Raw genomic sequence first — 72089 nt, 5'->3', positions numbered from 1 at the left:
GTTCGCGTCCTGGTCGTAAGTCAAACGCCGATGTGAGGGGGGATCTAACTCGACAGGTAACATTGCCTCATATCCGTAGGCTAGAGAAAATGGGGTATGCCCTGTCGCTATTCGATGAGATGTTCTATACAACCAGAGGACTTCAGGCAGCTGTTCTGGCCATGCTCCTTTAGCTTCTTCAAGTCGTTTTTTCAGGGTGTCCTTGAGAGTTTTGTTTACAGCTTCGACTTGCCCATTTTCTTGGGGGTGTGCGACTGAAGAAAAGCTCTTAATAACTCCATGCCTCTCGCAAAAATCGGTGAACAGGTCACTATCAAATTGGGTCCCGTTTTTTGAAACTATCTTCCTGGGCAATCCATACCCGCATACAATGTTCTTGATGACGAAGTCAAGAACTTTTTTGGTTGTGATGGTTGCGAGTGGTTCAGCTTCGGCCCATTTTGTGAAATAATCGACTGCCACGACTGCGTACTTTACTCCTCCTTTTCCTGTTGGCAGTGATCCAATCAAGTCTATCCCCCATATTACGAAAGGCCACGGGCTCTGCATCTGCTTTAGCTCGTTTGGAGCTGCTCGTGGGATCTTGGAGAACCTTTGAAATTTATCGCATCTTCGTACGTACTCCATTGAATCCTCGTTCATTGTTGGCCAGAAGTAGCCTTGTCTTAGAACTTTTTTCGCCAAACTCTGCCCCCAGCGTGATCTCCGCAGAAGCCTTCATGCACTTCTTTCATGAGTTCCTTAGCTTTTTCTGATGTAATGCATCTGAGTAGTGGCATTGAATATCCTCTTCGGTACATAACACCGTCGAGTAGTATGTACCTAGCAGCCCGCCTTTGCAGAGTTCTGGCCTTGTTTCTATCTGCTGGTAATGTTCCATTTGTCAGATACTCCATGTAAGGCGTCATCCACGTATCTTCTGCACGAATCTCCATGTTGGCTTCGGCCACTTCAATGCTTGGCTTACTCAGTCTTTCTACCGGGACTATGTTCAAGGTGTCAGCATCCTTCGCACTTGCGAGTTTAGCTAAGGCGTCTGCATTGGAATTTTGGTCTCGCGGAATTTGCTGGAGGGTGTATTTTGTGAACTGGGCTAGCACATCTTTTGTTTTATTAAGGTATGCCATCATCTTTAATCCTCGCGCTTGATATTCTCCCAGGACTTGATTCAGGACCAGCTGGGAGTCACTGTAAATATCAAGCGTTTTTATGCTCATATCTTTGGCCATTCTTAGTCCAGCGAGGAGCGCTTCGTATTCTGCTTCATTGTTTGATGCTGCGAAGTCAAACCTGATTGCGCAATGAAATCGATGCCCTTCGGGCGTTATCAATATCACTCCTGCTCCAGCGTGGGATTCATTGGATGAACCATCCGTGAATAGTTTCCACGAAGGAGTCTCGTCTTGAGGCATGGGCGCTTCAGGCTGTTTGCACAGCTCACTGTTGGGGATTTCGGTGAACTCCGCAATAAAATCGGCCAAGACTTGCCCTTTTATTGCTGCTCGCGGTGAATAAGTTACATCGAACTGTCCTAATTCGACCGCCCATTTTAACAGCCGTCCGGTCGCCTCAGGTTTTTGGAGGACTTGCCGAAGGGGCTGGTCGGTCAGAACTGTGATAGGATGGGCTTGGAAGTACGGACGCAACTTTCTGGAGGCTAGAATTAAGCAATATGCTAACCTCTCGATTGGTGGATATTTCAATTCTGCTCCGATAAGCCTTTTGCTGACATAGTAAACAACTTTCTGTACGCCTTCTTCCTCCCGTATTAATACCGCACTAGCAGCAACTTCGGTAATTGCCAGATAAATATACAAAGTCTCTCCTTCGATTGGTTTTGATAGGATGGGAGGTTGCGACATATGAGCCTTTAAGGCCTGGAATGCTTGCTCGCAGTCTTCCGTCCATTCAAACTTCTTATTCCCCCTGAGTAGATTGAAGAATGGAACGCACTTGTCAGTTGATTTTGAGATGAATCTACTTAGGGCAGCGATCCTTCCGGTCAGGCTTTGTACATCCTTGATTTTCTTCAGCGACTTCATGTCGATCAGGGCTTTTATCTTGTCAGGGTTGGCCTTGATTCCTCTTGAATTTACTATAAACCCCAAAAACTTCCCTGATCCGACTCCAAAGGAACATTTGAGGGGGTTCAATTTCATCTGATACTTGTTCAACACATCAAAGCATCCCTGCAAATCCCTCACATGTCCTTCTGCCTTCTTGGACTTTACAAGCATGTCATCCACATATACCTCCATGCTTACCCCAATCAGCTCCTTGAACATGTGGTTGACCAGTCGTTGGTAAGTCGCACCTGCGTTTTTCAGCCCGAAGGGCATCACTTTGTAACAATATAAGCCCGTATCGGTCCAAAAGCTGGTGTGATCCTTGTCAGGGGGATGCATGCTGATCTGGTTGTAACCCGAATACGCGTCCATGAACGAGAGGATCTCATGTCCTGCAGTTGCATCGACTAGCTGGTCGATCCTCGGGAGTGGGAAGCAGTCTTTAGGGCAGGCTTTATTGAGGTCTGTAAAATCCACACAGGTCCGCCACTTGCTGTTAGGCTTGGGGACCAGCACCGGATTTGAGACCCACGATGGATAAAACGCCACCCTGATGAACCCATTTTCTTTAAGTCTTTCGACTTCTTCTTTTAAGGATTTTGATCTGTCTTTATCGAGCAGCCTTCTTTTTTGTTGCACCGGTGGAAAGGCTTTGTTTATGTTCAGGACATGGCTGATTACTGCAGGGTCTATCCCAACCATGTCTTTATGCGACCAGGCAAAAACTTCCTGGTTCTCTTGCAAGAATTCCACCAGTGCCTGCTTTGCAGTAGGCTCTAAATTCTTCCCAACCTTCACGACTCTGGTCGGGTCTTTTTCATCGAGTCGGACCTCTTCCAGGTCCTCGACGGGTCCAACATTTTCTTCAAAATCCCCAAAGCGAGGATCCAAATCTATATCCTCACTTTGGGCAACACCCTATTTGGTGACGTTACCACCTGATTGGGCTTGTCTGTCTTCTGTCATCTGCTCGTTGGCGTCTGGACGTCTGCTCGTTGCCACCTGGAGCTTCTCGTTGGGAAGTTCCCGAGGCCCGTACGTACCTTCTCAAGTGTCCCTGTCTAATAAGGAACTCGATTTCGTCTTTTAACTGGTTGCATTCATTAGTGTCATGTCCGTAGTCGTTATGGTAACGACAGAACTTGGTAGTGTCTCTTTTCGAAATGTCTTTTCGAATGGGCCCAGGTTTCTTGTAAGGTACACTAGAGCTTGTGGCCTGGTAAACCTCTCCCCGAGACTCGATGAGGGCAGTGTAATTAGTGAACCTAGGTTCATAACGATTACCCTTGGCTCGTTTATTGTCGGAGGTGGAAGGCTCGCTATACGGCCGTTTCCCACCATTTTTGCCATTACCGTTGCCGTTTTTATGGCCTTTGTCGTTGCCATCAGGTTTGGAACCATTGGCGGTTTTGGCAGGCTCGGCGGCCTTTTTACCCTTGTTCGAGGGTTTCCCATCATCAGCAATGGCTTCCTCGAGTTTAATGTAACGATCGGCTCGATCCAAGAACTCTTGGGCCGTTTTAACTCCTTCCTTTCGGAGACTCTTCCAGAGGGGAGAGCAACGCTTTACCCCTGCGGTAATGGCCATCATCTTGCCTTCGTCTCCTACTGTTTTTGCTCCAGCCGCCGCCCGCATAAAGCGCTGGACGTAATCCTTCACTGACTCTCCGTCCTGCTGGCGGATTTCGACCAGCTGGTTTGCTTCGGTTGGGTGCACACGACCCGCGTAGAACTGTCCGTAGAACTCCCTTACGAACATTTCCCAGGAAACTATGCTTGCAGGTGGGAACTTAAAGAACCACTCCTGTGCTACTTCAGAAAGTGTTGCAGGGAAGATCCTGCACCGAGCGACTTCGGACACTTTCTGAATGTCCATCTGAATCTCAAATTTATTCACATGCGAGACTGGGTCCCCATATCCATCAAAGTTCGGGAGCGTAGGCATTTTGAACTTGTGGTGATCGATGTAAGAAGTCCTTCCTCCGACCAGCTGCTGCACAGCCTGATTGAGTGCGTCTATCTGGGCTTGCACTGCGGCAGGAATTGTGGTGGCTTCTGTGGCTGGGGGGATGTTCTCGCCGTGCCTTTCTCGACGATCGTTGAGTACATCTCTTAGGTCCTCCTCTCTTCTCCGTTGCTCGCTACCTCCGAGCCGGTTGAAGACATTATTTTGTTTGGGTTGCCCCCCAGCATCTTGTCTATTTGGTTGGTCACCTTGAGGTACTTGGCTCCTGCTTTTACCTCTATTTTCGTTTCACCCATCAGCATTGCCCTTGCCTGAGTCAGCCTCATTGTACCCATGACCATCTCTGAACCTTGACTGGCTATGGTGAGACTGACTGTTCCCTCTGTGACCGTCTCTGGCAGAAACTCCCCGAGCGTTAGAGGGTGGCCTGCGCTGGTCGTGGTGTCCCCGTGCATCGTTATGCCGTGGGGGTCCACGGACCGCAGAGCCTAGTTCCGAGTCCCTCCTGTTACCAGGAGGGTGGTGACCTCTGTTCGCTTGGTTTGGCCCATCATTCTCATGGTGCCTAGGACTACGGGGCTGACGCTCGGCCCTATTCTGCCTTTGCTGCGGGGGATTACCCCGAGCAGCCTGGGATGGTAGATTTGCCTCGGGGTCCAGTGGGACTTCGTCATGGGGCATCTGAGGCTGCTCGGGCCTTTGCGGACTTGAAGGATGGATTGGTGGGCTAGGATTGGGACCCTTCTGAGGTGGCCCATTTTCAGGTTGGTTAGGTTGCGAGGCAGGTGCGGCCTGATTTCTTGCCAACAGCAAGGCTGCTTCGAGGGCTGCCATGGCCTCGGTCTGGCGGCGGTCCACCTCTGCTTGTCTCTCGCTCAACTCCGCCCGCTGACGATCAAGCTCCTGCTGCTGTCGCGCCATAACTTCTGCGGCAGTCTCTTGATTGGCCCTCAGACTAGCCAATTCTTCTTGCAACGCGCCCAGGGTGCTCTTCAGCGTCGCATCGCCCATTTCCTCCTCTTCAAAATCTAGTTGCGGCTCATCTTTCGCCATGCTTGCAGGTGGAGGAGGAGGTGGTGGATTCGACAGTGCAGCAGTGGCAGTCTGACCAGCTTTCTTTCCTGCTTTCGCCATTAGTTTTCTTAACAACAATGAATCGTCCTCTCAATGAAAGCACCAGAATGTTGACTCACGATTTGGCCAACTGACACGGAGTCAAAATATGAATGATATAGACGAATGTAAAGAGAATAACGTAATGACAAAAGTAAAGAAAACACAGTGATTTATAGTGGTTCGGCCCCAGGATCTGGTAATGACCTACGTCCACTTAGAATGATATTGATTATGGAACCAAAAGTGTGATCAAAGAACAAGGGTTCAATGAGTTTCAACACTTCTGACAAAACAATACAAATTTACTAGGAGAAATTCTATATCTCTATGATTCAGCAGCCCAAAAGTCCCTTCCCTTGAGCTATATCTTGCTATTTATAGGCTCATGGAGGGTTACAAAATATTGTTACAGATATTATCCCCTGAATAATGGGATATCCAGAAGATTGCATGAGATAAATTCGGGATTCACAAAGATCTTCCCATAAATGTTGCCTTGCCAGCGGAACCACCGACCAGACTGGTCGCGAGTAAGACAGGCTTGTCCTGCTTCTGGTGTGTCTCCTGGTCGATACTCTAGCAGACGCTTCCAAGTATCAGCCACATGTCAAGAGATTATTCGCCACGTCACAAATGCTAATTTATTGGATAACAATTTCCATATATTTACATTTTTTTAAATAAAGCCATATTTTATTTATTAATTTATGGCATGTGTTACTTAGATGTAATGATAATTATTTGTGTAGTAATGATTCTTATTAATTTGTTTACTAAATTTAGTAACAGGGGAAGTTACTGGGACCCATATAAATTATTACGAAAAGAAAATGATTCATTCGTTCTTTATTTTCTCAAGGAATGACATTTCCTTTAATGCATTTGTTTATTTTTTATTTTTATTTGTTATATTTAAAAATTAAAAGACACGTTTACCCCTTAAATAAATAAACAACTATTTTTTTAAAAGGAGAATTTAGTCAATTTAAGCATTCTAATTACGTTTCCTAATTAGATAAATGAGATAAAATGATTCAGATTCAGATTCAATTTTTAATTAGTTTTAGTAAACAACATAGTACAATTAATGGTTCAAATTGTTTCATATTTTATTCCATTTCTCTATTGATTTATTACAATTTCAATTACAATTTAGTAAAAATGTAATTAGGTTAGATATTTGTGTTACTTTTTTAAGTATTTATATCATTACATCCCAAGGGTTTTGTTTTTGTGTAATTGTGTGTATATTTTTTAAATATCATTTATGCTTTTTATATACTTTTTTTTAAATAAATAAAAGAAGTTTTACATTGTCAAAAACTTGATAGTCGACCATTCAATTTTTCCCCCTTTTCATTACGACATCCTATTACAATTTCAACTATTTCTCTCCTTATTTATCTTATTTTCCCCTAATTACTTTACTATATATAATTCTCTATTTCAAAAGGAAAAAAAAATATAAGAACTTTAACTTACATAAGAACAACTTATGATGAAATTAAAAAAAAATGTCATTCTCAACACGAATATTATAATCATAGCAGTCGATGTTCCAGGAAACTTGTGTCCTAAAACCCATGAGTGAATTCTTTCCATAAAATGGCGAGCTTGTGCTCTTCTAGCCTTTAACTTTAATTTGCTAGGCTGAAAAATAATTTATAAAGTGTAATAAAAAGCAAGGAGATATCCATAAATCTATAGGCTATTTAAGAAAGTTGACATGCATAAGGACACATATGTTGCCATTAATCATTTAATTTGATTTGAAGTATAAATAGTAATACACCACATCTAGGAATATTGACATGAGATGTTGTTTATCTGAAATGGTATATTAATTTGATTGTCTTTGCTAGGCTTGTAATCGTTCCACTTTACTTTTATGGTGTCCAAAATGTACTTAATTACTTTTGGTTGTTGTCCCTATTATGTTTTTAATTGTTCTATGTTATTCTTATGCTGTCCAAACAATATCAGGATAGTTTTTGTTGTTGTAATTGTTACTTTTGTAGATTACAAAGTATGATGTTATTTTTTATTGTTGTCTTTATTATGCTTCTAACAACTGTTCCAAGTTATTTTTATGGTTTTAAAAAAATATTATGTTATTTTTTGTTGTTGTCTTTGTTACTTTTATCAATTACAAAGTACCAGGTTATTTATTTCTATTTTTTTATTCAATCTCAAATTGGAATAACCTAAATTACACATTTCAATCCATGTTTTACTTTTAATAGTTTAGTTATTAAATAAAATATGGAACCCAAAATAACTTGGTAAAAAAAAATATTCAAGATTTATATGGCCATCAAGATACACATAACTAATTGAACATAAAAAAAATAAGTTAGAACCCAAAGTATCTTGGTACAGAAAATAGGAAAAGATGGAAGATTCAACCAAACTAGCAAATGATGATAGTATTGATATAATCTTAGATGTGCCACATACAACAATACAAAAATATCATTAAAAAATCATACTGTATGTGAAAAGCAACGAGATTATGCTTGCTTGCTTTGGCAATATGCACAAAAATATGGGAATTTCCAATGGAAATCAATCAATTGAATAGAGTGTTGCCATTTTTTTTAAGCATATGCATTTCCCCAAAGGCACACAACCTAATTTAAATGCAAGAATATCATCATAATTGTATCAAATATATGTCCAATGATGAGAATATACAGAAAGATATTATCTCCCAAGCTATATGCCAAGCTACCATACTTCCAATTTTATATATAAGCAACTCTCGGTCAATATAACTATAATATTTAACACCTAGAAGGCTCATCACATGTCTCAAATGGCTCCACCAATGGAGACCATACAACAGAACAATGATTAATTCCAGTAGCAAAAAAATCAATTCATTGGAGGGCACCAATATCATTTCATCTTTCTCTCATCATGTACCCAACGAGAAGAAAAAGAGGACCTCGTGACAATCTTTGATAATTGAATCTAATAGCATGAAGTGGAACATCCAAAGAAAAAGTGACTTTTGTGTTTATATCTTCAATCATTTATTTTCTCTTATTATGAATTTTGGACTGAACAACTCTTGGATTGCCCATTCACATACAGAGTACATCATTCAAGGAATGTCTCACAATTGAGTCACCAAATAACATGACAAGGAACAACATTACCCAAAAGCAAATGTTGGGTGAAGTAGTAAAAGACGAAATAGAGCCACAAAATTTATCGCTCCTGTCAAGAATTCTCCAAGTTATATGACAAGCATTTCCTTCCCCAAAGAGATACCAAGAGAAAATAATCTATAGTCCCATTATTTCCAGGGCCTGGAGATGATTGGCAAAAAAAAAAAAAAAATCAGTTGCAGCCAAAGGCAAAATTCACTAGCATGCTCTCTTTGCCGACTTGCTTGGCTTCGAAGACAATAGGGGAATGATCAACAATGTGGTTTTGAAGAGAGTGTGGGAGATCATCATCTGAAGAGAGAAAGGAAACTTTGAGGAGATACTCGCCTGAAAAAAAAAATGGAGGTTGGTGAAAATTAGGGAAAATTCTCTCGGTTACCTAAAAAAATGCATGACACCATTTTCTTTCAATTGATGAAGAATGATATGGAAAAATGGGTTATAAAGGGAAATAAAAATTTGCAGGTTTGTCAATTTTTCTTTCCTATTTCATATTTTAACTTTTTTTTTTTTAATAAAGATCATAAAAATGTAAAGTTTTCCTAAGAAAAATAGTGAAATGCAAGAGTGGAGAGTGCTATTATAATTTTTTTTGAACAATTAATCAAAAGATGAACTCTTAAAAAGTAATGTATGATTCTTCAAACGAAGAATGGGAAAAAGAAGAAGAAGAAGGGTTGTCACTTTCGAGAAATGAAGTAGGATGAGGAGTTGAGTAGACTCTGGTTTGTTTCTTTGAGGCAACAAATTTGATAAGTGTATCATCTTCATAATGAATATGAGTGGTCAAGAAAGCCTTCATTGCTGCATCAATCGAAGCTTTGTTTGCTTTATTAGTTGCAGCAAGGGGCTAAGGTAGGACAAGATTTATCAAGGTTGATGAGGATGAGCGGAGGTTGGAGACGTTTGAAAATGTGACAGGGTCAGATGGATAGAGGGGTGACTTTTGATAAATGAAATGATATGTTCAAGGAGAGCAGAACTTGTGTAAGAAATTTATAAATGGAAAGGGATTTTTGAAATGGATATGATGGTTACAGAAGACATAGTGGTGACATAGGTCTACTTTCCGGAAGAGAGAAGATCGTCAGAACCAAAATCATTATCACAATCAAGAATGCTATGCTTAGAAAGCAAGAAGATCGATGTTTAGATCATTTGGCAGGGAGGGTCAAAGATTAAGAAGTTTGAATGGTGCTAAAGCTCGTTTCTTTCTTCGGGACTCAAGGGTCTGAAATTTGGAGATGAGGGATTAGCAGTAAGGAAGTTCTTTAGATGATCAATGCATTGGTTACCTAGGGACTTAGCGTCAATGAAAGGGTTCGAGCATAGCAACGTAATATATAACCTTATCGTTAATAAATTAAGGAAATTTTAAGTGTACATAATACTTTAATGTATTAGGATGGATAAAGGCTTAGATACTTATCGCATCTTCGGACCGACGATGAAGTATGCCTTTTTCCAAAAAGTTCTGGACGAAGGCTTGGGCAGGAGAAGTAGGAATCATCCATTCAGACTCTGAAACATTCTCATATATGAAAGTTAGTAATATTGAAAGATAGAATAAAAGTGGTAGTTGATGTAATAAGCTTAGTTTTGGAAAAAATCCCTGGCCACGGGAAAAGCTTTAGGGAGGATGTGTGGAGGGAACCATTCTCCTTCAAGAACAAAGATGGTCTCTTTTGAGCGAGGGGGTGGTTCTTCATAGTCCTTAAACATGGAAACAAACATTAAGGGAAAAAAGTCGTAGATATCTTTCTGAAAAAATTCTTCTATAAAGAAAAGACGGAAAAGATATTGGCAATGATATGCACCTATAATGGTTAGCAGGGCGTTACGTGTGATTTGTATAGAATGCCCTCTCAAGATTAAGAGTGCATGAACAAATGGGGAAGGTAAGGGAAAACATAATGTTTCAATATGTTTGAAGCCAAGTGCTACTTCCTTTTTCTTAGGCAAGATATATTCGGTCCTCCATCCAAGTGTTTCATTGAACTCAAGGCATTGAATCGAGATGTTAGTAGGCAGATGACTTCTTAGAAGCTCCAAAAGGGTAGAATATTTGGTTAGTTTTATTTTAGGTGACTTGGAAGCCATTGATTGATCAGCAGAGGTTGTAAAAGTTTCACAAAAATAAGGAAGGGTGAAGGAGCTTAAAGGAAAACTTATGCAAGAAGAAAGAGAAAATTGAGGAGACAAAGTTTTGATTTAGTAAAAAACTTTGAAGTATGGGAACTTAGTACGAACATTAAATGAATGATGATTGATTTTACATGCTTTAATGAGCTGAAAGAGAAAGAGCTGATGGGAATTCCAACAATTAAAACATCATTTATTTATGAAGTTGTTTCTTAATTGACACATGGCGATCGTTAAAAAATGAATAAGGACAATTGTGTGAGCCAAATTTATCCATGTATCTACATATGTAATATATATATATATATATTTAAGTATGTGTTATGATTAATTATACTTTAAAATAATAATATTCAACATATGCTGATAAAGGGTTTGGAAAAAAAGAAACTGGTAGTTTGCTTGATCCTCTAATGGTCGATCGAGTTTAAGCATAGAGGGTCGAATTGGCTCAGAACTTGCTGGGTCTAGGCTGTCAAGTTAGTTGTTTCCATTGCCTTAGAATTACATGGACCAATCAGGACAAGTTTTTCTTGCACTTTAGCTGCCTTATTTTGTCTGTAAATAGCATCCAAAGGGACATGACTTGAGCATCAAAGTAGTGAGAATTTGGATATAACGGGAGAAAAGAATTAGAAATCTCAGCTTGAATATGCTGATTGCTGCAATATTGTATTTATATTCATAAAAGGACATGATACATATTACAACATTTCATCATAACAGAAAGAATAACAAAATATTCTAACAAACTGCACGAGCAAATCAATACAATGATACGTGTGGTCCTGCACACAAAAACAGCAACTGTGACAGCTGTAGCTATTTGTTATTAACAACTGTAATAGAGGATTAGGATTAAATTCATTCCTTAACATCCCCTCTCAAACTTTGAGGGATATCAATCACTCCATGTTTGCTAATAAGGAAATGAAACCGATCTTTAGTGAGAGCCTTTGTGAAACAATCGGCAACTTGGTCCGAAGAGGGCACATAGCGCACATCAAAGGCTTTCTGTAGTACTTTATCGCGAACAAATGAACATCGAGTTCGATGTGCTTGGTTCTAGCGTGATAGACTGGGTTTGCAGCAAGTGCACTTGCTCCCATGTTGTCGCACCAAGTAATGGGAGTGGCAGGCAGTGGAAAACCAAATTCTTGAAGCAAAGCTTGAATCCATGCTATCTCGACAGATACTTGGGCAAGTGCACGATATTCTGACTCGGTACTAGACCGAGAGACCACGGCTTGTTTCTTAGAGGACCATGAGACCAAAGTATCTCCCAAATAAGCACAGTACCCTGCTATACTTTTTCTGTCATCTGGGCAGCAAGCCCAATCCGCATCGAAGAAGCCGGTGAGATGTAATTTTTCTGAAAATTTGATGTGCAAACCGTAGTGAATTGTTCCTTTGAGATACCTGAGTACCCGTTTTGCAGCGTGCCAGTGTACAGATGTGGGGGCTTGTAGAAATTGACTGAGTTTATTCACGACAAAACTCAGATCAGGCCTTGTATGTGTTAAATACTGCAGGCCACCAATTAGGTTGTGATAGGCAGTGGGATTTTCAAGCAAGGTACCATCTGTACGTGAGAGAGGTTTACCAACAGTCATGGGAGTGGGACAAGGTTTGAGATGTAGCATTCCTAGCTGTGAGAGCAGCTCCTTAACATATTTAGATTGATTCAAGTAAAGGCCTGTTGCATCTCGATGCACTTCAATGCCAAGGAAGAAGTGAAGTGGACCAAGATCTTTGAGTGCAAACATTGTATGAAGCCGAGAGATAAAGAGCTGAAGTTGACCAGAGTGATTTCCTGTTACAATAATATCATCCACATAAATAAGAACCATGATTATGACAGCAACTGATCTGTAGAAAAATAGAGAAGAATCGACCTTAGAATTATGAAATTTCCAGCTAAGAAGAGTTGCTCTCAATCTATCAAACCAGGCCCGCGGGGCTTGCCTTAGTCCGTAGAGCGATTTGGAGAGTTTACACACAAAATAAGGTCTGGCTTTATCCTCAAAACCAGCTGGTTGGCACATAAAAACTCCCCTTCCATTTTGCCATTTAAAAAAGCATTGTTGATATCCAATTGGCGTATCTCCCATGACTTGGACACGACAATGGCAAGAATAATACGGACAATGGAAGCTTTTATTACTGGACTAAATGTCTCTCCAAAATCAAACCTGGGGCATTGAGTGAACCCCTTTGCAACCAAATGCGCCTTAAGTCGTTGAAAAGTTCCATCGGCATTTTTCTTGACTTTGAAAACCCACTTATTGCCGACTATGTTCATCCGGGGCTCCTTAGGTACAAGAGTCCAAGTCTTATTATTTTTTAGAGCTGTAATTTCTTCAACCATGGCTTGTTGCCAGCCACTATGTTGAAGTGCTTCAGTTACTGAATTCGGTTCCTCATCTGCGTAGGGCCACTGTGATTTACCAAGATACACTTTTGGCTTATATATACCAGCCCTTGCTCTAGTTATCATGGGGTGACTAGGAGCGACTGGAATAAGGGAAGGAGCAACAGCTTCGGACGGAGTATCAACCATTTTTGCAGGAGATAAACAATCAACTTGCTGATCAATAAAATGAGGAGATACTTGAGGTGTATGATAGTGCTCGTGGGAAGCACTAGAGGATCCACTTGACTCGGGTGAGGGTGGTTCTGCAGAGGGAGAAACAGGTGGACCTTTATCACTGTGAGATGGTTCCAATGGAGACATAGATGCCACATGAGGTTGTGAGTGAGTGCTTGGTATTGGGTTAATACAAGCAGACCAAGATGGAACAAGGACATCAATGGTTTGTTCTGGAGCATAAGTATTCAAAAAACCAGATTTAAATGGGAAATCACTCTCATTAAAAATAACATTTCGAGAAATATACATCCTACCCGTGCTACTTAGACACTTATACCCTTTGTGCACCTCACTATAGCCAAGCTTAACATATCTCATGGAATGGTATTGGAATTTATGTGTTTGATAAGGTCTAAGGCAGGGATAACATGCGGCACCGAAAACTTTGAGGAAGTTATAATCCGGCATTTTGGAGAAAAGAACCTCAAAGGGGGATTGATTTTTTAGAACAGCAGTAGGGAGCCTATTTATGAGGTAGACAGCAGTTTGAAATGAATCCCACCAATATTTCAATGGCATATGGGCCTGTGCTAAGAGTGTTAACCCCATCTCTACGATGTGCCTATGTTTTCGTTCCGCTCGTCCATTTTGAGCGGAGGTATGAGGACATGAATGAGGAAATTGGATGCCATTTTCAACAACCAATTTAGCAAAGGATTGAAACTCACCTCCCTAATCCGTCTGAAGCATTTTGATTTTTCAATCAAATTGGTTCTCAACTAAGAGTTTGAATTGATTAAAAGCACCAAGAGCATCTGACTTTGCCTTAAGAGGATAAATCCAAGTATAACAGCTATAGTCATCGACAAAGTGAATGTAGAAACGAAAATTTGTATTTGACATAATCGGAGCAGGACCCCATACATCGGTGTGGATTAGATCTAAAGGGTGTTTGGCACGAGAATTGCTTAAAGGAAAAGGGAGAGCATGCGATTTGCCAAATTGACAGGCCTCACAAAAAGTTTCATTATCAGTTTTGAGAAGTTTTACATTAGAAACATTTAGAACACTATGCAAAACTTTACTGGATGGGTGGCCTAGGAGCCTATGCCACTTATCCTTCATGGAAAGGGGAAAATGCTTAGCAACAGGCTCGCTTTCTTTTGACATAACACTGGAAAAACACTGAACATGATTTGAGAAGGAGCTTTGATTGAAATGGCTGAGTTGTTGGTGGGATGGAGTCTTTGGAGGTTCTTGAAATTGATAAAGTCCATCTTTAAGTTCCCCTTGCAGAACCACCTTCCTTGTGGGAATGTCCTTCACAAAACAAACATGTGGAAAAAATTCAACACAAACATTATTATCAAGTGTTAGTTTGGAAATGCTTATGAGATTCTTCTTAATGTGAGGAACATGTAATAAATCTGTCAATAACAGATGAGATTTTGCAGTCGTATTCAAAATACCATTTCCCACATGCGCTATATTCAACTGATTCTCATTTCCCACGGTCAAGGTCTCCTTACCATCGTACTCTGTCTTGTGAGTCATTTGGCTGGGGTCATTGGTGATGTGGTTACTCGCACCAGAATCAGCATACCACGAGTCATTGGCGACCATATCTGGAGTGGCTATGAATGCGGCAACACCAGAACTAGAACCGTGAGGACCTCTTTGAGACAGAGATGCACCCGATGGAGTAGAACCCATAAAACTTTCATCATACCGATTGTAACAATATGCAGCAGAGTGACCAAAACGTCCACACACTTGACAGGTAGGCTTTGAATCACCCCTTCCTCCACGGCTCTGAAAGCGACCACCACCCCTAGAAGGACCACGAGAACCACGGTTGGGTGAAAAAGAGTGTCTGCCCGAGGAGTAGGGAGGCGATTTGGTAGCAGCATGAGCCATAGGAGAGGAGGAGCCGTTGAGGATCTTAGTGCTGCTGGAGAAAGAGTTCAATCTTTCCATTTTGCTATCAAAACTCAGAAGAATGTCTTGTGACTCAGGCCAAGACGTAGATGGGTGAGTCCACAATCAAAATAACAGGTAAGTATTCAGCATCAAGACCAGAGAGAACGTTAGCAGCCAGATGATGATTAGGATAGGGGTCACCTGCCAACGCCAAAACATCTGCCCATTGCCGTTTTTGACGGAGATAATCTGCCATAGAAGACGATCCTTTCCTTGTCGTCTGAATTTTCGTACGGTACTCATCCATTTTAGCTCGAGAATAAGCACCATATAAGGTTTCAAGAGCACGCCAGAGGTCTACAGCAGAGTTGCAGCCCATAACTTCAGTGGCCATGCTTTCAGTCATCGAACCATATAACCAGCCGAGTAGAAGCTGGTCAGAAACTATCCATTGCTCAAACGCCGGATTGGGTTGAGCACTACCTTTTGGAGCTCCAGCTGAGAGAGGGAGAAACTCAGCAGGCTTGACCTTTGTGCTAGTTAAAAAACCTTAACGATGGCCACGAACCATCGGGAGTATCATAGATTTCCACAGGGTAAAGTTATTGCGGTCCAACTTAACAGAAAATGGTTGAGTAAGGGTGCTTTGCACTGGAGAAGGGGAAGAAACAAGAGAGGGTGAAGCTGAGATGGAAACCATACTGCTGGTGCCTGGATGGTGCACCGCAGCTGTCTGATTAACAATGCTGCTATCAGAGAGAGCTGGTTGCTCACCAGAGAGCTCAGTGTTTGGCGACATGAGGCAAGATGCCGGAGAATGGCTTCTGATACCAAGTGAGAATTTGGATATAACGGGAGAAAAGAATTGGAAATCTCAGCTTGAATATGCTGAGTGCTGCAATATTGTATTTATATTCATAAAAGGACATGGTACATATTACAGCATTTCATCATAACAGAAAGAATAACAAAATATTCTAACAAACTGTACGAGAAAATCAATACAATGATACATGTGGTCCTGCACACAAAAGCAGCAATTGTGACATCTGTAGCTATTTGTTATTAACAGCTGTAACAGAGGATTTAGATTAAATTCATTCCTTAACAAGAGTGCCTTCTTGGAGGTACCCCAAGAGGTTTCTTTCTTTATATTTTAAGGTTTGGTGGATAACTTCATGGTGAATATTGTTGATTTATCTAGCCATATCAATCTATAACCCACCCTTACACAAAAAAAATATAGATTGATATTATGTGTAAACTTTTTGGATCAAACATAGCATAGCCAACAAAAATACATTTTATGGATTTTGATCATAACTTAGTTTATTCAGGATTTGTGCTTTTGTAATAAGCAATCCCACACGCATTTTGAAGTAGCATGTGTTGGGGGTTGTGGTTAACACAACAATGTAATTTTACAGAAACTTAGATCAAAACACAAGATCAAAGGATACCAATAACACAAAGGCTTGCACAAGTTGAGAAACTTGGTCCAAAACCTTTATTCCAAACTACTAATGAAGTCGTTTGAGGTTTCTACAGAAAATGGAATAAGGAGTGGGATACAACAAGCCTATGAAATTCACAAGTCAAGCAATCTTGATGAATTTATTGGAGAAAATTGAGAACTTTTAAATAATTTAGGCATTGTTATTAGGTCAAACCAATAGAATTAGACATTTTTAAAACAAAATTTGGAGCCAACAACACGACCTATATGGAACCTGTTGTACCCTAATTTCAGCACAAGTCCTTCACTCAGCTCAGGTACAGCTGGCAAATAAATATGCGGAGAAATAACCAAGGAAACGACGTATGTTTATCATCCACGTAAGCAATTCCGGTTTCACCTAGAAACGAGTGATGTTAGGCGTCTTGGGTTTAACCCTAGCTACAAATATGAAGGTTGTGAAAGCATGAGCTCATGATATTCAAATGGCTGTTGAAGTACGAGCTCGGAGAGATATCCATATCATGATAATTCGAATATATTGCGTACTCGCAAATCCCCAAAGACTCGGGTACCTTTATACGATTATTTATGACCAGCTTGTCATATTTAATGTCCCAAATATTAGGAGACCATTTATTTTATGATCAAATCATATCACAGTATAAATGGAAATAGTTTGTATTAAATGTAATAAATATGTCAATCTGTGATTGACTCACGCGGTTACCCAAACCTGTCTAAGGAATTTCTCTATAAATATTGAGAATATTTGAGAGGGGAAGGGACGATTATTTTGTAAGATTGAAACTCTGCCAAAATAGAGAGAGAAAAAGCAATAGTATAGACTCGTGGACTAGGTGGATTTTAACCACTGAACCACGTAAAAAGATTTGTGTTCTTCTGAATTCAATTCATATTTCATTTTATCATTAAGCACTAATTCAACCTTATTATTTCTTCAATGCACTGTTGACGAAAAACCGCGTCAACAATTTGGTGCTTTCATTGAGAGGGTGAAATTAGTGCTTTCATCAAAATCTCAGTCAAATCCCATCATGGTGGTCACTCGCTCAATGCACGACAATGAGATAGAACAACTTGGTGGGCAGGAGGCCCATGATACCACTGTTTCAAAATAGCATGGCCCTGAAGTTCAGCAACGTCTGGGAAAGAAATTGGCGGGCCACGGCGATACTGGGAGTTTGGCGTCATTGCCACTGAATCCAAACACAAACTATTTAACTGCAGTTGAGTTGGAAAATTTGTAGTTAAGAAGCCATCTTGCTAAGGAAAACATGCAAATTGAGGAGGTTTTGGCTCGGTTACCCCCTCTTGCAACCGATGTTAATGTCGGAAAGAGGCAAAGTGAGTCTCATAAGTCCCACAGGAATAATCGATCCAAACCAAGTCGGTCAGTCAGAACTGCCACCCCAAGTTTTGTGCTTACAGTGCAAGATCGCCAAAATGCTCAACCTATTAGCCCTCCTAGGGGTCATCTTCACACCAGTCGATCGGTTAGAGCTGTGACCCCAAGTTCTGTGCCTCCGTCACACGCACTTGGGAATACCCATGGAAACCCACGAGGAGGGGCTGGAATAGGTTCACAGAGACAGAATGTTCCAGCCAACCTTCCTGCATCACGATCCGATCGTCAGGCGCAAAGAGCTAGAAATAATGGGGCAGCATAGAGGCGGGCTAATTTAGTTTGCCTTGATGGGACAAGGATTGCCTTGCCAGTTAGGCATCCCTCGTCACCCATAAGACATCCAACACCACCTCGTCCTACACGGGACATTCCTACTTATGGAAATAGCAGGAGAAATCGTCCTCCATCTGCCCATACCTATGTCCCACAGACACGTGTCGAAAATCCAGATCCTCGGCCTCAACCGCGAGCAGTAAGCTTCGCAAATGGAAGTTTTTGGACTGAAAGTCGTCGAAGTGGTAGGTCTGAGGGCGATCTAAGAAATCATCTAAGTTCAGCACAAAGTCCTTGATACAATCCACAACCTGATCTACGAGATCGCCTGAATTCGCAAAGAAGAAATTTAGGCCGAGATGAGGGTGTTAGTTATAATCATCAAGAGGGAGTTCCTTCCGAAGTACGTGATAACAAGAATGCCCCACCAAACCAAGCTTGAGCTTGGAGGGACAACAACCCGTCAAACGTGTACGATAGGATGGGAGCTGTTGAACAACCCCAAAATAACCTAGGGACTAAGGACCAAACCCTCGAGAGGCTAGCTCAGATGGAGGAGCAAATGAAGAAGCTTTTATCTGAAAAAGGCAAAGACAATTGTGACTCAGAGGATGAGCTCGAGCTTTTCGCCCCAAATATTGCGGCGGCCGCATATCCGGTGGGCTTCAGAATGCCACACTTGTCAAAGTTTGATGGAGATGGGGATCCGTCTGATCATCTTCGAGTGTTTAACGCCATGATAATGGCCCACAATGTCGGACTCAATCTGAGGTGCATTTTATTCCCCCGAACTCTGGTTGGGCCAGCCAGATAGTGGTTTAAACAATACAAGAGGCATTCAATTAGCTCCTGGAAGAAGTTTTCTGCTGATTTCAAGAGAGCATTCAGGGCTTCCAAGACAGCTCGGATTAAGATTGATTCATTGGATAATGTGAAGCAACAACCTGGTGAATCATTGAAGGCATATCTAAGCATGTTTGCCAATGTCGCTGCACGAGCTAGAGATGCCGACGATAGCTCCAAACTCATGGAAATGAGGATAGGAATTCTTGTTGGAGGTGACTTGTGGAAAGAATTACAGAGAAAATGAGTTAATAGTGTGGACACATTTTTGTCACGAGCTCAAAGATGGGTTAACCTAGAAGAAGCCCGAGCTTCTGTTGCAGGAACCAGCCAGATCCCTACCCAGCTTGTTGGGGCGGTAACGGATGTTGCAACTACGACTCAAACCGTTACCCAGAATAACCAAGGGGGAAATAATAAGAGGAAGGGAAATGGCGAGGGCTACCCAAGAGGGAAAAAGAAAAATAAGTCCTGGGAGAAATTCAAACCTGTTTAGCAACCTATACTGACCTCACGGATACTAGGGAGCGCATATTCTTAGCCAATTCTACTCGCCTTCCATGGAAGAAGCCAGAACCACTGAAAAACCAAAGAGCGAAGAGAGATCCTTCGAAGTTGTGCAGGTTTGAAAATGATATTAGTCACAACACTAATGATTGTAGACAGCTGAAGGATGAGATCGATACCCTAATCAAGGCAGGGCCTTTGGCCCAGTACACCCGAAATCGAGTGGTCCCTAGTCAGCCCGCTGGACAAAATCCTGCGTCAGCTCCTAAAGCTCCAATGAATCAAGCTGGAGTCCAAGCGAATCAGGACACCCCTCCTCCGATAATAGGGGGAGATATAGCCACCATTTTGGGAGGACCCCATCTGGCACGCACGAGCAGAGGTCCCTAGAAGAGGTACATTAACGAACTAAAATCCCATAATGGAGTGGAGTTCGTCCCGGAACAACGATTATCAAAACAACAATGATTGTAAAAACAACCAATCATATTTACAAAAGAGGATGCTAGTCACGTCCAATTCCCACATAATGATCCTTTGATCATAACCATTCAGCTCGCCAATCGAAGAGTATGGAGGACACTAGTAGATAACGGGAGTTCTGTGAATATGCTTTTTAGATCCACCTTGGAAAATTGGGGTTGTCTGTAATAGAGCTGAAGGCGAACTCAATGATTCTGTACGGATTTTCTAGCGAAGGATCAGCAGCCATCAGGACGAGGAATCCCGAACTGTCTCCAAGCTACTCGAGTTCGTTGTGATCGATTGTCTAGTTGCATACAATGAAATTATGGGACGACCTGCGTTGATGGAATTTGAGGCCATAACCTCTATCCGCCACCTAGCAATCAAGTTCCCCTAAGCTTCGGGGACATACACCGTCAGAGGCGATCAGCTTGCTGCCAGGGAATGCTATAGCATTTCTATGAAGGGAAAATCACAACCTGGGCAGCAAACTATGGCCATAAGTGACCGAGGTGAGGAGTCCCAAGAAGTGGAAGACACTTGTGGGACGGAAGAACCTCAAGAAGCAAAGGATAGCGACGTCGTCCCACATGATGGCATTGATCCACGAATGGGCGAGGATAGGTCAGAGCTCTAGGCCATTGAGGAGCTCGAGGAAGTAAGAATAGACCCTAAAGATGCTTCAAGAGTTGTTAAGATTGGAAAAAATCTTGATGATAAAAGGAAGAAGGAGCTGGTCAATTTCTTACAAGAGAACCTGGACGTCTTCGCCTGGTCACATGAAGACATGGTGGGAATAAGCCCGAGTCTAATCATGCACACTCTAAACTTTGACAAGAACGTGCCTGCGAAATCCCAAAAACAGAGGCATTTTGGAACAGAACAGGCTGAGGCACTGGAAGAAGAAGTAGCCCGGCTACTAAAATGTGGGTTTATTCATGAAGCAAAATACCCGATCTGGGTTGCAAATCCTGTGCTGGTCCCAAAGCCAAATGGGAAATGGAGGACCTGCATCGATTTCTCCGACCTAAACCCAACGATTGCTTCCCGCTGCCAAGGATTGATCAGTTGGTAGATGTCGCGGCAGGTCACGATCTCATGTCCTTCATGGATGCATATTCTGGATATAACCAAATCGCAATGAATCTTGCAGACCAAGAACATACTAGCTTCATGACCCCGACTAACGTGTACTATTATAAAGTCATGCCCTTCGGACTGAAAAATGCAGGAGCTACATATCAGCGATTAGTCAGTAGAATGTTTGCAGATCATATTGGGAAAAATATGGAAGTGTATTTCGATGATATGCTTGTCAAATCCAAGATTTCCAATAACCATATATCCGATCTTAAGGAGGTATGGCATGAGGGTGAATCCCCAGAAGTGTACTTTTGGAGTAGCATCAGGAAAATTTTTAGGATTCATAGTCAATACAAGGGGGATAGAGGCAAATCCTAATAAAATCAGATCATTGTTAGAAATGCCCTTGCCTAGGTCGCGTAAGGAAGTTCAAAGCGTGACAGGAAAGGTGGCAGCCTTGAACCGTTTTATTTCAAAATCCATTGACAAGTGCTTGCCATTCTACAACTTGCTCAGAGGAAACAATAAATTTGAATGGACTGAGGAGTGCGAGTAGGCATTCCTCGACCTAAAAATGCACTTAGCCGAGCCCCCAATATTGTTTACGCCTATGTCTGGAGAACCCCTGTTCCTTTATTTGGTTGTGGCAGAAACTGTAGTCAGTGTCATGTTAGTTGGAGAAGAAGAACGCGCTAAAAAACCAGTATATTATATAAGCAAGAGACTTCTAAGAGCTGAATCACGATATCCACTGATAGAAAAGATAGCCTTCTGTTTGATATTGGCTTCCAAGAAGCTCAGACCATATTTCCAGTCCCATTCAATCAACGTCATGACCAACCAACCTTTAGGGCAAGTATTGCAAAAACCTGAAACGTCGAGACGCCTTTTAAAATGGGCAGTTGAACTTGGCTAGTTCGAGATATTGTACGTGCTACAAACCTCAATCAAAAGTCAGGGCCTTGCTGATTTTGTGGTTGAATGCACTAGATTTTAAGAGGAGCTTTTGAAGGAACCGGTGCAGGAGTTGTGGAAAATATTCGTAGATGGGTCATCGAATGAGAACGGATCAGGAGCTGGGATCATATTAATCTCTCCAGTAGGGCATCGATTCCATACAGCTCTGAGATTCAGATTCGAAGCATCTAACAACAAAGCCGAATATGAAGCCTTGCTAGCTGGACTGAGAGTGGGAAAGGAGCTCACAGCGAAGGCCATACAGTGTTATAATGATTCCCAGCTCGTGGTCAATCAGGTGTTGGGGGAGTACCAAGCTCGAGGTACTAAGATGGCTGCTTACCTGGCTAAGGTGAAGGGGGAGCTATCCAAATTTGAGTACAGTACTGTTGAATAGATACCTCGCGGGTAGAACTCTAATGCTGACGCTTTGGCAAGGCTTTCCACCACCAAGGAAGTTGGGACTGTTAATGTAGTGCCAGTGGAGTTCTTGGAGAGTCCGAGCGTGATAGAAAAAATGGTATAGGTCGAGATGATCGACACAAGGCCGACCTGGATGATCCCCATAATGGAATACCTTACAATGGGAAGGCTACCTGAGGAAAGAAAGGACGCAAGAAAAATACTCTATCAAGCTCTGAGGTATGTGATATGGGATGGTACATTATACTGACGTGGTCATTCATCGATTCTCCTATGGTGTGTTCTACTTGAGGAGGCTAAAACCATTCTGCAAGAAGTGCATGAAGGATTTTGTGGAGATCATGCTGGGGGCAAAACCTAGCATTGAAAATATTGAGGCAGGGCTATTTTTGGCCCACTTTGACGAAAGACTCCATCTCGTATGTTCAGAAATGCGACAAATGCCAGCACTTCGCCACAGTTGCTCGAGTTGCTCCAGTCGAGCTAACGATGATATCATCCCCGTGGCCATTTGCAATCTGGGGGATCAACCTAATAGGATCCTTACCTATGGGAAATGGAGGAGTTCGTTACGTGGTAGTGGCAATCGACTATTTCACAAAGTGTGTTGAAGCCAATCCTTTGGCAACTATCACTTCAAAGAGAGTCCTGGACTTTGTGGTGAAGAATATTGTATGTCGGTTTGGGCTATCTAAAAAGATCATGTCGGACAATTGGACCCAGTTCGATAGTGATCTCTTCACTAAGTTTTGTGAAAAATACAGTATTATTAAGAGTTTCTCCTCAGTATCTTATCCACAGGCCAACGGGCAGGTCGAGGCTGTGAACAAAACCCTAAAGGCGAGCCTTAAGAAGAGGTTAGACGTGACCTCCTCGCCTTCCTGCTTGTCCGCTGTAGAAGAATCCCCCATTTCTGACGGCTCCTACAAGATGCGAGGACCCCGCGTACCCAGGATATCTGCGTTGAGAGCCAGAGATTTGTTACAGGGTGGATGTATAGGCTTCTTGGCTAGTGTGGTGGATACCACCAAAGTTTCATTAGTTGGACCGGAGGAGACCAGACTGGTTTGTGAGTTCTTGGATGTGTTCCCTGAGGATTTGCCTGGGTTGCCGCCGCGTAGGGAGATTGAGTTTGTTATTGAGTTGGCACCGGGGACAGAGCCAGTGTCGAGGGCACCATACAGGATGGCACCAGCGGAACTGAAAGAGTTAAAGATACAACTGCAGGAACTTCTGGATATAGGGTTCATCAGACCTAGCTATTCGCCATGGGGTGCTCCAGTTTTATTTGTTAAGAAGAAGGATGGGACCCTGAGAATGTGTATTGACTATCGGGAACTGAATAAGTTAACTATTAAGAATAAGTATCCCCTACCAAGGATTGATGACTTGTTCGATCAGCTGCAGGGTAAGACGGTGTTCTCAAAGATTGATCTTCGATCTGGTTATCACCAGCTGAGGATCAAGGATGAGGACATACCTAAGACGGCCTTTCGGACGCGGTACGGGCACTATGAGTTCTTGGTCATGTCTTTTGGTTTGACCAATGCCCCAGCAGCTTTTATGGACTTAATGAACAGAGTATTCAAGGATTTTCTAGATCAGTTTGTTATAGTCTTCATCGATGACATTCTAGTGTACTCCAGTTCAGAGACAGAGCACGAGTTTCATCTTCGTTTGGTTCTTCAGAGGTTGAGGGAGCATCAGTTATATGCTAAGTTTAAGAAGTGTGAGTTCTGGTTACCTGAAGTGACATTCCTTGGACACATTGTAGGTGCAGATGGGATTAAAGTAGATCCGTCTAAGATAGAGGCAGTTAGGGATTGGCCGAGGCCAAGGAACGCCTCAGAGGTGCGGAGTTTTCTTGGTTTGGCAGGCTACTACAGGCGGTTTGTAGAGGGTTTCTCAAAGATAGCAGCACCGATGACAGAATTGACAAGAAAGAATTTAAAGTTTATTTGGTCAGACAAGTGTGAGGGTAGTTTCCAGGAGTTGAAGAGACGACTTATTACTGCACCAGTGTTGAGTTTGCCTTCAGGAGAAGGGAAGTTTGTTGTTTACTGTGATGCGTCAAGGTTGGGTTTAGGCTGTGTGCTGACGCAGAATGAGAAGGTGATAGCTTATGCATCACGACAGCTGAAGGAGTATGAGCAGCGGTATCCTACTCATGACCTAGAGCTGGCAGCAGTGGTCTTTGCACTGAAGATTTGGCGGCATTACCTATATGGGGAGAAGTGCGAGGTGTACACTGACCATAAGAGCTTGAAATATTTCTTTACACAGAGGGACCTGAATATGAGACAGAGACGTTGGCTGGAGCTGGTGAAAGATTATGATTGTGATATTCTTTACCATCCAGGAAAAGCCAATGTGGTGGCTGATGCATTGAGCCGCAGAGGTCCAGGTCAGTTGTACAGCTCTGTTCAGATCTCAAGGGAGTTAGCAGATGAGATGGTTAGAGCGGGAATAGAATTGGTTGTGGGCCGATTGGCTAATATTACTCTACAGTCGACCCTGCTAGAGCGGATCAGAGAGGGGCAGTTGACAGACGCTCAGTTACAGAGGGTTAGAGAGGATGTTTTGGCAGGAATAGCTAAGGACTATTCTGTTTCAGAGGATGGTTTATTACGGCATCAGGGACGAATTTGTGTTCCAGCTGACGAGGGGATCAGACGGGAGATACTAGATGAGTCTCATACGACACCGTACTCGCTTCATCCAGGTACCACAAAAATGTATCAGGATCTACGGACTTTGTATTGGTGACCCGGGATGAAGAGGGATGTGGTAGAGTACGTTGCTAGATGCCTAACCTGTCAACAGGTGAAAGCTGAGCATCAGCGACCAGCAGGGTTGCTTCAGCCTTTGGATATTCCTGAGTGGAAATGGGAGGATATTACCATGGATTTCGTAGGAGGTCTACCCAGAACAGTAGGGTTTCATGACTCAATATGGGTGATAGTGGATAGATATACCAAGTCAGCCCATTTCCTTCCAGTGAGGTCAACTTATACTGTGGATCAGTACGCTGAGTTGTACGTGAAAGAGATTGTACGTCTCCATGGGGTTCCTAAGTCTATTGTGTCAGACCGGGATCCTATTTTCACTTCCAAGTTTTGGGGAGGTTTGCAGAAAGCTTTGGGAACTCAGTTGAAGTTCAGTACAGCTTTTCATCCTCAGACTGACGGACAGTCTGAGAGGACGATCCAGATACTGGAGGATATGCTCAGAGCTTGTGTGATTGACTTTGAGGGTTCTTGGAGTAAGTACCTTCCGTTGATTGAGTTCTCGTACAATAATAGTTACCAGTCAACAATTGGAGTGGCTCCCTATGAAATGTTGTATGGGAGGAAGTGTAGATCGCCCATCCATTGGGACGAGATGGGTGAGAGGAGATATTTGGGACTGGACATGGTCCAGAGGACGAGTGAGGCCATAGAGAAGATCCGAGCTAGGATGCTCGCATCTCAGAGCAGGCAGAAAAGTTACGCTGATCCTAAGCGTAGGGATGTGGAGTTTCAGGTTGGTGATCACGTCTTCCTTCGAGTTTCACCTCTGCGAGGGGTGAGGAGGTTTGGTAAGAAGGGCAAGTTGAGCCCTAGATTCATTGGACCATTCGAGATCCTGGAAAGGATTGGTCAGGTGGCTTACAGGTTAGCCTTGCCACCATCGTTGTCTGGAGTTCATGATGTGTTTCATGTCTCTATGCTTCGGAGGTATGTCTCAGATTTGACTCATGTCTTGAGGCATGAAGATTTGGAGTTACAGGCAGATTTGGCTTATGATGAGAGACCAGTTCAGATCTTGGACCGAAAAGACAAGGTGTTGCGAAATAAGACGATTCCTTTAGTTAAAGTGCTGTGGAGAAACAGTAAGGTCGAGGAGGCGACCTGGGAGCTTGAGACAGCTATGCGGGATCAGTATCCGGAATTGTTCAGGTAAATTTCGAGGACGAAATTCTTATTAGGAGGGGATAGTTGTAACGACCCAAATTCACTAATAAGGCTTAAGGGCCTTGATTAGTATGCCGGGAGGGCATGATGGGAATTATGTGTGATTATTATGATTAAGATGTATGATTATGATTTTAAGCATGTTATATGACTATGTGAATTATATTATGTGATAATTATGATATGTGAATTGTACTGTGTGGGTGCTGTGATACAAACGTGATGCACGTGCCAAGGCGGTCCTAGGAAACTAGATAAAGGTAACTGGTGACTTGGTAACCTGTGTAACCATTAGTAACTATAGAAAGTAACAGGTTTCTTTGGGAAAGTGGTAGAATTGCAAAGTTAGGGAAAGGACAAATAAGCCCTTGAGGTCTAGTTAGTAAGTGATATTAATGGAGGGTTAAAATGGTAATTTGGTAGTAAATAGATGAGTTTGAGCTGAGGGAATAACATATACGTATAATATTTTGGAGAGGGGTTTATGCTGAATGGTGGAAACCTAGAATTAGAACAAAAAGGAGATAGAAAGGAGAAGCAGAAATCTAGACTCTTGGAAGGAGAATCAAGGGATGTCTGATGTTATCAACCAAGTTTAGGCCAAGAAAACTCAGAGGTAAGATTTTGATTATGCTATATCTAAGTTTTAAGTCTGAATTTTAGTTAAGGAAGGTGAATTGAGATAAGTTGGTGGCTGGTTTTATGTAATTTCAGAATTTGGAAACCAAGGGGGAAGAAGGTCAAGAGCTGGAGGTTGAACCTATCACTTAAGGTAAGGTCTCTGTATGTTTATTAGATTTGTTTTGTTAAGGTTTAGGGAGTTTGAAGTGTGGGTTGTGCTTGAATTCAAGCTGTGCATAACTTTTCTGGTTTGAGTTGTCAAGTGGGAATTCAAGAGTGAATTTTAGGATTGAAGGTGTGAGTGAGCTTAGGCATGATGTCTTTGGGTTGTTGTGAGGTTTGTTAGGGGCTTGGAGTTGGTTTTGGGACTTAGGATAGAGTTTGGGGTGAATTGGTGAGGTTGGAGCTCGGGAAAATGCGAAGGAAAACCCAGAAATCTGGGTCTGCGATGGTGTGCCGCGGCACAGCTTTTGCTTGCCGCGGCCTAGGGGTCTCTGGAGGTGGGTGTCGCGGCACAAGGAATGTGGTGCCGCGGCACAAGGCAAAATTCAGGGAGTGATATTTTGCAATTTTTGACCTTTGCTCCGGGGGTTCGGGGGATGTCTCCGGGATGTTGTTCTAGGGTTTTAGGGGTTCCGAGAGTGTGGATTAGGTACCGGGAAGGTAGTCTTGGATTGGTTAATGACAAGGAATATTATATTTGTGTTTGATTAGGACTTTGGAGAAGCTCGGGATAGAGGACCGTGCTTGTGGCTACGTGATATCGGAAACCAGCGAATTGAAAGGTAAGAACACTGCACCCGAATGTATGACTGTGATGGGACTAAGTGCTCCTGAGAATTGTTTTGTGTCATCGTTGGTATTATGCCAAGGGACACGTGTAAGCGGTCTAAGAGTACCGTTCATGAATTTAGCGTATGGGACGCGAATTGGCCACTGGAAGCCAGAAACGAAAGGATAACAGAGGGAGCAGCTTGTGAGCGCTAGCCCTGGTTATCATCTGTGCATTGTGTTATATGAGTTGAAATGCTCTGTATATGAAATACTTGACCATTGATATGCTTGAGTTTATGAGATGTTATAAGTGAGATTGACTTGACAGCTAAATGTGCATGCTCTATTATTGATATATGTTCTTGCTGGGCCTTGGCTCACGGGTGCTTCGTGGTGCAGGTAAGGGTAAGGGCAAGCTGGACCAGGCCTGAGGTGGAGAGCTCCGAGGTGAAATGTACATAGCCAGCCGTTCGATCACCACGGTCGAGGAGTGTGTCAGGACGGAGATTACCTAACCACTCATTTTGCCTTAGTATGGCTGTTGATGTATATAGACTTCGTAACTTTTGTAAATGACTTTTAAACTGTCGTTTTTGGGATCCCTTGTACATAAACAATGTTTAGTAATGAAAATGTATCTTTTGAGACCAAAACTCTTTTAACCTTAGTTCCTCTACTATTTGAGTAACACGCTTTTACTTTAAATACTTGATTAGCAAGTTTGGCACATTATAAACACACAGTGTAACGGTCTTGGCTATCCAGGGCGTTACAGGCAAGGTGCCCTGGAGCAGGGAAGGCCATGACCTATGGTTGGTTCCGTACTCCTCAAAGATGGCAGACCTAAAATTTAGGGTATTATCTACAACAATAGTACCCTTAGTGTAGCTATTGTCATGACGCACCACCAAGTGATCTACACACACTGGAGCAGGGGAATATTACGGTCTGGGTTGTGAGGATGATGATGGACGAGCTGATTTGGGTTAAATCTAACTAACCTAAAATCGGAAATAACCCTATCTAGCTCACTATAAGGATATGGGTTACCTTGGCTGGAGTGGCCGGCTGGTGCCCCTGACGCAGCTTTGAAAAAAATATTGTGACATTTCCTTTCTTACAGAATTTTCCAATCTAGCATTTTTTATATATCGAAATGGACGATTCCATTGTTTATAGTCGAAAAGAATAGTTACAAGGGGTTTTTCTAATTCAAACCCAAGGAGAACCTTCTTTTCGTTTAATAAATCTACCTTCGAATTTTCTTGATTGTGATCCACTTTTGTTTTTTCCTTTCCATTCACTCGTATCTCTTCCGTTTCATCGATTTTGTCCGGATCCTCCTTTTCTTCCGAAAAAAGGGAAGGAGAAGGATCTTCTTTGGTGGATCCCTAAATTGGGTTCCTGAACACCCTCGGGAAACCGCCTCTTTCGCACAAGTGGCACCTCATCCTCTTCCTCATCCTCGCCTTCGATGGTGGGCAAGGCCTCCTCTTGAGAAGTCGGGTGCTCATGGACTACCGGGAGAGTAGATCAGGTCCTTAAGGCCAATGTCTGGCCTTCACCAATCAACTTACACGCTAGCATCATGACGTCATTCACAATCTGGTGGTAATCTTTCTCGCTGGGGGGCAGCCCAAATAATTTCTCGTACTGACGCCCAAGGGTAACGGACTTCGCCGTCCTCGGGAATATGGCAGCACGAAAAATAAACTCAGTTAATACAATTGCAAGGGAAATATCATAGAAATAATAAATTTCATGAGCTAAGGTCAGAGAATAAAGAACTTACGAGGACAGTTGAAATATCTGTGTTCGTAGTTTCAGAACCCGTTCGATATAAAGAACAAGTCTTTATAGTCGTTAGGGTGGCTTGGGAGCTCGAAGACCAGAGAAGAATTTGGGAATCTGGTGAGGTAGTAGAACCCATTACCTTGACCTCTTTGCTCTGGGCTGGCCTTGAGGTAGAAGAAGTATAAAATATCTGCTGGAGTGGGGACCTCCCATTTGTGCTTTAGAAACAGGTATTTCAACCCCGCCAAAAGCCTATAAAAATTCAGGGGGAGCTGAAAATGGAGCCAACTTCACGAAATTTAGAAAATCCGCGAAGTATTGGTTCAAGTGAAGGAAGGCACCCGCCTTCAAGTGTTCGTCATTCCAGGCCGCGAAATCATCCTGGAGGGGGGAGCAACTCCTTTCCCCTTTAAAGGCAGGTCAGGCAGTGAGGACTCCGATCTCGACCTTGATGTTGTGGCTCAACATAATCTTGTTTACCCTCCCCTAGGTCGTGATCTTGGAAACGATTCTTTCCGCCTCGAAGTAGGCGTTGGGGTCAACCACTACTTCCTTTTCCACCACTAGACCGAAGTAGGGAATGGGAGACTCAGGGGCGACCTCCTTCCCCTTCTTCTTTTGTTGAGAGGATGAGCTGGGTGCGTTCTTCTTGGGTGCGTTCTTCTTGGGAGCCATTAGATTTCCTAATGAACAGAATGACCTAATTAGTAGGTGTCCTAGGAGGATTTAAATGTTATGATGCGGAAGTAAGGAGAAGGAATGTTTTATTTTTGATACACGAGCTAAGTTGGCCTCAGCCGCGTCGCGTGATGCCACATTACAACAATTTCTAGTATATATTACATTAAAATATAACATATATTTAAAAGTGCTATTGATAGATGATTAAAAAAAAAACACGGAACAAATATTTTGGCGCCATATGAAATATACCCAGGCGCCAAATGAAAAAATTGGGTCTAATTTATCTCAGCCATAATTTAATCCCTAAACCTAAGATACCCAAACAATTTCTCTCAGCCTCCATTGCCGCCTGTCTGCCACTCTTTCTTGCACTCTGTATTCTCCTCCATTCACACTCTCTCACACACTTATCCTCTCTCAGTCTCATCTCATCTCATCTATCTCTACCTCACGACGTCGGTACGAGCTTCCGGAGCACACAACGGCTGTATCGCAGGCTGTACATCACGTCGACTATCTGAAGTTCTTCAACTTACCACGACTCGTATTCTCCTTTGCTTACGTCTTTTTAAGGTACGATACCATTACTTTCTTTTTCATCATATTTTACTGTATTTTAGTAATGTATTATTAATACAGCAGCTGATATTGATTGCTCTCCGGGCAAGAGAACAACTGAGAAAGTTCCTGTTTGCAACTTCCATGAGGTACTTTCATTTGATTTGCTGGGTTTTTGTTTCTTCTGGATTTGGCTCTGTTGTATTGCTAAAAATGAAAGCTTTGGGACTTTATTTATATTTGGGGGAGATTGAAAATTTGAAACTGTTTGCTCGGATAGTTATTTCAGAGTGTTTACTACATAATTTGATGTTGGGTATTGGGTTATTAGGATTGGTAACTCTGCTTCTTTCATTGTTAGTTTGGTTGTGATTTAGTTGAGAAGATTATATTTCAAACAATTTGGTCCCGAGTTCTGATGGTGGGAGTTTTGTCTTTTCTTGACTGAATTTGCTTCAGGCATATCTGATATTACTATAGCCATATCTGTTTCAAGCATTCCTTTTCAAGGTTCTGTTAGGTCTCTCTCTCAGTCCCTTTTCAACGGTATTTCTTTTAGGAGAATAAAAGATTGATTGAATTTCTTAACTTGAAATTGCTTTTGGTAGAATGTCATTATCTTCCTTGTGGCTGCTGTATTTGATAATACAGATTGTTGGCTGATGTGAATTTTACTGTATTTAGTAATGTATTTGAGCTTGTTATGGGAAAAGGAAAGACAAGAAAATAAATGATAGTTTGAATCAAAAAGCAGTAAAAATTAATAAGGATCATATTTGAGAAACAGGGGAAGGCATAAAATTGAAACTACTCATTCATAGATTTGCATAATTACAACAGTTACTACTCTTGAGCCAAACCACTTTGTCTAAATATATAAACTTTCATCTCAGATTGATTTCTCTTAATCAGCTCAAAGATGCATACATCTCTTGGCTGAAGAGAGTTCCCTTTTGCAAATGTTGCCCACCCAGCAGAAAATTTATAATCTGATTTATAAGCCAATAACTTCACATACCAATATTTCTCACCAACCCAAAGCATCACAGTTTGTGTCTTTTCCTCAAAATAATGCACTCCAAAAGTACATGGAATATGCTGCACAAAAAAGCATTGATATTTAACTTTCATTTCAAGTACTCAAAAACAATTTTGATACAAATTAGTATGCATTTATTAATGAAATATATAACAGTAGAAGCAACGTTTGGACAAACCAGTACACATCCAAGCGCGTGATTTGATCGCAAAATCACTTGGAAGTAAGGATTTTTCGAGAAGAATTGGCTGGCTGCTTCAGAAGCTCTGCTAAGTCCAGAAGATGAAGGCCTCTTACAAGTACCTTGATTACCAGTATTTGCTTCAGATATCAGCTTCATAAAGCTGTCTGCATTTAATTTATAAACAAAATGTAAGCTGACTTTGCTTAAGAATGTTGAACATTATTCTTGAATCATAGTCTCATAGCATACCTGAAGGTTCAACTTTAATTTTCTCCTGTTCTATCTTTGCAATCAGGTTCTGTGGAATCATGTTGGCTTTATCATAATTAAAAGAAGATTCAACTTTCACACAAGGATTTCTCTTTCGCTTGGATGGTGTAGTTGTTCTTCTCTTATTTACAACTGAAAACAACACTTGTAAGTAAGTCAATACTATAACCATAACTATTGCATTCAATTATATTAGTTAAGAGCATTTCTCACCTTGCTTGTTACATGCATCATCAGCTAGTAAGTTCAAATGTGCAAATATCACCCGCTCGCAGACTATTGTCCAGTGCGAATGCTTTCCAGCCATGGCTTAACAATTCAGCTCTGGGTAACACATTTCTTTGCCTCACCCTTAATTGGACAAACCAAGATCTACCATCTGAAACCCAAAGCCTTACCTCACATTCTTTCTTACTAATGTACTTCTCCACAAACTTGTATGGCAAGCACTGACCAAATGAAAAACAAGAACACAGAAAATATTAAACAAATCTGATCATCGAGGAAGACAGAAAATATATGCTATGGAAATAGATGCCAAGTTTATGAGTAAAAAGAAACTGATAATTTAACATGTATAAACTGGAAAACTTACAAAATTACAACGGCCAGTTGTATACACTGCACGCATAGTGACTGTGAAGGATGGCCTTTTAGTTTGAGAACAACTTGCTCTTTCAAGAGCTTGCTCCTTCATGGTGCTACAAGATTCTACTTTACTTGATCGGCTTTCTTTTGTCATGACATTAAGTTCTACAGCCTCATAAAGAAAAGTTATTTAGGGAATGATATCAGAACAACAATAATATTATTATAGAATAAGTAGAGCTCATGTTTACCTGGTAACATAGGGGAATTTGTTACTCCATTTTCACAAAAAATAACGACTTCAAACAACATTATCCCCGTACTCTTTCTCAAAACAAAGGCACAAACATCACCTAATTTCAAATTATTGTCTTCAGCAAATGCCTTCCAACCACCCTCAAATCTGGTTTTTGGAGACATGCCATGCGATCTGAAATAGTATTTCATAGACCAGGTCCTTCCATCCTGAACCTTAAGGATCACATCCTGATGCTTACTAGTACTGAGGAGGTAATGTTTTGCAAAGACAGATGGTATAATCTTGGCAAAAGATTAAAAAGAATAAAGTCAATATGAAAAACATTTTTTATGTGAGTATATTTCAATTGAACTTGTAGGAAGCATATAATTAATTACCATATTAAGCTTAGTTCCAACAAATGATGGTCGCATGCAAATCATGAAAAAGGGATCTTTAGATTTAAAACCTTTAGCTCTCTTAAGGGCTTCAGCCATTTCTTTTGCATTTCCTTAAAAAATATTCAGGTTCCATCCACCTTGGTAGGGGAGAATCTCCACATACTTTATCAGAAAAATCCCACTTCATGACTGAAAACACATTCAACAGATTTCACAAATCATACAAAATATGTTAATAATTACCATGGAAAATTTATTTGTCATGCATTATTTGGTTCCTGACTTGGAACAACCAAAACTATATTCTTCATAGAAAGGTCAAGACTTTTAGATTGATTGTTGTTTGTTGAACAGTTCTTTCTCGTTATTCATTTTTGTTTGAAATATAAGTATAGGAAAGTAGTTAATTTGTTAGTTTCCCCTTATTTCCATATCTGATTGATTGTTAGTTTGTTGACTTTTTTTTTTTGAAGTAATATAAAAACTTGCTGATTTCAACTCTAAAAAAAAATCTAAATTAATTTTATTTCCATTTTTATGCTCTTTTTTTTTTTGTTTGTGGAAATGTGAGAGAAAAACATTGCTGTGCTGGGTTACAACCCAGTTCATTGAAGCATTGCATTGAAACATCTATATCCTACCAGAGACCAAATAAAAGATTCCTGGTTAATGTTGCTGATGGACAACCTCTTGAATCGGAGCCAAAAAATGTTTTGAACTCCGTTAAAGATTCCTTGGATGCTTTCTATAGGTTTTCTCGGCCACATACAGTCATAGGCACGGTAGGTTATTTAAATTTAGCGGGGCAGTCCCAGAATAGTCATTATATTAATCTCATTCATTTAAACTTCAATTTATTGATAATATTGTTTCCTATCAATTTTTGGAGACTCATCCTATTTTTTCTAGAAGCAGGCATTGAGCATAGTCTCAGTTTCCCTACTTGCAGTCGAGAAGCTTACAGACTTTTCACCATTATTTTTTGCTGGGATTTTGGAGGTGAAGCTTAAAATACTTTGAACTACTTTTTTTTAATTCACACCATGAATTTCGTTCTTATGAATTTGATCTTTTCAATTCAGGCTGTTGCAGCTGCCCTCTTAATGAACATTTACATTTTTGGTTTGAATCAGTTGTATGATATTGATATAGACAAGGTAGCTCTTAGCTCTTACAGTCTTACATTCTCTTAATTTTGAATGAAGAAAATGCATATATTTTATTCTTACATTTGAGCATAAGGTCACTACACCAGTTCCTAGTTCTTTGCCTTAATATTTTTTTTTTCTTCTAGAGAGACTATCTACAATTCTACATGGTTACATGGGATACATCAAGGATTGTCTAACTCTAGATATCTATGGCGTATTTCATCACAGGTTAACAAGCCATATCTTCCGTTAGCGTCAGGGGAATATTCAATTCAAACTAGTGTCATGATTGTCGCATCCTTTTCTGTTCTGGTATGGGAATTAGCTTTCTGTATTAATGTATTGTGCAAAATATTGTAAACTTATTATTGTGTATTTGCAGCCTATAATATTCTGACTACCTATCACTTTATTTTTCAGAGTTTTGGCCTTGGATGGATTGTTGGGTCATGGCCATTATTTTGGGCCCTATTCATTAGTTTTGCATTGGGAACTGCTTATTCAATCAATGTGAGTTTGTCTAATCTTAGAAATTTTCATATACAATGCCTTATCAGTGGATATTTTGAAATATATACTTGTTTTTATGTCACCTAATGACAAAAGGTTAAGGTGGAAACTATATAGAATCTGTTTCTCACTTGGTAGCTTAACACCTTTCATGTCAGGTGCCCCTTTTGAGATGGAAGAGATTTTCTTTAGTTGCAGCAATGTGCATTCTCGCAGTTCGAGCAGTGATTGTTCAACTAGCTTTTTTTCTTCACATGCAGGTTATGTTATATCTATTCCGCTTGTTGCAAGCCAAGTTGAACTTTGGATGTCTCTTTCTACTCATACTATGTATGATCCAAACATTCTTATTTCTTGTGCCCAAAGCTGATTGTCTTTTAATAAAAATAAGTTTTCATTATGCCATTTATTGTATGGATATAAACTAAAAATAACTAAATCATGCATGACATAGATATTAAGAATGTAAATGAAAAGGAACATGTATCATATAAATAGAAGGGGAAGGAATAATGTTTATTTGGGTATCTGTTTTACCAAATAGTTGCATATTTTAGCCATTTGTTACTATGATCATGTAAATTATAATAGTAATGCGTTTCAGATTTCAATAATATTTTTTTAAATTGAAAAGATTTCAATGATTCCAAGTACTGAAATATGCATTGATTTTCAGACCCATGTCTTTAAAAGGCCAGCTGCCTTCTCAAGGCCTCTCATCTTTGCAACTGCATTTATGAGCTTATTCTCAGTTGTTATAGCATTATTTAAGGTATCAACTTTTGTTTTTTTTCCATGGAACTATGTTGTGTGCTTTCCCTTTCTGCTTGGTTGGGCACACCAAACTCAGACATAGTTGAAATAATTTTTTTTTTCTGTTGTTGAATAATGTGTAGGATATGCCTGATATTGATGGAGATAGGATTTATGGCATCCGATCTTTTACAGTGCGCTTGGGTCAAAAGCGGGTTAGTATTAAATGTTTAGCCTTTTTTGTTACCACTTTTTGAACACCTTATTTTGTTCCCATACTAAATCACATTGTGCAAGTGTTTTGGATATGCATTTCACTACTTGAAATTGCTTATACAGTTGAGGAACATAGTTTATGTATCATGGTTTTGTGTGAATGTGACTATTCTCGATAGTTTAAATAGATCTTTTTATGAGGGAATATGTTGTTTCCAGTTTTAATTCTCTCTGCCAATCGAAGTCTTTCAGAGGGATTTAGTCTTAGTGTTTGCATACCTATGATGTTTATTCTAGCAAAAAAAGGGAAATCTACCACTGTTTTGTAGTGTTAACTTTTGATATAGGTTATTTGATTAATCTTTTATTTTGTTGCTTCAGTTCAGTCGAGGTTGAGCAGTCTTTACTTGATCACAGTAGATTTTGTAACAAGAAAACAGGTTGATGATATTTAACTTTCATCATCAAGTTCTGAGGTTTGTGTTTTTCTCCAATTAATTATTCTTTTAGATTGAACATGTCTATACTCGTCACATGCTCAGAGACATATCTTGCCATGAAAAGAATCTGGACTTGAGGCTGGATCTGTGCACCAAAAGAACTGTAACTACTTTTACTGTAAGTTTTCTTTGTTTAATTACAGATGCACCTATATCTATAGAATTTATAACATTTAAATTCTTTTCTTTCTTTGTTTAAGATATATTTATTGTTAAATCTTATTTGTGTATATCCTAAAACTAAAAAGTAAACAAAGGAACAAAATAAATCTAAACTTGTCTAGAAATATCTGGTTTATCACTTCATAATGATGCTGATTTCGGCTAAATTCTTCATGCTATTACAGGATGATGACTTGGAAAGCCTCAAATTTTTGATAAATTCTGCTAGATGTTAGGCACCGAATAAAAGGTAAAAAAAATGAATAAATGAAGTTGTGGGTAGTGTAAAAGATTTTCTTGAAGGTGAGGTATATTTTGTGGTTAAAGAGTGTCAGTGGTCTCTTGAATACACCATTAATCTGTTCATGGGTCTTTGTATTGCTAATGCACACTAGTATGTTGAATAACTTATTGATACCAAAACCAGATTACAAGGGGTTCCAAGACTTATTGACCTTGGATTATATTTCTTATGAGAATAGTTTCATTCTTGTTAGCATGCAGTTTTATATTTGTTGCTTATCTTTCTCTGTTTATTTTTCAGAGAGTTTGAACAAGTTCCCTCGAAGGACTAGTACACCATCTGGGGTTCACAGTCAAGCACAACAAGCTGAAGAACAGCTACAACATCAACAACAATAGCATCATCCAAACTCTAGTTTGAAGTAAAAAATGTTCAAGATTATAAAATTTTATTATGTTAAGCTTTCAAATTTAAGTTAGAACTAAGATCTCATGAAGTAGATACATTCATGGTTTGAATTAGTTATGGTTTAATGTAATACTTATGGTTTATCAATCTATTGAGAATTACATTTTATGATTAATTTTGATTTTGTTTATCAAAATATAATAATGAAAATCTTTTAATTAAAAAAAACCATATAATTATACTTATCAAAAAATAATTTAAAATATATTATCCACACTTAAGTAACAATTTTATTACTATATGTTATGATTTAAAAACATATTATAACCGTAAACAATCGTTATGGTTTATATAATATAACAAACTAAAAATGTTATCAAAATAATCAAATGTAACAGTTGAAAAGTGTTATGAAGAAAGTATAAGATTAAACTTCAAATTTATAACCAAAAACTCTATTTAAATGTTATTATTTGAATATTATAGCAACTAAAAATGTGTTATTGAATAGTTTAAGATAACACCGAACATAACATTCAAATACTGTTATAGAAAAGACTGGACTTTTAATAACAGGGGCTATGTTCGCATTTTCAGAAGTGTTATCAATAATCCCGGTTAGCAGTTTTTAAGTGTTATGAATACTGATTTTTCTTGTAGTGGCACATGCTACCCTACGCTATGCGCCTCAGTTTCCTAACAGACACCTGATATTTAGGGATCCGTGTGTCAGAAAATCAGGCCACTACTTTCCTTGGGAGGTGGTTTAGTGCAAAACCACCCAAGAAGTGTGACCCCTAAGCAAACTGGTTTGGACCCTAAAAACTTTTCATCTTCTATATCCCGAATGGGTATTTTCTAAATTTTCCATGAATTACCCAACTTTAGCCAGGAATTACCCAGTTTTATGAATGCCAAAGTACTAAAGATATTTTAGGGCCTACTCATTTGAATCTAAGCTGAAGCCTATTTGCTAAGAACATTTGGGAAATAACCTAATGTTGACTACGGTGAAGTGCGGATGAGCATGGAAAAAAAAAAGAAGACCAATAAAAGAAAAAATTCTTAAAAACCAAAAGACAGAGTACTTACAGTATGTTATTCGATGAAAAGAGGTAGATTTTGCGGGGGAAAGCTCCTGGAAGACTCTTGAGTAACTGAGTGCAACAAATGGTTTTTTGGGTTTTTTCAGAGAAAGAAGATGGATTTGGAGATACAGATGAGAGAAAATATGGAAAAATTTCAAGTGAAAGGTGGTGAAACTCGAAAATTGCTTACCCTATTTATATTTAAATGACATAAATTAACTTGGGCCATCCATTTTGGTTAGTACAAGATCCAAAGGCCATGGTTAAAAAGACAAAACGACGGCAAAAAGGTGACAAGACAATTATTATAAGCCTCAAAACTCGAAAAAACGCCAATTTTGGTATCCCACGTGTCCAGTACTCGAGTAGTGGGCATACATGGTTTAATGCAGCAGAAATCTAAAAGTCCCTACTGTGTAGGTTAGAAGGTGACATCATGAACCACGAGCAGGGACTTGGGGGCAAATGTTGTACCCTAATTTCAACACGAGTCCTTCACTCAGCTCGGGTACAACTGGCAAATAAATATGTGGAGAAATAACCAAGGAAATGGCGTTTGTTTATCATCCACGTAAGCACTTCCAGTCTCACCTGGGCATGAGTGATGTTCGGCGTCCTGGGTTTAACCCGAGCTACAAATATGAAGGTTGTGAAAGCACGAGCTCATGATATTCAAATGGTTGCCTAAGTACGAGCTCAGAGAGATATCTAGCTCGTGATAATTCGAATATATTGCGTACTCGCGAATCCCCAAAGACTCGGGTACTTTTATACGATTATTTATAACCAACCTGTCATATTTAATGTCTCAGATATTAGGAGACCATTTATTTTATGATAGAATCATATCCCAGTATAAATGGGAATTGTTTGTATTAAATGTAATAAATATGTAAATCTGTGATCGACTCACGCAGTTACCCAAACATGTCCAAGGAATTTCTCTATAAATACTGAGAATATTGGACAGGAGAAGGGACGATTATTCTGTAATACTAAAACTCTGCCAAAATAGAGAGAGAAACAACAATAGTATAGACTCGTGGACGAGGTGGATTTTAACCACTGAACCTCGTAAAAATATTTTTGTTCTTCTGAATTCATTTCATATTTCGGTTTATCATTAAGCACTAATTCAACCTTATTATTTCTTCAATACACTGTTGGCGAAAAACCGCGTCAACAGAACCAATAGGCAACACGTCGCCTATTGTAGAATCGCGCATCCTGGTCAACCGCTTGCCATGCGATGCCCTTTAGACCTGGCCAATTTTTCCAAAGGTGACCTTAAACACCTCCAAATGTTCTCCAACCTTTTGGGGATGTTTAGATACCCCATTGTACAACTTTAGACCCACAAAGATAATTTTTAAATGCCTACATCAAACTCAAAATTCACACCTCTATTTTGTGAAATTGTTAAGAATTTTACACCTCAATGTGTAAGACCACTTTAGGCTTTGTATTTAATGAATCCCAACATTCCCCCACTTGGTTAAATACAATCATCTATTTTATAGCACTAACATTATTAGTGCATAAAACATAGTATCTTTCAATTTGAAATTTCCCCTAGTGAAAATGTTACAAAATTACATAAAAATACTTGGTTGGCTAAAGCATTGAACCGAATATTTCATGTGACGATACCAATAACATCTCACACACCTTTACTTGAGTCTCAATTTTCTTTCTTACACGTTTAGCACTGTTAAGACCATGTGCGTGGATAAACTATTCTAGGGGAGACTCCTAAACTTCCAATGAGATGTGACACCACCTCTAAGTTTACATATGTAAAATTCTATCAACATCTTTGTTATCATTAAAGATGTTTGATGTACACAACTGAATTATATTAAAAGCTTCTTATTCATAACCTTATTTTTCGTTAACAACCAACACTATACAATTGGATGAGATCTTAGATATAGTTAGTGTTGTACCTATTCACTAATCAATGACTTGTTGTTACCCATTGAACTCTAGACTAGGTTACCCTAGTTTTGAGTTGGGTTGTCATCGTTGATGAATTTTATTCTAGGAGTTTCAATCCCATCCCTTTAGTTTTTGAACTCACTAAATCCTTTGTGAGAGGTTTGGTAAAGGAATTTGCTAAATTTCATTCGATCTCACATAAGATATCAAAATGATTCCATCTTAAGTTAATCTCTCACATAGTCATGTCAAATACTTATACGTCTAGACTTCCCATTGTATATGCTATTGTAACCTATAGCTAGTGTTGCATGACTATCACAATATATTGAGATAGTATTCAATTTATCATTCATGATAGGGATATTCAATATGAGATCCCTCAACCATTCATCCTCTTTGCCTCTAGCCGCTAGAGCTATGAACTCGACTTCCATGGTTGAGTGTGAAATACAAGTTCGCTTCTTTAAACCCCAAAAAACTAAACCACCTTCTAATGTAAGCACAGAATTGATCATGGCAAGATTATCTCCTACACTTGATATCCAACTTGAGTTGGAATACCCTTCAAGTATTGATAAGTGTCATTTTTTTTTAATTCATTATTCATGTATGATTATGCATTTTACTATTTATTCATATATTTAATTATTTTATTTTGTGTTTTTAGGAGTTACAAGACGTTATGAGAGAAAAATAATGAATTTAAGATGTTTTACATGCAATGGTTAGGCTTGGTATTACAAGTCTAAAACGTCAAGCTCAATTTTGACATTGTTTCAGCCATCGTTTGGGAATGTATTCAGAAATACATATTGTATATCTTTTTCTTAACATTCACTATAATTTTGATTCGTCCAATTTTGAGTTATATTGAGAGAGTTATGACTAAAATATCATCAGTGAGCGCATCAAGATTTTTTGAAGATATTTTGAGATGTTTGACCTTTTTGAGCACCGTAGTGCCATGAGACAGCACCCTAGCACTACTACAATCGCTGGGAACAATATTTATAAGTGCCTCAGACTCTATGGACAGTGCCCCAACGCTACACCGACTCCTTGGGCCTCAATTCAAATTTAAATGTGAATTTTGACCTAGTTTGAGTGGGACTATAAATAGAACAACATAGGAATGACTTTGAGACTTCTTAGACACTTTTTAGAGGTGAGAAAATAGAAAATATAGGGAATTAAAGAGAGAGTTTCTTCTTCTTCATCTATTTCTTTATTTCTCCCTATGAATTCTTGTGCTTATTATTTATTCATGTCTAGGTAAGTTTTTCTTAGGTTAAGGGTGATTTCAAAGCCCTAATCAAGATTTTGAGTTTTAATTATATTTATTGATTTTCTAATCCTAATTATCGAATTGCTTATATTCTTCTATGCTCAATTTCATGATTATTGTTTCAATCTTGTTTAGAGGGCCCCTAAATAGGGTTTTGGTTTTGTTATCCAAAAAGCAGGTGTAGATGACGTGGCAAATATTTTCAACACGTTGCTGACACCTAGCAGAGGTTCTGTTCGACCATCGATCAGGGGTGTTCCCTTGACACAGCATTTGAGTTTTATATATGACCAGACTGCTCGTATACTCCGTGTATTTTTGAGTAATCTTGTACAGTTGTAATCATATATGAGATTATTTCCCTTTATACCTGATTATCTGATTAATTAGGTAAGAATATCATTGATTGATTCATGTAACCAACCTTGAGCCTATAAATAGAGAGAAATAGCTCAAGGGAGGGACTTTTGGCTAATTTTGGTTTATGCTTTAGAAGAGAATTTTGGCTGTTATCTTTCGGTTGTATTACTCATCCCTCAAAGGCTTGTGAAACTCGAAGAACCCTAGTTCTTTGATCACTCATTTGAGAATCAAGATCAATAATAGTCTAAGTGGACGTAGGTTATTACCAATTTTTGGGGCCGAACCACTATAAATTGTTGTGTCGTTTATTTCTCTTTCCATTAGAACTTATTCAATACTTTCCATCACATCAAGCACTTGACTCCATGTCAGTTGGCCAAAACGAGGGTCAACATTCTGGTGCTTTAATTGAGAGCTTGAGAAGAATTTGTTGAAGATACTAATGGCTAAGACATCCAAGAAAACTGGACAGGCTGCTGCCGCTCCATCCCAGCCTCCTCCACCAAATATGGTTGAAGACGAACCTCATTTGGAGTTCGATGAGGAGGAAGTAGACTTTGAGGCCCTGAAGACAACACTGGGGGTGTTGCAAGATGAACTGGCAGCCCTGAGGGCCAACCAAGAGAGTGTCGCCGAGATAATGGCATCAGAGCAGAGGGAGATAGAGCGCCAGCGCCAAGAGCTGGGCGAGAGACAGGCGGAGATGCACCGCCGTCAGAGGGATGCCATGGCAGCCCTCCAATTGGCTAGGAATCAGGCAGCACTTGCCTCGCAGCCTGATCAACCCCCAAGTGGGCCACCTCAAAGAGGTCCCAATCCTAGCCCTCTGCTCCAGCCAATAAGCCCTCAAAGGCTGGAGCAGCCACCAATGCCTCAAGATGATGTCCCACCTAGGGACCCTGAGACGTAGCCTCCATCCCAGGCTGGTCGAGGCAATCCCCTGCGTCTAAGGTAGAATCGGGCCGGGCAACATCCCCACAGCCCTAGACGCCCGAGGGGTGATGAGTCACACCCATCGAGTAGGGGGCAGCATCCTTCTGCCAGCAGAAGGAACTCAGAGATAGGCTCTGCAGTTAGGCCTCCCCTTAACGCTCGGGAAGTTCCAGCCCAAGGAGACAATCGAGGAAACAGTCGGTCCCGCCATAGCCAATCGAGGTTTAGAGATGGCCACGGCTACAATGAGGCCGACTCGGGCAGAGGGAATGCTGGTCAGAGAAATGAGGAGAGAGGTGGAGGCAGAAGCCCCCCACCTAGAGAAGACCGACATGCAGGACATAATGCTGGGGGCCAGCCCAGACAAAACAATGTCTTTAGCCGGCTCGGAGCTAGTGAGCAGAGGCGAAGAGACGATGACCTAAGGGATGTACTCAATGATCGCTGAGAAAGGCACGATGAGTACATTCCCCTGGCACCAGAGGCCCCGATAATTCTTGAGGCCATCCAGGCCCAAATAGAAGCCCTGAACCAAGCAGTGTAACAAGTCGTCGGGGGAAGAACGTCTCATATCGAGTACGAAAGGAGAAGGGGCACTCCTTTCATACAAAGGATTGCCATGGCTGAAACCCCCAGTAAGTTTAAAATGCCCACACTTCCGAACTTTGACCGGTATGGTGACCCGGTATCTCATGTCAACAAGTTTGAGATACAAATGGACATTCAGAAGGTGTTTGAAGACGCTCGATGCAGAATCTTCCCTGCAACACTTTCTGATGCTGCACAGGAGTGGTTCTTTAAGTTCCCTCCTTCAAGTATAGTATCTTGGGAGATGTTCGTAAAGGAGTTTTACAGACAATTCTACGCGGGTCGTGTGCACCCCACTGAGGCAAACCAGCTGGTCGAGATACGACAACAAGAAGGAGAACCACTGAAAGATTATGTCCAGCGTTTCATGTGAGCGGCAGCCAGGGCCAAAACAGTGGGAGATGAAGGCAAAATAATGGCCCTAACTGCAGGATTTAGGCGCCGTATGCCCCTTTGGAGTAGCCTCAAGAAGCATGGGGTTAAAACTACCCAAGAGTTCTTGGATCAAGCTGATCGATACATCAAGCTCGAGGATGCAATTGCCAGCGAGGGAAAGACCGCAAATAAGGATAAAGGGACTGAAGACCCCGCCAAAGCCGCCAATGGGTCAAAGCCCAACGGCAATGGCAATGGGAATGGCAATGGCAAGAATGGGGGAAAACGGCCCCATAACGAGCCCTCTACCTCTGAGAGTAAGCGCCCTAAGGGCAACCGTTATGAGCCAAGGTTCACCAACTATACCGCTCTTGTTGAGTCTCAAGCAGAGGTGTATCAGGCCACAAGTTTCAATGTACCTTACAAAAGACTCGCTCCTATTCGAAAGGATATTTCGAAAAGGGATACAACCATGTTTTGTCACTTTCACAATGACTACGAACACGATACGAATGAATGTAACCAGCTGAAGGACGAAATCGAGTTCCTTATTAGACAAGGACACTTGAGGAAATACTTGCGAGCGCGCGGGAGCTTCACAACGAGAGGCTCCAGGTGGCAACGAGCAGGCGCCTGCACACCAACGCTCGCCACCTTTACAGCCTGATCCCATGGCATGCACCTTACTCACCATCTGTGGAGGCCCGCACCTCATGGGAAACATCGGAAAGGCAAGGGAACGATACGCTCGGACCCTACGCCATGACCAGGACATTGAGATGATGACTATGGAGGATCGGGCAACGAAAACGGCTCGAACAGAGGACGATGTAATAACTTTCTCTAATAATGATGCCCAGCATGTCCGGTTCCCACATTCTGATCCGTTGGTCGTGGATGTTCAGATTGCCAATATGATGGTGAAAAGATTACTAGTTGATACAGGAAGTTCAGTTAACATCCTATATAAATCTTCGCTGGAACGAATGAAGTTGTCCACAAAGGACTTGGAGCCTTGCAACCAAACAATTTATGGTATCTTTGGTGAGGGACTTGCTCCAACGGGGTCAATCAGGCTTCCAGTGACAACAGGTACTACGCCCGCCAACAAGACATTACTCACTACTTTTATAGTAGTTGATGGTCCTTCGGCCTACAATGCAGTGATTGGAAGGCCAATACTGGTCGACCTTCGGGCCATCACCTCTATATGGCACTTGGCCATGAAATTCCCAACAGACGCAGGAGTAGGACGTGTATTGGGAAACCAGAGGGAAGCAAGGGAGTGCTACAATGCCTCAATCACTAAGGCCAAGAAGTGTATGTCGAGGAGTGCTCCCCAAAAAGAGTTGCAAATGGCAATTGATGTACAAGCCCAATCAGGTGATGAAGTCACCAAATAGAGTGTTGCCCAAAGTGAGGATAGAGACTTAGATCCTTGCTTTGGGGATTTTGAAGAAGATATAAGACCTGTCGAGGACCTTGAAGAGGTCCAACTCGATGAAGAGTATCCGACCAGAGTTGTGAAGGTGGGCAAAAACTTAAAGACAACAACCAAATGCGCATTGGTGGAATTTTTGAGGAAGAACCAGGAAGTTTTTGCCTGGTCACATAAAGACATGGTTGGGATAGATCTTGCAGTCATCAGCCATGTCCTGAACGTTGACAAGAGCTTTCCACCCGTGCAACATAAAAGAAGGCTGCTCGATAAGGACAAATCAAAAGCCTTAAAGGAAGAAGTTGAAAAACTGAAGGAGAATGGGTTCATCAGGGTGGCGTTTTATCGATCATGGGTCTCTAATCCAGTGCTAGTTCCCAAGCCAAATTGAAAATGGCGGACCTGCATGGATTTCACAGACCTTAACAAAGCCTGCCCTAAAGATTGCTTCCCACTCCCAAGGATCGACCATCTGGTCGATGCATCTGTAGGACATGAGATCCTCTCTTTCATGGATGCATACTCAGTGTACAATCAGATTAGTATGCATCCCCCTGATGAGGATCACACTAGCTTTTGGACCGATACAGGGCTATACTGTTACAAAGTAATGCCCTTTAGATTGAAAAACGCTGGTGCAACTTACCGGCGACTAGTTAACCACATGTTAAGGAGTTGATCGGGATAAACATGGAGGTGTACGTCGATGACATGCTGGTAAAGTCAAAAAAGGCCGAAGGACATGTGAAGGATTTACAAGAGTGTTTCAATGTTCTAAACAAATACCAGATGAAGCTAAATCCTCTCAAATGTTCCTTCGAAGTAGGATCAGGGAAGTTCTTGGGGTTTATTGTCAATTCAAGAGGAGTCGAAGCTAATCCCATAAAGATCAAGGCCCTGATTGATATAAAATCGCCAATGAAGATCAAAGATGTGCAAAGTTTGACTGGAAGGATTGTCGCACTCAGTAGATTTATTTCAACATCAACAGATAAGTGCGTTCCTTTCTTCAATCTACTTAGGGGCAACAAGAAGTTCGAGTGGACTAAAAACTCCAAACAGGCTTTCCAAGCCTTAAAAGCCCACATGGCGCAGCCTCCCGTCTTATCAAAGCCTGTAGATGGGGAAACTTTGTTCATATACCTGGCGATCATTAAATATGTTGCTAGTGCGGTGTTGGTAAGAGAAGAAGAAGGCATACAAATGGCGGTATACTATGTGAGCAAGAGGTTGATCGGAGCTGAATTGAGGTATCCTCCCATTGAAAGATTAGTCTATTGTCTAATTCTTGCCTCAAGGAAGTTACGTCCTTACTTCCAAGCCCATCCAATCACAGTCTTGACTGACCAGCCCCTTCGACAAGTTTTGGCTTTTGTCGTTTGTTGAAATGGGCAGTCGAACTCGGACAGTTCGATATAACATACACACCATGAGCAGCAATAAAAGGGCAAGTCTTGGCTGACTTCATTGCTGAATTCACTGAACTCCCAGATGATGAGGGGGGTGAAAAGCCTAATGTGCCTGAGCCTCAAGTTGAAGCTCCTACGTGGAAACTATTCACAGACGGATCATCCACGAGTCCCACGCAGGAGCAGGAGTGATATTGATAACGCCAGAAGGGCATCGATTTCACTGCGTAATTAGGTTTGATTTCACCGCTTCAAACAACGAAGCTGAATAAGAAGCCCTACTCGCTAGATTAAGGTTAGCCAAAGACATGAACATAAAAGTGCTGGATATTTACAGTGATTCACAGTTGGTAGTGAATCAGGTCTTAGGGGAGTACCAAGCACGAGGCCTAAAAATGGTGGCTTATCTGAACAAAACAAAGGATCTGTTGGCACAATTTGAAAAATATACCCTCCAGCAAATTCCTCGAGATCAGAATGCAAACGCAGATGACTTAGCCAAACTCGCGAGTGCAAAAGATGCTGACACTTTAAATATAGTGCTAGTTGAGCAGCTATGCGCACCAAGCATACGAGCAGATGAAACTAGTATGGTGATCCAGTTAGCAGATACATGGATGGCACCGTACTTAGAGTATCTCACGAACGACACACTACTAGCAGATAGAAACAAAGCCAGGACCCTTCAGAGACAGTCTACAAGGTATATCCTGGTCGATGGTATTTTATACCGAAGAGGATACTCAATGCCACTACTCAGATGTGTTACACTAGAAAAGGCTAAACAGCTGATGAAGGAGGTACATGAAGGGTTCTGCGGAGACCACGCTGGGGGGCAAAGTCTATCAAAAAAGATTCTAAAGCAGGGATATTTATGGCCAATGATGAATGAGGACTCGATGGAGTTCGTGCGAAAGTGTGATAAGTGTCAACGGTATTCCAAGATCCCACGAGTAGCTCCCAACGAGTTAAAGAAAATGCAAAGTCCATGGCCTTTCGCAGTATGGGGTATAGATTTAATCGGGTCCTTGCCTATAGGGAAAGGAGGTGTGAAATATGCAGTGGTAGCTGTTGCTACTTAACAAAATGGGCCGAGGCAGTACCGCTAGCAACCATAACGACGAAGAAAGTATTTGATTTTTTTATCAAAAACATTGTTTGTCGATATGGATTTCCAAGAAAGATTGTATCGGACAATGGCACCCTGTTTAATAGTGACTTGTTCACAGACTTCTGAGAAAGACATGGCATCATCAAGAGCTTTTCTTCAGTTGCTCACCCCCAAGCAAATGGGCAAGTCGAAGCAGTCAATAAAACATTGAAAGATACCCTGAAGAAAAGGCTTGAGGAAGCAAAATGGGCATGGCCAGAACAGTTGCCTGAAGTCCTCTGGTCGTATAGAACATCCCACCGAACAGCAACAGGTCATACCCCATTTTCCTTAGCATACAGGTATGAGGCCATGTTACCTGTCGAGTTAGATCTGCCCTCGCATTGCAGAATAACATACGACCAAGACCAAAATAACCAATTGTTGATGGAGTCCCTAGACCTAGTCGAGGAGAAATGAGAAAAAGCCCAGCTCCGAGTAGCTGCGTACTAGCAAAAAGTCGCTCGGTATTTTAACTCCAAAGTAAAAGAAAGAAAGTTCAACGTCAGGGACTTAGTACTTCGAAGAGTTTTCTCAAACACCCGCGACCAAGCTGCTGGAGTACTCGGACCAAACTGGGAAGGACCTTACCAGATTGAAGAAGTCCTTCATCCAGGCACTTATAAACTTGCACGCTTGAATGGAGATCTTGTTCCATGTTATTGGAATGGAGAACACCTGCGCAAGTATTATCAGTAAACAGTCTTTCTTAAAAGACTGGCTTGTATTTATTTTTACTTTTTACAAGTTTTTGAAAAAGGGTTGGTCATGAGATATGGCCAATCGCTTATAAGTGTAAGATCTTTTTTAAGATCACTCATAAATACATGTTTAGTCCATTTAATACGAGAATTATAAGGGATTGTGCGTAGCCAGTTATTCTTGCCAAACTTTGTAATTTTTTACAAGTATTTGCTCATTACATGTGTTGTTTTGCTGTATTACAATTTTCATGTTATATACCGAGCAGTGATGTTCGTACAGGTTTTGGTCAAGGCAAGTGACCAAGGACCTAGAGCTCCTCGATCACTTGGGGGGCATATAAGGTATATAGGAAGCAAAGCATACCATAAGGTATGTAAACACATGAGCATAATAAGTGAAAGCATGCTACGGTACTTAGAGTATTTTTCAAAATTTTATATATTTTGTTAAGTCAAACCAAAGTACTATGCTAAGCTTGCTCATGCGAACAGATGTTATAATAAAGCAAAAATAATATAATATCAAAAGAATCCTTTTACACAGTGAGCAGTACTGCTCGGATGTAAATGTTAAGTTTAAAAGAAAAAGCTGCCCGTGCAGCAATAAAAGAAAAGAAATATTGTCTTAACTTCATGAACCGTGGGTCATGTAAGAAAAAGAAAACAAGGAAAACACTAGCTAAGGGGCAGCAGGAGGATCTTGGGGAACATCTTGGTTGACCGTTTCTTCTACAGCTTCCCCTCCATCCATCCCCGTGGCCAACGAAATCTCAGGGGAAGTAGGAACCTTGGCCCGTTCTTCGGCAACCAATCGAGCAGCACAGCGAGCCAACTCAGCTTTCCTAGCATCCTCTGGAAGGTAGTCGAAGTTGGCACTTTGGTTATGCTTCCAAAAATCGTAGAAGCATCGAAGTGTCGCGTTCTTGTACCTTTCCAAGTCTTTGGCATTCATGAGCTTGAGTTGCTCCACTTGGCTCTTTAGGCTGGCAATGCTCTTATCTTTTGCAAGATTTTCCCCCTCGAGCCTTTTGACTTCGCGCCAATGGATTCGGCTAGCCTCCTGGTACTCCTCTCTCTGTTTTCTAGCACTTTCCATAGAGGCCTGTTTCTCCACCAAAACCGCGACCAAGGAGTCCTTCTGCTGGGTCATCACTTCCAGCTCCCCTGCATGCCTTGCCTCCGCAGCTTGAAGCTCCTCCATCAGCTTTAACTCCCGAACACAGGACTGCTCGATGTTGGCACCCGAAAGCAGATGGGCAGCCGTTAAAGTCAGCATGGCCTACACAAAAAAAAGTGTTAGACAGACTTCCGAAAAATAATATTGTAAGTAAAGAAAAGTAAGATGCTTACACTGGCTGTCTTGTTCAGGGCCCTGTTGATGATCTGATCGACCCCCATCTCCTCTATCCCTACCATGGCCTCTTTGCAGCGGTCATGTTTAAGGATTTTGGCCAGGCGGTCATTGGCAGACCTCAGGGCACGGTGTGACAGTTCCGTCCCGAGAGAAGCCCCCCCAGCCTGTTGTGTTTGTTCGGTAAGGGTTGGGGCTGATGGAGCTTTGGCAGCTGGAGTGTTTGAAGGTGGAACCTCCTGCTCGAGAGGGTATTGTTTGGTGTCCTGGGCAGGAGGCCCGTCTGCCAAAGGGCCCGAGGCTTAGTTCCTCTTAGCCGGGGGCATTTGGCTGGACTCCCCATCATGTCACCTGGACGACTTCCTCCTGCGAACCAGGGGGAATTCGTCTTCCTCCTGAGTGCTGTAGATGTCGATGACATTGGCAGAGGCCATTTCTGCAAAAGAAGTAAACATCCGGACAGTGAGCCAAAAATAGATGACAAATTATGTTGCATCAGAAAAGAAATAAAGAAAAATTGTAAAGTCCAATACCTGAGCTATTACTACTGGTCGCTATACTATTGACTCTACTAGTCATACACTCACTCTCTAGCATGAAGAAGTCTGGCCCTAGGTTTGGAGTTTATGTAAAATTGTTGTCCCCATCAAATAAGTGACAGGGAATTGGCAAGCTATCTAGGAATGAAATAACTATACCATTTTTTTCAGAGGACTCATCTAAGTCTATGACGGGGCTCGGTTGCCTTTTGTTTTCCCTTTCCTTTGGGGGCAGAAGACCTTTTTGTTGGGGGGGTGCCAACGGGTTCCCTGATTGTAACCCCAGTTAGTCTCCATCGAGGAGGAGACACTAGCGGTTGCGGCTAGGGATTTTTCTCGGCAGTGGCACTTCCTGTCGCGGGTTCCCTCACATCCTGGTGAGGGGCCAGGAGGCCAACTAGCCTCAAGTAGGCCTCGGTGACCAGAGATTTGACGCTCTTCTCAACGTCCATCATGCTGGCCAACATGGCAGACCTCAACACCATGTCTGGTGTTGGGTCTGGTCGTAACCATGGGCCTGAAAAACACAAGAAGTTTAAAAAAAATGCAAGGAAAAATGCTAAGTAAAAACAGCGACCAGTGGAAAAAGACTTTTACCTCCTCGAGTGAAGGCCAGGTTATTCGCGACCATGTTGGTCGTGAGGAAATACTCCTGACTGTATTTCCCCACGTTTGAAATGTGGGTTGTGTCACTCAGGAAGGTTTGGCTAGTCTCTTGGTGACAAAAGTGAAAGAACCCCATACCAGACTGTTGGGGGTTAGACTTAAGGTCAAAAAGGTAATTGACCTCGTGAGGGGTAGGCTCTGGCAATTTTTTGTGATTATAAAGGATATAGAGTGCAGCAAGCATTCTATATCCATTTGCTGTGATTTGAAAGGGGCCGACTCCAAAATAGTTCGCCACCCCTTCGAAGAATGGATGAAGAGGAAGAGTAGCCCCAGCTTCTATGTGATATCTTGACCAGGCGCTAAAAAAACCTCTAGGAAAATTCGCCTGCTCATCCGCAGTAGGGAGTTTGAGGGTTACCCCAGAAAGGCCGTATTTTCTGAAGTAGTTGGCTAGCATCCTAGGGGTTATATGACTAAGTGGGGCAAGATACCACTCGACGTCGGGAAGAACTGAATACCGAGGACGGGCTCTGACTTGGATGTGAGGGTCAGGGGCATTATTATCTTGACCACTGGCCGATGGAGCACCAGCCTGCAAGCCAGGCTGGGCAGGAGGATTTGAAGGGTCTTTCTTCTTTTTGGCGATAGACTTGGCACGACCCATGCTGACAAGAGTTGGTTGAGGTCTTGGAGGAGAAATTCGCGAAAAGGGAATCTCTTGAATTCGCTGAGCTGGTTGCTCTTCACCCTCGACCAGCTGTGCGAGCAAGTCATCGTCTATCGGCCTCTAACCTCCCCACAAATCTGGCATTAAAAGCTGCGAACAAAAAAAGGGGGAGGTGAGGAAGAAGAACCTAAGAAGATGGTCAGAGTAACATTGTTCGTGTATAAAATTCTAACTTTTATACAGCAGCATTCTAATAAAAAATTGAAATTTTCATACGAACAGTTTGAAAAACAGATCAAAAAGTGAAAGTACAAAGTTTTTTCCGAAAAATCTTTTTCGACTCCAGTAAGGGCGGGAAAAACCAAGTTTTTCAACTAGCCTAAAATTCGAATTTTTACTTCGATTTTACGTCCGAAACCTATGATCTCAACTATCAAACTGATTCATAAGCCCTACAAAACAAGTATGCTCTACCATATCTAACATCAACAGGAAAACATCCAATTTTCCTATATTTTTACCCAAGAACACGACACTGTTTTAGAGCCTAAAAAGCTAGCATTAACAGACATGCACAGCACAATAAATGGTGTGAAAGTTCGGAAAGTTACCTATACGAAGATTGAGAAGTCATGGAGAAACTTCGATTCTAGGTGTGCGAGCAGCAGATTCCTGGAGCAATGAAGGATGAGCTTCGGAGAAAATTCTGGTCTCTGTCTTGGGAGTTCTTGGAGTATTCTTGACAAAGAGATAGCTGGTAAAAGGTGAAAAAGTAATTTTGAAGGCTATATATATTGTCTGAGATATGTTAAAAAGAGGCAATCATAAGTTCCCCTTTTTCGAAGCATGGGGAAGCGTGATGGCCATCAAAAAGTTTACTTGGGAACCAAAAAGGCATGATTGGACGTGAGTAGGTCACCTTTTTCAAGGAGGCACGAACTACTCTGACAGATTTGGTGGGGTAATCGAAGGGTCATTTTCCTAAAGTTTATTTATTGCTGGTCGTAATAAACAAACTTGGGGGACAAATGTTATCCAAAAAGCAGGTGTAGATGACGTGGCAAATATTTTCAACACGTGGCTGACACCTGGCAGAGGTTCTGTTTGACCATCGATCAGGGGTGTTCCCCTGGCACAACATTTGAGTTTTATATACGATGAGACTGCTCGTATACTCCGTATATTTTTGAGTAATCTTGTACAGTTGTAATCATATCCGAGATTATTTCCCTTTATACCTGATTATCCGATTAATTAGGTAAGAATATCTTTGATTGATTCATGTAACCCACCTTGAGCCTATAAATAGAGAGAAATAGCTCAAGGGAGGGACTTTTGGCTAATTTTGGTTTATGCTTTAGAAGAGAATTTTGGCTGTTATCTTTCGGTTGTATTACTCATCCCTCAAAGGCTAGTGAAACTCGAAGAACCCAAGTTCTTTGATCACTCCATTGAGAATCAAGATCAATAATAGTCTAAGTGGACGTAGGTTATTACCAATTCTTGGGGCCGCACCACTATAAATTGTAATGTCGTTTATTTCTCTTTCCATTAGATCTTATTCAATACTTTCCATCACATCACGCATTTGACTCTGTGTCAGTTGGCCAAAACGAGGGTCAACAGTTTTAAGCTGCTATCATCTTAAGATTTCTATTCATATAAATGTTTAGAATTCTAAGTTTTGAGTGATTAATTATAATTGAGATTAATATCAAAGTTTGTTTTAATTATGACGAAGAATATAACCCAGGTTAAATTAGTTGCAAGTTTATGGATTTATTGCTTACATCAGCCTATCTCCATGAAACTTAATTCTTTCATTAAATTAAATATTTGGTATTTGCCTTTAGGATATTTACTGAATAGAATTAATCAAGAATGTTCGCTTTAATTAATTATATTTGGAGATTAGGGTAATGACATTTACGTGTTATGTACAATTGGTAATCTGGTAGGGAACATGATTCAATGATGTTATTGATTGTTTGTGGTGGTGATAACACTGCGAAGTGGTACAAAATATGTGTCGCCCATTCACCCCTCATCACTAGCTTGAGCGAAAAAGAATGTAGTAGACAACTCTACTCACAAAAACTAACTGTCACAACCTATGTCACTCTTCCGCCTTTTCCGAGCAGATTGAAGAAGTATAAGAAAGATGAAGCTGACAAGGAAATTCTATAGACTTTTCATAAAGTCGAGGTCAACATTCCATTACTTGATGCTATTAAACAAGTGCCTTGATATGCAAAATTTTTAAAGGAGTTGTGCACAAATAAGGGAAAGTTGAAGGGTGATGAGAAGATAAGTATATGAGAGAATGTTTTGTTGTTCTCCCAAAAAAGCTACCAATAATGTGCAAGGATTTTGGGACTTTTATAATTCCTTGTACAATTGAGAATTAAAGGATTGAGCGGTGTTAGATTTGGGAGCATCGATTAATGTTATGTCATACTCAACTTATGCTTCTTTAAATCTTGGGCCACTAAAGGAGATTGGTGTTATTATTTAACTACCGATTGCACTAATGCTTATCCCATAGGGATAGTTGAAGATGGTTTGGTAAAGGTGAATGGATTAGTCTTTCCAACAAATTTCTATATACTTGAGATGGAGGATGTTGTTGACCACAGATTTGGCCAACGACACTGAGTCAAATAAATGATATGAAAACTGAGAATTGAACTCAAGAAGAAAAATGACAACAAGATTTATAATTTACCCAAGTATTGTTAATGACCTACATCCACTTGTACTTTTTTTATTGCAGTAAATGTCCAAAACTTACGATTAGATGTGCCAGAGTCAACTGAGTTTTGTAAGCTTGAGAGAGTACAAGTTTCAATGTATAAAAGTATGCAAGTGACAACTTAGAAAATAATGATTCACTAAGCCCCCTATTTATAGGCGTAGGAATTGACATAGATGGGTTGTGGGCCTTACATGACTTGCATGGCTAGTAATAATAAAATAATGAATAAATAATACATGTTTCATTTGCAATAGTAAATATCTAATAAAGATATGTCTGAACTAACTAACTTTGAGTGTCTTTTTTGTAAGTTACGACCAACTCTAGTCGAGTGTCCCATCGACTAGCTCTTTTGAGTGAAGCCTTGATTATGTCCTAGCCAGTTGTATGATGAAACTTCCTACAAATCTATGTCTTCTGGTCGAGGGTCGACTAGCCTTTTCAAAGATTGCGTTGTTTTTTGCTTGCCACATGTCCAAAATTCACGCTACGCCATCACACCAGCATTTAGGGAAAAGAAATGCTTCAATACCAAATCCGACACTAGTTTTACTTGGGAGGCCAATCGTGTTAAATACAAATACAAAGCTGGATGTTAAACCAAGAATGCTTACAATAGAATTTTATGGTGAAGTGATTAAATTTTATGTGTTCGATTCCTTTGTTGAGTCTACGAGTTAAGAGGCTTTGTTAAAATATCCTATATAATGATCATGAGAGAGTATTCTGTTGAGCTAGCGACATTAAACAAAGCAAACTTACTGGAGTTTTTCTCAACATTTTTCTTTTTATTTTGCATTGTTTTTTATTTGTTTGAGCCTCAAGGACATATTACGTGTGTGTGTGGGGGGGGGGGGGGGGGGGGAGGATAACTACTATCGTGTTCTATTATTTTTGGATGTTTTTGTTTTTATTTTCACTAATTTTAGAAAAGCATGGTTAAGTTGAAAGTAATTAGTCAATGATAAGATTTGATTGATTGTTATGATTATGGGAATTTGATAGGTTTTGCATGGATTGTGTGATTGAATTTTGTTTTGATTACTACTTAGGCTTGATTCTTGATTTTTGAACTTACACACAATTGAATTTACCTAGTTGCGAGTGCTTACATAGATTTATGCATGCTAAGATAATATTTTTGTTTGATCTCTACCACTCTAGAACTCATTACATGATCATATGAGGCGAAATTTACAAGTTACACATTATTAGGGAAGTGATTTAGGTAATTTCTTTAGATGATTGAGTCTTTCAAGATAACCTTACTTATTTATTTTATAGTTACCCATTTTGTGCTTTATAGATATCCCTTTGTTTTCTTTTATTTTTAAACCTCTATATATGACCCTTATGAAATGAAAAAGGAAAAAATGTCCTTACATTAAACCTGTCACACCATAGGTATAGTGTTTGATTATTTGTTTGTTGCGAGGGGGGTTGTAAATGGGGAAGTACTGAAATTAAGTTTTCGTACTAGGTTGTGCTTGAAATGTAAAAAATCTCTTATTTCTTTAGAATTTCTTTTTGCAAGTTATTCAAGAAAAAGGGAAAAAAAAGTTCAATGGCAAAAATGTGAAAAAAAATACATGCACAATTCAAGTGTGGGGGAAATATTGAGATTGAATAGAAAAAATGGGGAATTATTTTGGAAATTGTTAGGGAATTTTTGTAAGGATCTAAAGTAGAAGAAAATGTATGATGTGATGTGATTTTTGAGCTTAAAAATTATCTTTCTCATCTACGTTTAACCTTAGTCATACATTGTAAGCCTATTAAGTCCTATCGATATTTGTTTATGTGTACTTACACTAGTGAATAATGATTTCATAATAAACTTATGGAGTGGATTTTTTTAATAGTAAATATATTTGAGATAGTTTTAAATTAGTTTTGGCATGTATAATTTTTTTTTGCTGCAATGAAATAAATTCATTGAAAATCATCATAATGTCGTACAACTTAAAAATCTAAAATGCTAGATGGAAAATGAGGGAATAACTTCTAGTTATTCATCCACTCAAAGAGCATGCACTTTTGATCCATGATGATGAAAATGAATAAAGGATGCTCTTGGAAAATAGGATAACAAACTTGCAACATCATCTAACAAAGACCTGAAGTCATTGAAAAAGGAAAATCTTTAAGAGAAAGCAGTCACAACTGCTAAATAATCTTATGCAACAAAGTACAAAGAAAGAACAAGTAAAAAAACTCTAATCCAGCCCACAATTTAAGATACATTCTGCCTCTACAAATCATCATTCTTCTTGTATAACATCTAGATATCCAATGATAGCTATGAATCTTTTTCATTTATCTACCAAAAAAATATTGATGAAAAATGAATAAGAATTTTTTTAGAAAAGATAATAATAATAATTAAAAACACTATACAACTAAGTTTAATCAATTTCAATAAAATTGAAAGACAATAAAAATATTCTTATGAATTAGAAATTAATAAATTTATAAAAGTTAAACTTATAACATAGAAAGAAACAAGAAAAAAAATCTTATTTGTGTAGGTCATGAAGATGTCACCATTGTATCTTGATTTTGTATTGATGCATTGATGAAAAGAATCCAGTAACTAAAACTGAAAATTGCAACCATCCTCCAAAGTCAAACTTTTCAGTGACTTACAATAACTACTCATAATAACAAATAACTCTAATAACCTTAAACAACAACAATATATATATATATATATTATATTTTTACATTAATATAATTAGGTCAAAAATATTAATTTAAACTAAACTAAAGTAAAAATAAATTAAATTTTAATAGGACAATGAATTAGTCAAAGAAATTTATATTAATCAATATACATAAAAATCACAAAACAAATGTAAAATTTATACAAAAGGATACTAACATATAGTTTATTAATCAATGTCTATTATCAACAACATATGTTACAACAAACTTAAAACCTACCAACTAAAATTAACAAATATTTAATTAAAAATATGACAAACATAAAAATGTAATTACTACGCATAGTGTGCATTATATATGGAAAGAATGAGATGTTTATGTAGTGCACCAATTTTTTTTTTTTTTAGTTTAATAAATTTTTTGCTTTGTTTCATTATTAATTGTTAAGTGTTAGTCATTTATTTTTAATTGTTTGGTAGGAAATATGTGAATTTATTTTGTTAGTTGTTTATTTTAATTTGTAAGTAAAATAAGTTTCGGTTGAAGGTGCATGGTAAGTACTGATGCACATGAGAAATTTGGTGTGTTCATGTGCATGGTTGCATGGTGAGCATGCAATAGTTTCTCCTACACATAATTTCCTTTTAATTTTATTTAATTAAGAAATTAAAAAAGGGAAATATAGAAGGATGAGCGTGTGGAGTAGAGTGGGAAATGAGTGATTTTCTTTTCCTATTTTGTTTGGAATTTAAATGAATTAAATTGGTGATAATAGTTAAAATGGGAAAAAGAAGATGTCATCTTTTAATATATTCCTTTTTTCCTTTATTTAAGAAAAAATAAAATAAAATAGAATGAATAAAAGATTAGATTTGGGAAACTATCTCATTCCCATTAGGCTAGTTGTTTTCTCTAGGGTTAGATAAAAGGAGGAAAGAAAGAAAAGAGCCATTTTGGCTCTTTGGAACCGACAACTAGAGAGAGAGAGAGGTTGTGTGAAAGAGAGAGAAAGGAAGAGAGAAGAGGAAGAAGGAGAAGAAGAAGAAGAGGATTTCGAAAAATTCCTAGGGTATGTGTTTCAGTTTTGGTAATTTTAAGTTCATCTTCTAATCTTCTTGATTCTCATAATTTCTTTGTTGTTCTTCTCCTTATGGTGTTCAAAATTCCCTAGGGAAGTGATCAAGGGTGGTGGCCATTTTGAGTATTAATTTCTATCATAGGAGGTAGTAAATCTTATCCTTGATATTTGTTTTGTTGAGTATTTCGTTATTGATAGTTGTTTGTTTTGGATTTTTGGCTTTTAATGATATAAAATTCTAGCCTTGTGATTTGGTTGTATTTTGGGTTTTGTCGTGTTTTGATGGATGTTGATGAAAGGGGACATGGTCATGATATGAGGATTTTGGATGGTGTGGTCGGCCTAATGCATGTTTTGGGGCTCTTGGTGTTGAGTCGTTTTGTTGATAAACATGCTTATGAAAGTTGGCGTATAATTTTATGGTTCATAGATCAAGGCATGATAGGGTCTTATATGTGTTGTGTTTATGCTTTTGGTAACCTAGGGATCCTTTTTGCATGATGGATTTGTATTTGGTTTGTATATCATGATAAGATTATGTTGTCCCTTGTTGCTAATGTCAAAACTATCAATTTCGGAACGAGTTTATTGGTATTGTTTTCATGATAAGTGTCATGAAGTTTCGGCCGTGTGTGTATGATTTAAGATGATTTGCTAATTTGTTGCATGCTAATGGCAATATTAAAATGCATAAAAGGGGTGCAGAAACATGCTAGGGTTCATGTGAATGTGAATGAGGTGATTGGTATTTTTTTTATGTTTGTTGTTCATATGGGTTTCGGCCTAGGGAGAGTATTATTACATGTTGATTATTTTTTTTATTTTTGTAACACCCTGCTAATTAGGGCCAATTACCATGTGTGTTTTAAAATTAGTTCTGAACTCGATAAACAAGTCAGTTGGACTAAACATATGATTAAGCCACTAAGGGTTTAGGTATTTAAAATTTTGGTCAAGTCATAAACATTTTCATTAAACAAAACTTTGGTCTTTACATGGGATCCCAAAATACAAGTTAGAAAGTCGGATACAATTCTAAGGTTACAAAACAAGCCGACCTAGGCGGCAAAACTGGGTCCAACCCTAGCTTCCTTGAAATCTCTCGGTCGTGGCGGTCAAGAGAACTACATATGTACACGTCATTGCTATCACTCTCCAACTCATGGCAAGACAAGATTCTCCTTACCCTTACCTGCTCCACAAAGCACCCGTGAGCCAAAACACTCAGCAAGAAACCATGTTCAGACAATTCACGGAATAATACAACAAACTTAGCAGCAATAATTGGAACTAAGCATAAACACTATATAGATCAGCAGACATAGAGTTGCTCAAGTGCATGTTGCATTCTCTTTCTATTCATGTTGCATCCGAGCCAGTCAAGTGCTTAATGCACTCCCGAGGTGGCCCAGCCATTGCGGCTTGCGCTCAATGCGCATAATGTCGGTCTTAACTCATAAGCTGAGTCTTGCAGATCCTCGACTTATAAGTCGAGCCTCAAAGACCCTTGACTTATAAGTCGAGCCTAAAAAACCCTCGACTTATAAGTCGAGTCCCTTAAATCAAGTATGCCCTCGACTAGCATGTTGATCTTTCACCATATACAAAAACATGTCCTCGGCTTATAAACCAAGCTTTCTTGCCATATCAGACAATCACATAATATGTTTATCACACATACAGATACAATGAATTATAATACATTAAAACATAAATACAAAGACATAATCATAATCATGTGCATTTACAGGGCCAATGCCCAGATCATGTACATCATATGGGTGCAGTTTTCTTCCCTTTGGTCCAAGTGCAAGCTAACAACAATCGGCCCTTGAGTACGATCTCTGATCCGATCCCTTAGCGTGACCTAGTCACAACCATGATAAAAAATCTCGTCAATAACGAGTGAATAAAGGCTTCTAAACCGAGGCCTAGCATCTGGGACATCGAATTCTACTAAACTGGGTAGTAGGATTGATCACGAGCCCTTAGGGTTGAAAACCCCTTAAGTTTCACTGCCCCATGCCCCAGTGCCACGGCCCACCACAAGTCAGAGGCTCAACCTCCCTTTTTACTAAACATGCGCCGCGACACGCCCTCGCGACAGAGCTCTCCCTGGTTCCCAGGGTTCAAGAGGGCCGCGACACCCCAAGAACAGGGCCGCGGCCTGACCCCTTTGAACCCAGAATTCTTGGGTTTTCCCTCAGCTAAACCTAATCTGAATTACCCCAGATCAAACTTAAAATCTCAATTCAATTCCTATAATTGATTTAACACCTATCCAGCAATAAAACCTAACTCAGAACTTTATTGAAAACTCATCAAAATCCAAAATTCAATCTTCAAACCCTCTCACATGCAAACTCTAAACTTCCCATGAAAACAACAGAATTGACATAAGTTTTCAAGTTCAGGTCCTTACCTCTAAGATATACTCTGCCCTGAACAAAATCCCAAGCTCAGCTAATCTGAAACCTTCAAATCCTTAGTTCAGAATCCTCCATTTTTCTTCAAATCACCAAGCACCAAATGAGGGAGAGAGAGAACCATGAGATAGAGAGGGAGAGATGAAGTCTTCTACTTCCTTCTGAGTGTTTCTAAAGTCTCATCTAAGACTCAACTTAACCTTTATGCCAAAAAGTCCAAAATGCCCCTATAACTAACATAAATCCTCTAGTGACCTCAAGGGAAATTCCGTCAATTGCCACTTCCCGTAAATCCTCGAGTGTTCCTCTAAATCCACAACTACCTCAAAATAATAACCATTTAATCTTCCATTACCTGATAAACCCCAGTAATATACTAAATTAACAAAATACCCCTAGGCTCACCCCGAGCCGGGTATTTAACCCCGTTGTGATTTTTCTGCTAACTTGCTCACCAAGATCGCCTCGTATCGAGTAACCCAAATATACCCACATAGTAATGTGGCCTCAATCACACACACATATTTACAATTATACCCTCAACGAGTCAAATTACTGAAATAACCTTCTTATAAGAAACAAACCCACACTCATATTTAATATTTCTAAACATGCAAGCATAATTATATTATAATATAATTCACATAATGACATGCTCACAATACATCAGCACACAATTAAAACAATTATTGCCTCCCGAACCCCTAATCCAGGCACTAAGCCATATTAAGGAATTTGGGATGTTACAATTTTGATGCCGCATATAATCATTAGAAATATGTCATGTTATTTTGTTAAGTTTAGGAATTGGTATTAAGTCCCATGCAATGATGATCTAGTAGGTATCTGAAGATTTGGTCTAAGCATTTTTTAAGCATGATTAAGAGTGGTTGTCTTTTATTTATGCTTGCTGTTTTTTTTTTTATGATTTGGGATGATAATGGTAAATTAATATTTTGAAATGCACATTGTAACGCCCCACAGTTAGGGCATTGGGTAAACCTTAGTTTTTGGTATTTTAGTTCCTTGTATTATGTATTATTTCAGTGGAACATGTTATGTTACAAGAAGTTCGTGATGTTTGAATGCTAGCCATACTGTGATAAGTGCGGATTTTTTTAGAAACCGAGACCTTTGGTCGTGCACCGGGTCAAAAATCCTAATCGGGTAAAAATCTCGGATAAAATATTCTGGATGGAATAATTATGGCAAAACTAAGTTTAAGCATTAACTTAAAAAATAAAATAACAACAGTTTGTTTTAATAATAAAATATGATAAGTTTGGTGATGTCACATTTTATTTAAATTGATTTTTCTCACTAAGAAAAATTAATCAAAACTATACACTATGCTACATGCCTTTTTGACCTTATGTTCAAGCTTATTTGAGTATTAATAAAATTAAAATTAAGGGCACTTTGAGGGATGTGTGGCTGGTTATGTATAGTGCTTGAGTGGGAAAACTTGCCCAATAGAATTTCAAGAAATATAACCATCATTATTTTCCCATGTTATCATATTTTCTTATTGAAAAGAAAACTAAGCTAACTCAACACTCAACCTCACAACCCAAAGACCCCAACCGAACCCTCCCTCTCTCTTACTCTATTTGATTTTTTTCAGCACACACTCGTCTCTCTCAAAGCTCTCTTCTCTCTCAAGAAATTAGAGCACAATTGAAGAAGATCCATTGAAGGTTTTACAAAAAGCTTGAATCAAAGTTGAGAAAAAGGGGTGAGTGCTCTTCTTCTTCTTACCATCTTTATTTTCCTTCTTCTTCCTATGTTGACCGAAACTTTAAGGGTTCTAAACTCTATGCATGTTGGTTTAACACTCACCACATCCATCATTTCAAACCTAGTTATGGTTGATGCAAGTGTGAGCGCCATCATCTACATGCTTGCAAGCTTAGAAGGAAATTTTTGAAAGAGGTAAACCTTAGACCAAATTTTTTTAAGCATCCCTCTCCTTTTCTTTTTCTAGATCTATAGTCAGAGTTTTAGTGTTTATGAGAAGGGATTTAAGTATGTGAAGTATTGAGAAGTGGTCTGAAACCCTAAGAGCTCAACCACCCCAAAAGCTTGAACATAAAGAGGTAAAAATCTTCATTCTTACCATAACATTTTAATGGCTTAAGAAAATCTGAATTTGATTGTTGTTTTTTGTGAGTTAAATTAGTTATTTGGGTTGTAATAAGGTTATTTAGTGGGGTGATGATGCATGCACGTGGTTTATGTGGTGTTTGGTAGCTTGGAATCCAATGTTCCATAGGATTGGTTGATGCATGGTTACTGCCAAAAAATTTCAGTGGCTTCCAAAGGGCCAAATCATACCTAAACGACCTAATTATTCAATGAAATCTTTTGTAATGCATTATTTGGAAAGTGTACATGATTTTAACATCTTGAGCCACTGAAAAACATTTTATATAACTCATGTTATGAGCTTTTTGGGAATCTAGTGTAAGCTGGATTAGGATTTGGAAGTTTTGACCTTAAAACTTTGAACAGCTGGCTGAAATTTTTACTGAATTTTTTGGACATATTGAATATTAAGCCCAAGAAAAATTTTTAAAAAAAAATTCACTATAGTTTGGGAGTTATAAAATTTTCAATTTAGATGTTCAAAACTGTTTGCTACCAAGATGGTGTTGTTACAATGGCTTCCAATGCGCCAAACACTAGGTTATTGGTCAAATTTTCAAATGGGACTTTCAGTATTTCATTATTTAGGAAGATTACTTAATTTTAGCTTTTGAAACACTAAAAAATATTATGTCTAGGTCAAGTGATAAGCTTTTTGTAATTGATGTGCAAGCTGAAGTGAAAAACTTACACCTTGAAGAGTGCATGTTTGAGCAACGTTTTTACAAGTTTAAAATCAACATTTTTAGATGGTTTTAATTATTTAGACTATTTTTATATTAATTAAAACCTTGGAAGAGTTGTAAGAAATACCTCATAGATTGTATGTTTTGTTTTTTTCTAAAAGGGTTGTCAAATCAAATTATGTTTTGGACAGATTTGGTTTTGTTAAACTTTAAGTCCTAATTCACTAGTGGAATAATGTTTCTTTTTCTTAAAGTAAATATAAGACAACTTTTTATGGATTAAGGGTTAAGATTTAAGTGACTTAAAATATAATGAGGTTTTACATTTTATTGAAAAATCTTAAGATAGTTCCGTTGTGTGAGATAAGACTAAAATTTGTTTATTTGGTTAATTGAGAAAATAAAATATTTTTGGATAATAAAACTTATGAGTTTCTTAATTTACTGAAAATAGACCACTTTAATTTACAATTTTAATAAAGGGGGAGATATCATTTAACCCTTTTATTTGATAAGGAAAATAAGAAAGCGGTAATGAAAGTTTTCGTTAGTCTTAAGAAAGTGGTCTCTTTATGCAATTGGGAATTTATTTCCAAATTTTCGGCACCATTATTTGTAAGAATGTGTTTTATGAATAATGTGATAAGACTATAAATTCAAGGGTTTAGTCTAAGTTTTAAGATTTAAGAGCAAATGCTTTTAAAGTATTGAATTTTTTTTAAGTTAATTTCTAATCGCTCAACTTAAAGACATAAACTTAATGAATCAAATTCCATAATAAATCCGAGTCACTGTGTGGTTTCACTACAGTCTTATCTAAGCGGGAAGACTAGCCTCTGAATAAAAGATTTCCACAAGCAAGCGCTAAGGAATCCAGGTAAGACAACTTATGATTTGTTTGGGTACAACACGATCATGACTATTGGATAACTAAGATATACACTAATAATGAGAACTAGTCTTAGAAGGTTTGCTCAAGACAATAGTTCTAGATGGTTCGCATACTCATGACTATGGTAAGCAGTCCGGCTTGCTACTGCGACAACTATGAACTCTGGCTAGCCACCGGGGAAGTAAGTAAGAAATCGGTTCACCATCGGTGACTATGTAACTAAGGTCGGTTGGCAATCGCAATATGTAAGAAGTCCGGTTTATCTCCCGTGACAAAAGAGTCCGGTTAAACTCCGGGACACATAAGTAAGTTGATTCCGATTCCGGCCAGCTACTGTGACAACTATGAACTCCGGCTGGCCACCGGGGAACTAAGTAAGAAATCGGTTCACCACCGGTGACTATGTAACTAAGTTCAATTGGCCACCACAATATGTAAGAAGTCCAGTTTAACACACGCGACATAAGAGTTCAGTTAAACTCTGAAACACATAAATAAGTTGATGCTGATTCCGGCCAGCTACTGTGACAACTATGAAATCCAGCTACCCACCGGGGAATTAAGTAAGAAACCCGTTCACCACCGGTGACTATGTAACTATGGTCGGTTGGGCACCACAATATGTAAGAAGTCCAGTTTAGCAGATGTGACATAAGAGTCCAGTTAAACCCCGTTGACACGTAAGTAAGTTAATTATGATTATGGCTATCTACCGTGACAACTATGAACTCCTGCTAGCCACCGAGGAACTAAGTAAGAAACCGGTCACCATCGGTGACTATGTAACTAAGGTCGGTTGGCCACCGCAACATGTAAGAAGTCCAATTTAACACCTGTGACATAAGAGTCCAGTTAAATTTCGTGACACGTAGGTAAGTTAATTCCGGAATCAAATCTCTATGACTAAGAAAGTATGTCAAATTCTTCTAGGAGTCTGGGTAACTGATGTAACTAGTTTACACTCGTCGATGCTTTGGTAAGATATGTTAAGATATGTTAAGTTATGTTGAAGGTTCCTCCGTATTCCTAAATATGTATGTATGTTAAGATATTAATGACTAAATAAGTATGTATGTTACAATATGAATGACTAAGTAAGTATGTATGTTAATATATTAATGACTAAGTATGTTAAGATATGAATGACTAAGTACGTACGTATGTTAGGATATGAATGACTAAGTATGTATTGTTGGGTTTTATGCCCTTATAAAACCACATTTCTTATGTAATTCATTCATTATCAATAAAGAAGTAGAATTCATTTTGTGTAATCAAATTGCATTGTTTGCATGTTTTATTACATGATTAATTATTATTAATACAAACGTTTATATGTATAGTTACAATTATAGTGACTCGGTCTCAATGGATTATAAATGTAATTATATGTTCAAAAGCATTTTATCCTAAGATTAAATCAGTACACTGGAATTTTACTGATTGAGTAATCTATGATAAGATCTACTTACACATCTGGTGTGATGTCATATCCAGGACATTGACCAAGTAGATAAGATCAGATGTATTTTGTTACATTGGACTGGACCGATATTGATTATTGACAAGATAAGTAAGTATGATTATTATCTAATCTAATCACATCACAACGTTGACCATAGGTCAATTAAATCTTAATTCTCAGTGATTAATATTCTACTAATTGTATTATTCAAGTATTTTGATTTGTTCGTTACCAGCTTACCCTACGGACTAGCTCATGCTTACATATTGGAGATTTGGTAGTATAATTGAGTGTGAGTATTTATCATAGATATGAAATCTATAGCTACTTTTTAAGAAGTAAAATTGTGATTTCCTTATAGCTTGGTTCAAGTATTAAATGAATTCAAAAGTGCAATTCTGAGTCTATAGTGGAGTCACGAGGAATTAATAAGGTAGTGAGATTAATTGTTATAATTAAACTCACGGTAACTTATTGGAGCTTGAGTTTATGGATCCATGGTCCCATGTGATCTCTTATCAAAATGAACCTAGAAGTCATGAATAATTAATTATAAAAATATAGTATTGACTAGGTCAATGAAAATAAATAATGTTAAATTATTTATTGATATTTTGTGAGAAAAGAAATAGAAGAAAATTGAAGGTTTTTATTGCAAAGTCTCAAAAAGAGAGTATTATAGCCAACTGAGACAATTTTGTTTATACTGATAAATTCGTATTAATATTAATAAAATGAATTAAATAAATGTCAAAATTATAATTGGTTGATTTTGACAAGTATTTAATTAATTATAATTATTAAAAAAATAAACAAAATGGGTAACTAAAACCTATTTTATGTCCTAGTTAATTGCTTATATATATACTGGTGTTATATAAATCATTAAAAAAGATGAATTTGACAAGGTAAAAATTCACTACTAATATTCTATACCTAGCCGCCCACTCTCTCTTAGTTGTCTTTCTGGGAATTCTCTTCTCATGTGTTGAGACATGCCCACACAAATACTAGGTTGTTTTAGAGAAAGACTTGGAAGACTGTAGTCTTGTTTTAAAGCAGTTTGGATTCCTTGCAATACCTAGCATTCAACAAGAATAAATGGTTAGGGAATCCAAATGGTGTAGTCATTGTTCTGCTATGCATCTCGTAAGTACTCTAATGGTTTTATTATTGTATTTACGAATCTCTGTATATGAAAATCACTTTTATGCATGTATTTATGTTTTCTATTGTATGTTATTTTGTGCAATAAGGAGCAAGCATATAGACTTATATATATGAGATTCATAGCCAGTAATTGCTAGTTTACATGTTTATATACATGTATGCCATTTTTTGATATGTTAGATAGGTTAATTGGATGGTAGTATAATTGTTTGCATGTTTATGTTTTTATGTATGTGTGATGCTAAAAGAATATTGTTCATGATTTTTGTATGTTAATGATTGTTTATGTGTGTTTTATTTTGTTGTATAAAGCTCATAAACTTTGTACAAGAAATCAAAGTTTGAAAATTACAAAAAAATAATTTTTTTTAGCCTATGAAATATGGATATATGTATATATATTTTATTTGTTTTTTAAAGTTATACATATATATATATATAGTATACTTTTTATAATATATATATTGTATAAAAAAAAGACAAAAAAGGGAATGTGGCTGGGTTTTTTTTTTGGCATTTTCTTTTGAATATATATATATATATATGTTAACATATTTTTATATATGTGAGGCATTAAAAAAAGTCTTTTATTTTGGAATTGTAGCTTTAATTCCTTAATAAATTATATTTATTTTGTGCAAGTAAATATTTTTTTTCAGCAATTTTTTCTAAAAAGAGAATAAATATATATTTTTTCAAATGGGAACAATTGAATTAATTTTTGAAGATTGATTGAATTAAAATTAATTGTGATTAATTGATTGATTGATTTCATGAAATTGATTGATTAATTTTATTTTAGCTATTCATTTATTTTGGTAATAAATGTGTACATGCATGAATTAGAAACATGCCATATGGATTATATGCTAGACCCATCCAATTAATTTATATGCATGCATCATTATAATTGTCATTTTTGCAAATTTGTGCTTAGATGATGGACTTATAGTGATCACCAATTATTTTAGATAATGAGAAAAATGTCAAATAAAATGGGTCATTATCTCGATAGGTTTTATTTGGGCCCAATTGAACATGTAAAATTTAAATTCCTCTCTTGTGGGTGTTCCACCTGTGAAGGCCCATTTGCTTTGCATTACTAGATTGGAACTAATCAATTGAATAATGATCAATAAAACGAAGGTTTAAATTCCTGTCATTTGCGTTCTGTATGGAAGTTAGGGGGCCTTGTAGTGGGAACGACATACTGGACCCAGCCCTCCTCAATGCAAGCCCAAATTGTTAAGGCCCATTTGCCTAAGTTGAACTTGATTATATTATATTAATTCTAGTAGAACCAAAATAAATTGATTAGCAATACATTATTTCTAAATATTTAAAGTGGATTTTAATGAGTATTTTAGAATTAAAAGAAATTCATACTAAGGTTTATTAATTATTTTAAATAATATAAAAAATCTAGTTTTATAAATTTCACAAGGAAAATACTAAATTGAAATAATGAGCTTTAATTTTTTAAATTCGATCTCCACCATTAATTTAACAAGGTTAGAGTTTAGTGGGGCCTTATAGCACTTTGATTACGTCTCCCTACAGATGGTGTTCACTGGACTTTTAACAAGGTTGAATTTCTTAGGATAGATAGTTATAGATTAACCCTATGGTGACTATGAGAAATAAGTCAATAATAATCAAAACCGTGGGTCTAGCTCATAAAGTTCGAAATAATTGGATTTAGTGACTTTGATTGAATAGGAAGGTTATTAATAATAGTTCCAGATTATTAATAATTGAGATGTTTACTCTATTTAACAAAGTGAATTTGTTATTCTCGCCTACCGAGACACATGTATCCATGGCTAGTTAAATTACCTTAGAAATAATAGATATGTGGTTTTTAGTATTTTACATATTTATGCATATTTTATATGTTTGAGCTATTTCTGATGATTAAATGTTTGTTAAACAACGCATTGATTTCTACTTATAATAATTGTAGCTCTATGTCGAATCCCATTATCTCCCTTTTCTCTAAGGAACTTCTCACTGGAGAGAAATTTCCCAAATGGAAGTCAAACATCAACATTGTGTTGATCGGCGACAACTCCAAGTTTGTTATGAATGGTGTTTTCCTTGACGTCCCTAGTGATTTATCTTCAAAAGAATTAAGGGAGAAGTACAAGCATTGGCTCGCTGCCAACAACAAAGCCAAGGCGTTCATGGTAGCTAGCATGTCGGACACACTAAGGACAAAGCTGGAGGATGTCGAAACTGCCTATGAAATCATGGAGCAACTTTAGGAAATGTTCGGACAAAAATCTGGACAAGCTCGTTTCAAGGAAACGAAGAAGTATGCTAATGCCCGGATGGTGTCTGGAATGCATGTTCGTGAATACTTCATTAAGATGAAGAAATACTTTCAAGAGGCAGAATTGCACGGAGACACCATAGACGAGGAAACTCTAGTGGGGTTTATTCCAAATAGTTTTACTCCCAGTTTTCTTCCATTCACCACCAACTACTTACTAAAAAAACTGAAGTATGAAATGACTCAACTCATGAACGAGCTTCAAAATTTTGAAGGTATCAATGGTGGACCAAGTAAGGGACATGACAAGAAGCATGTTGCTGCTACTGAGGTCGGTCATGGAGAAGCCAACTTAGCTTCATTCTCAAAGATAAACAAGAGGAATGAGAGAAAGAACAAGAAGGGCAAGGCCATAGCTACTGCAAAACCTGTTGGGGTAAAAGTCGTTCCTAAGAAAGCCAAAGGAGCATGTTTCCACTCCAAGGAGACTGGGCATTGGAAAAGGATTGCCCAACTCTCAAGGCTAGAGAAACCCAAGGTAATTGTCAATCTTTTGTATGCATGTGTTTTGGAGTATGATAATTCTGTATGGATTATGGATTCTAGATCCACTAACCATGTATGCACTTCTTTGCAGCTACTTAGCAATTGGACACTAGTAAAGGAAGGCGAGCTGAAGCTTAGAGTCGGAAATGGAGCGTTCGGGAACATTGAAGTAGGAGGACAAGCTTATCTAAATTTTTGAAATAAATATTTAGTTTTAAACAATTTTTATTTTATTCCAAACATTGGTGGGAATTTAATTTAAGTTTCTTTAATACATCAACAATATTTTGCTGTAACTTTCATAAGTTTTGATATATCAATTTCATTGAATGGATGTGAATTGTGTGTTGGAGGTATGGAAAACGGGTTATACCTTTTATGACCTATCGAACCCTCCGCTTTTAATAACGAGTTATTTAAGGTAGCTAGATCTAGGACCACCGAATGACAAAAGATCGATAACAATAACATGACGTATCTTTGGTATCTTCGACTAGGTCATATTAACTATGATATGATCAAAATACTACCAAAGGCTGGGCCTTCGAGAGAACTCACAATGGGTGACCTACCTATCTACGAATCTTGTCTCAAGGGTAAAATGATATTCTCTGCAAAAGGAGAAATGGCCATAAAACCACTAGGGTTTGTTCATTCAGATGTCTGTGGACCGTTGAATGTTCAAGCGAGGGGTGGTTATGAGTATTTCATCACTTTTATTGACGACTACTCAAGATACTCGTGTCTTTTCCTAATGCATAGGAAATCTGAAACATTTGAGAAGTTTGAAGAATTTCTTGCAATGGCTCTAAACCAATTAGGTAAAACATTAAAGATCTTGCGATTTGATAGAGGTGGAGAATACATGGATATGCAGTTCAAAGATCATTTAGTTGAAATTGGGGTATTATATCAATGTACTGCCCTAGGTACTCCGCGATAAAATGGTGTTGCGGAGTGTCAAAATCTTACATTAATGGAAATGGTTCGGTCCATGATTAGTTATTCAACTCTTCCGATATTTTTTTGGGGACATGCCATAGAGAACGCGTGTGATATTTAAAATGTCGTGCCATCTAAAGCTATCTCCAAAACACCTTTAGAACTATGGAATGGTCATGAACCTAGTTTGTGTCATTATAGAATCTGGGGGTGTCCCGCTCACATACTGAGGAAAAAGGAAGGAAAGCAAGAATCGTGAACTAAAGTTTGCTTATTTGTTGGCTATCCTAAAGGTACTTGGGGTGGTCTGTTCTATAGTCCACAAGACAAGAAAGTATTTGTTTCTACAAACGCTACATTTCTTGAAGAGGACTACATGTATAATTTCAAACATCGTAGCAAAGTAGTCTTGAAAAAATTGCAATCTCACTTAGCTATTCCTACTATTTCGTTTCCATCAACGCAAGTTAATGAAAACAAAAATATTCCTACTGATATTCCTAAAGTGACGCAAGTCGAGATTAACGAGGAAGAACTAGAAACCACAATTTTGGTTCAGATAGTTACGATGCCTCATTGTAGGGGGAGGGTTACTCGTACCTGATCCGTTATTGTATGGATGGTGAAAACAACATGGTCGTTAGGGACACACATGACAATGATCTGTTGTCTTTTAAACAGGCAATGGTTAGTGCTGATAAGGATCTTTGGCATGAAGCCATGAAACGAGAAATGGAGTCCATGTACTCTAACTCCGTTTGGGATCTTGTAGAAGCACCTAGTGACGTTAGGGCCGTTGGCTGTAAGTGGATCTATAAGAAGAAGGGAGGAGCTAATGGAAAGGTCGAGATTACAAGGCTCGATTCATGGAAAAGGGTTATACCCAAAGAGAAGGAGTTGACTATGAGGAAACTTTTTCTCCGGTTGCCATGCTAAAATATATTTGCATACTCTTATCCATAGTTGCAGCTCTTGATTATGAGATTTGGCAAATGGACATCAAGACAGTGTTCCTTAACAGGAACCTAGACGAAACCATTTCTATGGATCAACTAAAAGGGTTTAAAGTGACTGGATAAGAAAAGAAAGTGTGCAAGTTGAATAGGTCTATTTATGGACTTAAGCAAGTTCGTGTTCCTGGAATCTAAGGT

The 72089-nt window shown here is 39.1% G+C and overlaps 3 protein-coding genes and 1 long non-coding RNA gene across 4 annotated transcripts; 2 read left to right on the top strand and 2 right to left on the bottom strand.

Moving 5' to 3' along the window:
* Nucleotides 1-11368: 11368 nt before the first annotated feature.
* Nucleotides 11369-12313, bottom strand: LOC133779371 (uncharacterized mitochondrial protein AtMg00810-like). Its single transcript, XM_062219342.1, has one exon. It carries the CDS (start codon nucleotides 12311-12313, stop codon nucleotides 11369-11371), a length of 945 nt encoding a protein of 314 aa, XP_062075326.1.
* Nucleotides 12314-32519: 20206 nt separating this feature from the next.
* Nucleotides 32520-33609, bottom strand: LOC133779370 (putative B3 domain-containing protein REM15). Its single transcript, XM_062219341.1, has 4 exons — nucleotides 33511-33609; nucleotides 33126-33414; nucleotides 32882-33039; nucleotides 32520-32735 (listed from the first exon to the last, which is right to left on the bottom strand). Exons 1-4 carry the CDS (start codon nucleotides 33607-33609, stop codon nucleotides 32520-32522), a joined length of 762 nt encoding a protein of 253 aa, XP_062075325.1.
* A 455-nt stretch (nucleotides 33610-34064) lies between these two features.
* On the top strand, nucleotides 34065-36322 carry LOC133779369 (homogentisate phytyltransferase 1, chloroplastic-like; the record flags this gene model as incomplete). The annotated part of the gene is made up of 9 exons (XM_062219340.1): nucleotides 34065-34295; nucleotides 34429-34512; nucleotides 34596-34670; nucleotides 34893-34976; nucleotides 35085-35174; nucleotides 35333-35434; nucleotides 35851-35946; nucleotides 36071-36146; nucleotides 36225-36322. Coding segments are annotated over 9 exons (936 nt in total), but the record flags the coding sequence as incomplete, so codon positions are not given.
* Nucleotides 36323-36536: 214 nt separating this feature from the next.
* Nucleotides 36537-37455, top strand: LOC133780543 (uncharacterized). The gene is made up of 3 exons (XR_009869401.1): nucleotides 36537-36761; nucleotides 36991-37055; nucleotides 37350-37455. It is a non-coding gene; the product is annotated as an uncharacterized LOC133780543 (long non-coding RNA).
* Nucleotides 37456-72089: the final 34634 nt, after the last annotated feature.

Source organism: Humulus lupulus, chromosome 5 (assembly GCF_963169125.1).
Source record: "Humulus lupulus chromosome 5, drHumLupu1.1, whole genome shotgun sequence".
Taxonomy (NCBI): Eukaryota; Viridiplantae; Streptophyta; class Magnoliopsida; order Rosales; family Cannabaceae; genus Humulus; species Humulus lupulus.
This window is presented reverse-complemented; position numbering and strand designations above follow the sequence as displayed.

What these genes read in the sequence shown, in the direction of transcription:
- LOC133779371 (XM_062219342.1), bottom strand. Translation starts at nt 12,313, where the DNA reads ATGGTTCTTATTTATGTGGATGATATTATTGTAACAGGAAATCACTCT.
- LOC133779370 (XM_062219341.1), bottom strand. Translation starts at nt 33,609, where the DNA reads ATGGCTGAAGCCCTTAAGAGAGCTAAAGGTTTTAAATCTAAAGATCCC. An exon ending in TTGGAACTAAGCTTAATATG is followed by an intron (nt 33,415 to 33,510) that starts GTAATTAATTAT and finishes TCTTTTGCCAAG; the next exon opens with ATTATACCATCTGTCTTTGC. An exon ending in AAATTCCCCTATGTTACCAG is followed by an intron (nt 33,040 to 33,125) that starts GTAAACATGAGC and finishes ATGAGGCTGTAG; the next exon opens with AACTTAATGTCATGACAAAA.